Genomic DNA, 72,089 nt, shown 5'->3' on the forward strand with positions numbered 1-72,089 from the left:
AGGTAATTGTAGAGAAGGTTGATGGTGGGCTGGAGCAAGGACACAGAGCTATTTTATCTTGTCTGGCTGCAGAGGAAATGCTTTAACTTTACCCATGAATACAGAAAAAAAAAATAGTAAGGGAAAATTATGATGTAAAGTTGAATTATGATATAAAGTTGAAGTTTCATTAAAGGAAAAGGAATATATAAGTCTGTCCTAGCAAACTTCCATTCAACTAGTCCTCTTCTGAAGAATGGGCCCCCATTATTTTCACCCAGCTTCACTGCATGTTACAAGCATGCTCCAAGTGTCACACTTACACGGGTAGCAGCGTATACATCACACAGGAAGTACTGGAAAGTATTCAGAATATTCAGAACTTTCAAACATTGATAGAAATGTTTTGGATGACAGGAGACCAAATACAACAGGCTGATGGCATGCTTCCTACAAGTAATGAGAGCCAGCTTTGTTGGTTGAGACCTTTCCCAGGCATTGCATTTCTTTGACAAGTCTACTACTCACCCCAAACTTCAGAGCTTTACCAAACCGCACCTATGTTAGTCTCTTTTCTGGAACAGGATGTTTCAGTATTTTGCAATTCTTATTAAATCCACAAACCCATTGTCAGCTCCTAGTTCTCCTCCTCCTACTACTCTGTTGGATTTTCTGCCTGCATTACGCAGACTGGATCACGGACAAACCCAGAATAGATAAAAACTGTTCAAACACATGGAAGCTGCAGCTAGAACAGCAGCACAGCAAATTCTCCTTTAGCAAGTGCATCCAAAGTATTCTTTCATTGCAGAGGGACAGAGCACAGACCCAGCAAAGAAAATAATGAATAAGAATCAAAGGTAGCTAACATCAGTTACAATAGACTGCAGATTCAATTGCACGACATTTGTTTCCAAAGTAAACCACTTTTTCCTATATAGGGGTTCTTGTGTCATTTTTAAATTCTAATGATTTGCTGAGAACTCGAGATCAAGAAAAAAAATAAATCAATTATTTGTTACCAATGGCCACTGGAATCAGATGCAGCTGTGGCATGGACAGGGTGGTTACAATGACATGGCATTTTCCCCATCTTGTTAGTTAGAGATTATATTGCATTAGATGATATTAAGAGAGTGGAGAGAACTAGAGCCCTCCTAAGACAGTGATGTATTGTAGAGCTGGATGAGCTAATTTTAGATCATTTAAGCTGAGAAACTGGCAGCAATTTCTTTCAGAGAGCTCAGTTAAGACTAATTTACCTTGAATCATGTACTGAACTCATCCTGCAGATCACAAAAATGTAAAACTACCATGCACTTAGAGGATAAAAAAAATACTGTACTAGTTTCTGCAGGTTACAAAAAAATGCTTTTAGAAACTGTAATGCCAAGAGGACATGACTTGCATTTTCATACTTATGAATGTTCTTCCAAAGTAATTAAAAATGACATGTCCTATTAAATCACTTATAGCAGACTATAACAAAGCATATGATGCAGAGGTTTCTTGAAAAAGCCAATTATGCAGTACAGCTCTGTACAAGGTCAAAGCTTCAAAGCAATTTTCAGATTTCATAAGTTACATATGCTTCAGAAAGGGAGTTTTTTCCCTAAAAAAAACCAAAAAACTACAAAGGAGATGCACTGCAAATAAGATACAAGCTTCTGTGCTTCATTTTATCGTTCTTGTTCTCAGTTAAAAGCCCATTGTGTATCTTAGCTCTGGAATAAACATTCAGAAATTATCAAGAAGATCTTTTAATGGGATAGATTCCTCTTTATGCTTAACTTTTGCATAAGTAAAGCAGAGGTAATGATTGAATGATGGATAGCATGCAGTTTTGGTATTGCATGTCTATTCCTACCAATGAACTCTTCTGTTAGAATTCAGATGCAAGACAAACCTCAAGTCTCTGCCATGTAGCTGCTTTAGTACTCTTACAAGACTACAGATTCCAACATTATGTAACATACAAAACAAAGTTTGTTATCTCTGTTTAGCACAATATTGTTTTGTTCTGCATACACTTAGTGAAAATGAACCCTAGAATTAGTCCTTATGCAAACACACAAAATTATTTCCCGTATTTGAAACAGTAGCAGTTTGAGAAAATTATTAAACTTTAAACATTTAACAAGCCTCAAAGTTAACCTTCACACAATAAGCATACATGATGGAGCATGGTAAGATTCTTCTCAGAAGGGACCTCCACCCTTTTGCCTTGGTGATAGTCTGATACCAAACACTTAGTGGGGTCAGAGCAAGAACAGCAGAAATAGCACCAAGATGTTCACCACCTTGTGAACAGAGAATTATCAAGCAGGGGTATCTCCCAACTTCAGCACCAAATCTGACTGACAAAGTTGAAAAGAGGACCTTGTGTTAGCACTTTTATATTGCTACTGAGCAAGGAATGCCTGGCACCTCAACCATTTCTCCTTTAAAGCTGAAGTTCACAAATACATTACATAAAACACAGTCCTTAAGGAATTGCCTTCGGTTCCTTCAATTCAACCAAATATTTCATCTCCTCACCAACACCTGTAAAACATCTGCATTGTGTCCACTGACGTAATCTAACTACCCCCCTTCAAAGATGAACAAAAATGAAGTATTTGGGTGGAAAAGGAGCTGTGTGACAGCCTTGATATGTCCATGACACATGCAACAAAGAGCTCTTTTTATTCCAGGGTTTTATCATTTTAAATGAAAATAACATCAAATCATAGATTATGATTAATTTACAAGGAAGATAAAGAATACTTCCATCTCCCATTATTTTGCTGAGAACACCCATAGAGGACAGGCACATCAATAGGAGAAAGAAAGAACTAATTGCTGTAATGACAAAAAATTAGAAGGTGAAGTTGGCTTTTAGCCAGAGGGCTTTTTAAACCTGTAAAGAAGTTTAAAATAAATGCTACAGTCTTGGGCATTTTATTTATTTATTTTTTAAACAATGAAAAATCTTGCTTTCTCTTGGTAACAATTGCAACACAATCAGAGATTCTTGACATTTTTTTCAGCACTTAATGTTGGTTTTGACAGTAACAACCAAATGTTCCTGCTTATTAGAAGAAAGTCTGGGCTGCCGGAAGTGCAAGTTTACCAGGAACACTTCCCCTCAGACATCTGAGAGGCATAAGTTTATGGGAGAGATTGTAGGGAGATGACAGGCAAATAAAACATTGACACCTTATTATAAGTAGGTGAGATAATAATTGAAATATACAAACACATCTGAGTTAGGGCATGCCAAGTTCAACTGTGGAACAGCCAAGTATCTTTATTGCCTAAGCTTAGTAACTTGCTGTTGTCCCAGAAAATGAATCCTCGTGGTCCTTTCATCAAAACACTTTTGCAGGGTCAAATATTAATATATAAGGGTGAAGAATCTGACTTGCTTAGTAGCCAGAGTTGAAGGAGATATTCTAGCATCATCCATATTCATAAGAAGTTAATAACATACATCCTTTTGGTTTGAAGTATTTATAGACACAGGAGCTTTGCTTTTGAAAAAATCAAAGGAAAGACAAAATGACTGAGGAGCACCAACTTCAACACCTGCCCCTCTGCCCAGACCATCTTCAAATGCTGAAAGTTAATACCAAGGCTATAAGGTTAAAAAGAAGTAGTTGACAACTCAGTAAAAACTTATGGATTACAGTGATTAAAAAAAAAATAATCTTACTTATTTATATCATCTAAGATGCTTGAAAAGGTTTTGATAGAGATGTCAGTTGACTGTTGTATTCCTACTGTGTTATAATTAGCATGTATACTACAGTGGAATATGTAAAAGAGCATTTTAAAAGCCTTCTTCATCCCCTTTCATAATGGCAATAGAGCTTGCTTCTATCTCTGTCAGTGATTTATATCATCTTCCCAAATTCCAGCAAATTACTCAGAGTACTCTGCTACATGCTGAAATGACAACATGAAGAATAGCTGTGGTGCATAAAAGTGTCTGAGAATTATTACTTGGCCTTTGAAACCAAATACCCTAATCATCAAGAGTCCAATCCATGAGTCTCAGAAAGCCATAAAACTATTTTAAACACTCATACTACGCTTCAAAGTGTAACATCTCAGGAATTTCCAAGGCAAGTCCATGAATTCCCTGAATATTTGTTAACATTCACTTCCCAAAGACATAAAACTTGGTCATATTTTAATATATTTAAAACCTGGACACTTTTATGTATCAAAAAAGATAGCTTTGGATTGAGTACTGTTTAATACGTTGTTTGAGACTCTCAGCGTAACATTGGATAGATAAGGACTATTCTCCCACATTTAGCTGATTTGAAATCAGAATTAGTTTATGGCTTTTAGGACAGGCAGACAAAATTTCATCATGCTTTTCATTCACTTTTGCTGCCTTCTTTGTCCCCAGACTGTGGATGAGAAAAGCAGACCCTTCCTTCATCTTGTGTTACCCTTATTTTTTTCAACATGAACTAAATACGTTCCACTGAAGTTTGAAGAACTATGTTGTGAGAAACCTTAGATGAGTCACCTGACAAAGCACTTACACCGCTCTTCACCAGAGAAGTAATCCAAGTTTTCCTGCTTTTGTTCATTTGTTGGCCTCTGCTTTTGCAGAGATGCACATAGGTAAAGCCTTTATCGTAAGACCAGAAGCATAACAGACAGCATTTATCCATTTGCAATGGAAAAATATTCTCCATAACGAGTCTAATTCTGCACTCCATCAGGATTTTTAAGGATATTTCATTATTTTCAGAAGTGTTTTCACATGGTCCTCCTTTCTGTATCAGTTTGGGACTGTGACATATGTTAATTCAGACTTATTACTATTCTAATAGCCACTGAAAAATACCCTTGTAAATTTGCTTATGCATTTTGGCTTTGTACATGAAATTCATTTCAGTGCATCCAAACATATGGTTTGACAATGCACAGTTTGGAAACTGGGAAGACAGTAAACACCTACTTTCCTTTGAGTGAGACTAAAAATAGCACCTGGTATTATGATCTTGCAATCAAGTTAGACTAATTTATGAAATCCAGTCCCTCCACCCTTCCATACCCTATGGCTCGAATGAGACCCACTGGATGAGATGAGGACATTCCTTTAGAATGTGTTCTGCAGTACACTCTGCATGGATTGCTGAATCTCTGAGAAGAAACAGCTTGGGAAAAAAGACGATTTTTAAGGGCTATTTGATCTCACCTGAGAAAACAAGAAAAACAAAACAACTGAGGATGAAGTAAGGCTCTGTGCAATGATCTGTGCTTAGCCCACTGGCATGCTGATTTTAGTGTAACACGAATTAGTGATAAAGAGCATTAGACTATCATTTAGTTTTGTTCCCCCGGCAGGTAAAAACTCCTCAAATTAAAGGTTAGAATCTTTCATGTTGTAATATTTAATGAATACATTTAAAGTATCATTATTCTAATAAAGGATGACTTCAGAAACCACAAGAATGAAAAAGCAATTTACTTTAAGAATTATCTTGACATTTTAATATTTCACTTTGAAAATCATTAAGTTTTTAACTATATGTTACTATTTTTAGGGCTAGCCAGAAAAAAAAAAAAAAAAAGTTTTAGGTCTTCAGAGTATTAACCATCTACTTATAGCATAGAAGCAATTAAAAAGCAGCAAGATGAGCACTCCATAGCTTAGCTCACCCAGTCACCTCCATCAGAGGGAGCAGTGATGTGCATATCCATGATGCTGCCTTCAGTAATTCCATGAGAAGGGCAACAATGCTGATCACAGTCAGAGATGAAGATGGCCTCTCTCTACTGCATGTGTATTGCTCATTGTGTATTGCACAAAAGGCTTTAGAGGATAACCAGATTTCAATCAATTCTTTGCCTTTTTTCCCCTCCCTACTTCTATTTCCTTGAGCCATTAAATATCAGAAACAAAACAAACAAAGAACCAAAAACACACCCTAAAAATGATCCCAAGTAAAGCAACGTAACACATTTATAAGGCAATGAACAAGTGTGAGCAACTAATCCAGTTTATTTATGTTGGGTTTAGAGATGACAATGCTTTTTATCTCATTTTGTTACAAAAAAAATAATTAAAAATACATTAGTGGTAAAAAAAAAATATGCAGAAACCCATTGTTTTTGGAGAGCAGAGGAAAAAAACAAATACATAGGGAAGGTATGTAAAGTATGTTTAGGGAAAGTAAGAACTCACTTTCTCTTTAGAACTTTTAAATGTTGAGATGTATTAATTTCTCAATGTCTGACAAATAAAGCTGTCGTTCCTACTTTACTGGAAGAAAGTAATTCAAAGCTCAACAATCTTGCACAATTTTTATGAGCAATCTATGCTTGCTATCACATGCCACTAGAATTAATTGCAAAGATGGTTCAATCGCTGATTACAAGTACCAGCTCTTGAAATACTGAAGCAATGCGCAAAAGCTGTGACACTAAATGCAACTGCTCTGCCCTACTAATACTATTTAGTGGACAGTAGCAGGACAAACAGGCAAAGCGCCAAGACAAAATCTAAAGTCAAAAGCATTAACTGCTTATTCACACTTTATTTTAAAAAGAGCAATTTAAGACAGAAGTGCTAATTTAAGTGTATTCTGAGTATGCTCCCTCCCCTTTGCTGCAACACCAATAAAGTACAGCTATCTGGATTAATCTTTTATATAATTTCATGTCTTATTTCTTTAGTTCCTCCCTCAGATCTCCCTTAGGCCTTCAGATTTGCTCCTCAGGGACATGGTGTTTTCTGTATTGAAAGTCCACAAGAATTCAGGCCTATCTAAACAGCGTTGTAATACAAAGGTCTTCAACAGTCCACCAAAATGTCTTAAAATAGTCCGTAGCACAGGTTCTCTTTCCACTTTGCATATGTGCCTTACTGAATTTTATTTTTACCACTGAGCATAGCCTGTTTATGTTTTCAGGAACTAAAAGCAGCAAAAGACTTGCAAAAGCAGCAAAAGACTTGAACGGGAACTGCACAACTAAATCCCAAATGACAACTGTTTATAAAGAGTATGAGTCCTTCTATATTTACACAACTAATCCTCTCTACCTTCTGTTCTATATATTCTAAAGACTTCACTGTATTCCCTCCCAACTTGGATTTTTTTTTTTATTGATTTATGTATTGCTATTAACCTCCTTGCTATTACCTCCTGTTCTCTGTCAGCTTTGCCTAATAAACTTCCTAACCACAATCCAAAGGCTAATAGGTGAAAAAAACTTGCTGCAGTTCAGCAGTGAAAAGATTAATTGTTTATTTCATGGTTAAGATTTGCATAAAATCATAGAATACAAGAAAACAAGTGCCAGTCAATAGCAGAGCACGTTTTATGACCAGGATTATTATACTAGAAAAAGCGAAGAAGATAATACCATTCTTTATTAGTCTCCAAGCACTTGTTTATGTAGTCAATTGTCTTCTTAAATCTATCCCATTTTCATTTTGGGTGGTATGTGCTAGCTGCATGAAAGAGTATCAGTATCCCCCTCTTGTTAATCTCTCCTCTTTCATACTGGGATTGGCATAAAGAATTAGATGACTTTGGAGCCCAACATTTATGAACTCTAATCAGATCATTATTGAGCCTTTAAAACTCTTTGAACTGGGCTTTCCGCTCTTAAAAGTAGTCAAAAACTATTTAGCATCCAAAACTTTACCACAATGAATACTATCCATACTTTATTGAAAATTCTACTTCCTCTCTTGAACAAAGTCAACACACTGCATAAACATGTACCCTTATTTAAGTATGATCTCCCCAGGAAATTCATTGTTGCTTCTATAAAAGAGAATTAAGCAGTCAAACCCCAACATTTAACATTAATCTGATACACTAGTGAAATTCCAAACACACGTCAACAGAAGATTTTTCATTCTTAAGCTTATCTGCAAATATTTATCTACAACATTATTCTTTCAATTCCTCTGTTGATAATAGATCCCACAAACTGCCCCGGAGTCTTTAGGTCTTTCAAGTCACCTGTCAGAAGTACTAACATAGGGTTGAGTAGAAATGATAATTATTAGGCTTGGGTCCCAGAACAACCAGAGAGATCAGAGAAATAACATTTTTCCTTTTCTGATGGAACTGAATCACAGCACCCGTAACATTGTCACGGAGAACAAGGTCAGAACACATAACCAAACTTCAGCTTGCATGTAGAGAACAAATTATTCCATTACAGGTTTAGCCAGTAACATGATTATTAAATTTAAGTGCTACATTTAAGAGATAATCATAATGAAATAGGTTCACGCACCATTATGTAACATTTCTTGTTTCCTATAGGCCTCAAACACACTGGATGAGTATCATGCTACATGCTAAGTTCATAGCAGCACAGAAAGTGGGAATACATATATTATGGCCTTACGTTACAAACCATTTTTTTTTTTCATAAGTTTGTTCTTTCCTTGCTAGTTCTTTTAGTAACATCACTAGCAACTGATTTGAGTTTTGTCTTCAACTAAATGTGAAACTGATGAGAATGGACCTTTTTCTCTAGCTGATACCTCGCTTTCCCTTTTTGCTTACTTACTAGTTTGCCACCGGTTTATCTCCTTTGTGAAAAACTTTTGGAGATACATCAGTCTAAGACACCTTCAAAAGCTGTGCTTCTATACTTCAGTAATAAGCATGAGACACCTGAAATACAGACTGAAGTTGCCCATATCTGAGACAACTGAAAATTTGTCTTCCTCAAGGCAGGCAACGTCAGACTTGCTTACTGTTGCAGAAAACCTATCAAAAGTTGAATGTAGAAACCTATTCCCTGTCTTGAGTGATACCCTCTCCCAGTCCCATATTTTGGATCTAGTTATACATCTTCCTCTGTATAAATCCCAACATGTGAACATCCACATAAATTCACCAGAAACTCAGCCTAGGTATTAGGGTACACAATACCTTCAAATGACTGTCTTGAACATCAGGTATATGTATGCTTATGCACGTGTTTTAAATTCTCCTAGTTTATAAGAATTTGAATAATACAAAAAGAGAAGTCTTTGAATTCAGTTTCTTGCAGAGTCCCCTAACAAGTTCTAATGCAACTGCTGGTGATCAGCCAGACCTGCAAACAGATCCTGTCAATGACACTGCTCTTAACACATCCCATTTTATAACTTTAAAATGCTGTGCAAACACCAATCAATCCTCTTGGTGCTCTTGCAATATATGCTTATCCTCAGAGAGGTTAAGTAACCAACAGTCACACCAGAGATGCAAGACCAGGAAGTTCTAACCTTTACTGCCACTGCCCCAATAAGCAAACCCAGAAGACGCGAACAATGTAAAGATGTGCGTTTCCTGTTGATTGAGGTCAGGATCAGTAAGGTTAACTTAATTTCTGGAGAAGACTGAACTAAATTACATGTAACACCTCAACAGCAGAATCCTAGGCTTCCTAATTCAGCAACTCAACTCCTTTACTAAATAAGCTTGAAGGGAAGGGCCTGGTTCAGTGATGCTTCATCCAACGTGGGAGGCAGTTGGCTTCCTTCCCAAAACGACTTCTCCACCTCCCTAGCCTAGCAGAGGCCTTGAATGTTATGGAGACACCATTCTGGCAATCAAGGAGCACCTTTAATCCACTTCAAGAGGAAAAATCCTTTTAGAACTCATCCCTCACCTGAGAGGAGGGAAGCATTCTCAAATGTTAAAAAAAAAAAAAATAACATTTAAGAGCAATAGAAATACAATCAGGAGATGACAGCTGTAACCAAAAACATATAAAATGAAAGAGGAATGGGAAGAGAATCAGGGCGGTTTTGGAGGTGTTTGCTCCAAGGAAGATGTGGACACTCGTTCTGGGAATAGAGACAAGAAAGATCTCATATCTCATGGGGTAGATAATCTGTCAGGACAGAGGCAGAAAAAGCAGAGTTACTCAGGTTGTCGAAGTTCTGCCTGCAGAAGAATGGAACAGAGCATAGCAAAATCTTTGTTTCCCAGTCTTGCTGGTTTCACTGCCTACACCAAGAAGAGATGGGATGGACAGAGAAGATGCACTTCTTGGCAACAAAGCTGACTGGCATATCCCCAGCAGAGGGTTTTACCACAGGTGGTAGAGGCTCTACCATGACTTTTCTTCCTGCTTAAGGTGGGGGAGAAGAAGGAAGATAGAGAAACTAGTGAAAAAATCCCCAACAAAACCAATCTTTCTCCCCCTACCAACCTTAATTTCTTTCTCTTCTGCCCAACTTCTTGCCAGCATGGGCTCCCTCCCTGCCAACGCACAATTCTGGATCATGACTTCCACTCAATAACCATCCACAACGGTTCAGACCCCATCAGTGCTCTAAATCACCCTCCACCCACAAACTATGCAAGCCCAAGTCAGAGCATGTCAGAAGGAAGATTACACAAGGAAGTCTGTGCCAGGTTTCCAGGAGTCATTTTTACAAGGCAAGAAGGTGGTGAACCACGCCAGCATCTACCCACAACTCTCAGCCTCAGTTAAAATCAAAACAGCAACAACACTAAGTACTAAAAGGGAGTTTCTTGCCCAGGAACTCTTCTTAGTCAATTTAGGTATAATTTACACTGACCTACAGTTAGCAGGCACACTACTCAGAGAAGCAGAAACAAACAGGTCAAATTAAACACAAATGGGAACTGTTAGGACAACACAGTATGGAAAGGAGACAATTTCTTTGAAGACTGAATTCCTTGCAGTTCAAGGTGCACTGATTGTAAATCCTTATCAGACATTGTGAGCAGAACCCCCCTGCACGTTTTCCTATTCAGAAAAAAAAATTCATTCTTTTTTTCCCTATCTAGATACATCTGCTACAGGCACAAGTACAGCTTGTTTTGGTAATCTGATCTTTTCTCCCCTTGCAGAGCATCACCATGCATGCACAAACATGATTTTGTCATATTTATTGGTCCAAAAGAAAGCACAAGTAGGCAACAGACCAGTCACATCAGCTCTGCAAAGTAAACAGCATTTTCCATCTTGCCTCCCAGTTAATAAGCAATCAGTGGTGCCTCCCAAACATCTTGTCGTTATAACACTTCTGAGCACAGGATTGCTCCTGTTTTTGCTATGCAAAGAAATTATCTTAAAGGATGGTTGCTATTTTTAGAGGCAGCACTGGAAGCTGAGCAAGTCATCTCCAAATAGCAAGCTCATATACCTTAATGGAGGTGAAGATGTCTAATCCCACACTCAATATTCACTGTGTACTGTCAATTAAAAAAAGGTCTTTTAAGGAGTTCCTAAACTGCCTCTCCATTTACTTGAATTACAACCTTGAGAATAGATTACATAGTGCTGCAAACCTACAAAAAGAGAAGATAGCTTGCTTCATTAAACCACTGGTTATTTTTAATTAAAACATTTGACCTTTCCTTCCTCTGCCATTCCCAACTCTTAACGCATATCCAGGAATTCTTCCCTTGCCAGAGGTGACTTAAAAGATTTAAACATATAGGAACTCCAGTTTGTGGCTAAAAATATTTTTCATGTTTTTTTTTTTTTTTTTTTTTTTTAAATATTTGAGATGTATTGAATAAAGGCAAAGCCCTCAAATCTTCATCAAAAGCCACTCCAAGGGGAATACCGAAACTCTGGAGCCTTAAATAGTGGAGTTAGATGGAAAAAGTCTTTAATGTCTTATTCTGGCATTTCAAGGCTTATTACACGCTTTTGTATCTGTCAACTTGCCCCCACAATTCTTGTGCAGGCCAACTAGCTGCTCTTGTGTTACTTAAGACAAATTATAGTGCTTAAAATACAATTAAAATTCATGCTATGTGGAAATCCATCTACTAATTTGATGATTAAGTGTTTTCCATGTTTTCAATAACTGTAATCATAACCACTTCTAGACCTGGAAAAGATAAATGTCACCAGTAAGTTAAAACACAGTTTTGCTGTTTATTCACTGTTTCAAGAGCTACAGTCCAGACACAGAATCCCATAATTATCAGTGACCCAGACAAACCATTACTTCAGCTAAGAGCAGATTCAGTAAGCAACTGAATATTTTTTAACTGTAGCCTATAAAAGGTTATTGGTATTTTAAGTATATGGAACAGCCCTTTAGAATTTGGTGAACATTTATGACAACAGAAATGTAAACAGACCATTTGGCCTTTGGTGTCACCATCTGAATGGCTGCACTACTCAAACATACAAATGAATTTCAGAACAAGGTAGCTGTTAGCTTGAGGGAAGATAGCTTTAAAGCATTCTAAATCCAGTTAGAACTGCACTAATTAAGTTTTGTTAAGTTTCACACTAGTTAAGTTTCCATCAAAGGAAGTTTGACAACAGAATACAAACATGGGTAGACATTCATTTAAATGCTACTTATGCAGCTTAAAAAAAAAAAAATCAGAGGCTCTCCACATAGTTTTCAGTGTCTATTGTTTTCACTAAAGCAAACAAATGCACACACAAAGTGCTAGTGCTAACTACCTGCAGTTAATCAGGACCACTTAATCAGCTAATGTAGTGATGTCTGATTCTCATAATTCTTTTGGGATAACAACCCAATCTCATTGCACTAGAATGTACGTAATTCCCCTGAAGTTTCTTGTCAGAGGGCAGACCAGCAGGAACTATAGAAATTGCAACATAATGAAAGAGGCTAGAGCTGTCTCAAAATCTTTTCAGGCCCACATCAGGAAATTCTCCCTGTATTTGGCCACTATACAGGGCCTACAATTCTTTTATGTTTTTAAATAATGCATTCCCAAGGTACAACAAGCCAGAATGGTGTTGGGCAAAATGAACTTTGAGAGTGAGATACAATATAGCCCTAATTCTTGGGAAAACTGACAACTTGAGCATTTAGGATCACATAACAGCTAGATTCCAGGAGCAGAATACTTGAGAAAAGATAATTTAGAAATGACTGAAGCAGGAAGCCATTCTACTTAACTCAGTCTCAGACAAAAAAAAAAAAAAAAAAAAAAAAGGGAAAACCACCTCTACATACAGGACTATTTTGTTCAGTTAGGTTTTTACTTCTGAGATTCCTTTTCCTCCTCTAATATCTGCTGTCAAGCTTAATGCTTTGGCTTTTAACTATGTCTTGTTGTCATGGCACCTTCTACTTTACATGCCAGCCTAGTGAAACAAACACATTCATTTAAAATACTGCTTTTGCTGTTAACTAATTTTTGTATATTTTAACTGCTGAGTTTTAAACTTAAAGACTAACTGTACAGAGCACTTGATGCATGTGAAGTATCATTTAGAAAGAGCTGAGAGCCTGGACAAGTTTGACAAGGAACATATACCATTAGTACGTTGTTACTGATATGCAAGCAGTAATTATTGATCAATTAACTTGAACCTGTAAAACAAATCTGAGTATGAAATAAAACTCAATTAGTGCTCTTACTTAATAGTAAATTCAGGAAGTTGCTGTTCATTGGCTTAACGCTTCCTTCCACACCTGCTCTATAAGAAGACTACACAAGTTAAACTTGTCCATTTCCTGCCAGTTGCTCATGGTATAAAGCCATTTGACTGCCTTTTGGCTTACTAAATTCCAATTCTGCTATTTATACAGTGCCAAGTCCACAATGTGTTACTTGTTCCTAGCAGTCCATCCTGATCTCTACTCACTTTTTGAAACGGCTCAGATGAACCTCTGGATCACCCACTTCAGCTTATAGACTTCTACACTGTCACTTCTACATTATTTTATCTTCTTTACTTCAAACTACAATATCTGAACTATTAAGAAAGGCAAACTTTCAGGCATGATGGATTTTGGCAATACTGCTCTTAAAGATGCTGCTGTAGAAGATAGCAAGCAGGTGGCTCTAGCTAGTATTTCTGTGAGACTGGAACAATGAATTCCCCAGAGCTTTGAGGCACAGCAACAGCAGAAGTAGAGTAAGTGTCCCTACTGCCAAGTGAAACTACTTTAGATTACTGCTAGGCATCCACAGCAAAACCCCAAAGCAAAATACCAGCAAGACTTGGTGCTAGAAGCCTAGTCAGAGTCTCGTGAGTACCTTCAGCTATGTTGCAGTTAAACACTAACATATATAAATGAGACTTTCTGGATTACCAAGAAATGGTATTAAACTGCTTTCTCAGTCTGAACAGAGAAACCTGCATGCACAAGTGTTAAATTTCTGGAGCATGCCCCAAATTTGGCAAGATAATTTGCTTCCTCATTTGAGAGATTACAGCATGCAAAGGTCTGTGGAGACTTTAGTATTGCATGTGGAACAATTTAATTGAAACACAGTAAGATTTCTTAAGTATGCAATGATGTAAATCATGGTCAGACAACAGTGCTGTATATGTTGTTTATTGAACTTCAAATTCCATGGTACATCATAGATTAAATAGTTAAAAACTGTTTATTTACTATCATACAGTGTTCAAAAAGTCTTTCAAAACATATTTTTGGACAAAACTAAGAGCCAAATTCAAACATAATTCCCCCAGAGCAGCATGCCATTGGTGGAAGAAAGCTTCAGAGGACTGACTGTACACAACACAACACAAAGCATGACAACACACCAAGTCATTGTTCTCTGCTGCAACACAGTCAAAAGAGACATTCTCTGTAATTACCACCATTGGCAGGCACCTACAACATTAGTGGGACAGATTGCTCTGAAATTTTTCCTTCCAAACTTCAATACTCTATATAAGAGTACGAACTTACAGTTTCTGAGTTCTGTGATGTCTTACACTAGAGCTGACATCAAATGAGACTATAAGCTCTAAATATAGCCATAAACAGCAAGACCAAATTGACAAGGTCTTGCATTTATGCTCTTCAACCCTGACACACTGACACACAAAATTCCTACCATTCAATTTTTCATCTTAGAGACACTGTCACCTGAGGTCAAACAACTATGAATGAACAGCAGCAATGTCCTAGATTACTTCAAAGTTTTAGACTTGAAGTGTGATACAAGTACTTGAATCGCACTGCTCATCATTTGCATACAATTTGTGCCATCTTGCCATAACTGGATATACAATTAAGTAAAGTAAAATGCATCAAAAGAAATAAATCAGTCAACTGTAAACTGTTGGCAAGAATCATTCAGTTACATATTTGTCTTCTACCTCAGGCATTTATACAAGATACTGAAGCCTTGAAGTGTCAGCTTAAATTTGTGCAACTTAAGAATTTCCTTCAGGAGGAGTTCAGTCATCTGACTGGACGAAGAGATCTCCAACCTTGCATGGCAGCCATCAGTCATAGCTCACCTCACAATAAGGTTCCGAGCCATAACATCATAAAAGCACGTTAGTGCCAATTCCAAGCAAAGTCAGGATTCACTGTTCAAGATTTCCCTGCTGTATTACTGTTTCCATTTGCAACGCTATTCACTGAGGAAGCCTCTCAAAAGCACCACTCCCTACTGCACTACACGCAGTGGTACTGATGCAAATGTTTAGTTTGCCCCAAAGCAGTTGGATGTATTAGGGCTTCCACAGAACCAAGCGTGTACAACATGAAAACATGTAAGACAGCAGGTTTAACCTCAGCAGCCCCGTTGAGTGATGTCTTGTCCTGACGATTTTGTAATATCCATTGTAGTGAACACCTGTAAGACACCAAAACAGCTTATTTACTGTTGCTCTGTATCATCTATGTAGCTATTTGGTCTGCTCTTGTGAAGTAACAATACTAGATTTCCATGAACTATTATGGTGGAAAACAAGTTGCAGTGCACAGTTAACATACGTTTCCTGTCATGTGCTAACATCTTGTAGCCAGAAGTTAAGCGAGTACTAAATAAATCTCAGTATAGAATGCACTTCAGTATTATTTTCTTGCATGTATTTTTATTTTTAAAGCAGGTTTTAAGAACAAGCTTCCCCCTCACCCTCTTACCTCTGCACAAGTTGGATGGATACCAATTGTTTCATCTAGTAATTCTTTGGTGAGACCACATTTTATTGCAGCAGCAAAACCCTGGGTAACTTCACCAGCATTAGGTCCAAGAACATGAAATCCTACCACACGGTTCTTTAAGGGTGCAGAAAAACAACAATGAGTAAAGTAGGTAAAGTTTAATAAAAGCTCATGTACATAACTCCCACTACCCCTAAAATTATATGCTATACAAGCAGGTCAATCTTGTTAAAACACCCTAGGTTTGAATTTTGAGCAAGCTATCTGTGTAGCAAAATCTACAGTGATGGGAGTAGCCTGTAAGAATGAGATAAAAATGGTGTGGTCTGTTTTAATTTGCCTGATGAATTGATTTATTAAGAGAAATACAAACAATGGTTTAAAACATTTTCCCTAGACATCCCAATACCTTCAGAAAAGCCCTAGCCCTGGTCTGACCATAATTTGCAAGACAGGATACAAATTCCTTACAACACAGAGAACCAAAGACACTATTTACTTGACATTTCCCCTATCACTTAAGCATGCTAGAAAAAGCTTTGCACAGAAATCTAGAGAAAATCTTTCCCTCCACTGTGATCTTTCCACTTGGCGTTCTTGCAGTCAGTCTCCACTAACAGCAGAACTTTGTGCCTTTCTGCAGTCTTTGAAAAAGGCATTGGCAGGGTAATAAGGAAGAGTGAGTTTATTTCCTCTTTAGTTCGACAGCCAAGCTATTTCATCATATCATTCCTTGTCTCCAAAGTGATTTTACACTCTAAATTCTTCCTTTGTACATCTGTTCTCCTAGTTTTTGGGACAGATAACAGACAGCATTGGCACTTGTTTTTGAAACAAAACTCACTGATCTCTAGAAATAACAGTTCCTTATCACTGAGGTTCTAGGATCAACAACGTTTTCCAAGTTCCTGTTAAACATACAAATCTCTGCACATTGCAAAAAGTCCAAAGCAAAAAAACACGATGGTCCACAAGCCTAAGGGAAGACTGTACATATATAATAGTTCAACAGCCCTTGGAAAAACCCTGGAGAACTTCACAACTTTATCCTTCAATAGAGACTCAGGATGAAGTTTCATAAACCTATAAAGCTATCACTTGCTCAAACAACTGTTATACAAAATCAAACAATCAGCTCTTTCCAAATTGATTGAACCTCTTAAACTAATGCTTATGTTAACAGCAGATAGAGCTAGTCTACGGCAGGCCAGATATTCTGTCTTTCGGCTTGTCTAAATAAAAATATTCATTAATACACTTGACACATACATTCTGGCTTGCTACTTACATTGTCGTGTTTAGCACAGATAATCTTTGCATAACAAGTATTGTTATCTCGGCCTGGTACTGTCCATTCAAGTGGCCAGAATAAACTGTGATAAACCTGGGAGGATAACAAGAAAGAAGCATAACAGTTTGATGAATTAATTCAGTCAGACAATTCTAGTTTTTTAATCTGTATTTACAAATAGGTGGTTTGACATTTAACTCACTGGACTGTTGTAGCATATTAAACAACAGTGCTTTCCTCTCAGCATCTGCCACCCCCATCCTAGCAGTCCATATTCCAAAAGTTAGTAGAGAAACACTTAAAACGTGTCCCAATTAAAGCTGTAGCTGTTTTAATTGTTTAAAAGACAGCATCTTATGATTATTTTCAATGAGAGAAACTCTTTAGTAGTGCATGTTTAATTTCTAGTTACTATTTATTTAATCCTATTCTGCAAAGCAATTAAAGCAAAAACTAAATAATGCCAAGTATATTTGAAAGACAAAGGAGTTAAATACAAGGCATGCAAACAACTCTCTTGAAGTTGTCTTCAGAGAAGTGCAGAAGCTGCAAATTACCATAAAACAAACAAGTTGTGGTTGATACTTCCCATAGTCCTAAGTAAAGGTCAGGAAGAATTTAATTCCCAATTCAGGTACAGTGAACAAGTGGAAAATAGACAATCCCAAGTGTTTGGTATACTTCAGCCATAAGAATATTTACTTTGCTACAACAAAAGAGCTACCCACAGTTTTGAAACCTAATTTTGGCTTCCTGAATTCAAATGATTCTCAGAAGTGCAGAAATAGCTATGTAGAATTCTAACCTTATCAAGTCAAGTCCTATATTTTTGGCAATCCATTAACTTGTTACTCAGATTTTTCTATGATCAAAGGGCTGTCTAGGTAATCTAGGTGCACAAAAAATCTCAAGCTACAAGTTAAACAAGTCCTGAGTGCTCTCACCTCCAAATTTTGCTTTCCATATTTTTCTATGGCTTTCTCTTCAGCTAGCCCACAGCTGCCATACTCTAAGGGAGTAAACACTGTTGTTGGTACATTGATATAATCACACTGAAAAAAAACACAACAAAGTTTATATTTAGACTGTGCAAGTTCTACATGGTAGATCGTAGGAAGAATTTTATTAACCCAGTCTTATGTTTGCAGAACACTTGCAGTGCCCCCAGTCATATGAACAACTTGTGTTACTGCAATTCTGAGGAAAAAAACATAGAAGTAAATTAAAATTGTGTTCTTACACCTTTACCTTTGTGGAACTACCACCATAGAGCCTGCGGGCTAGGAGTTTCCCTGCTTGAATTGCAACTGGAGTAAGTTCAAGCTTTCCCTCCAAGATATCCCCAATAGCATAAACATAAGGCACATTGGTTTGTTCTTCTTCATTTACAGGTATTTTCCCATTCCTTTAAAACAAACAGAAAATAAAACAGAGTTCAGTATCATGACCTTCCTCAGAGCTCAGCAAAAACCAAATTGGATATGTTCTGCTACAAAGATGTTAGTTTAACCACTCAGCGTATTTTATGAAGTATGCTTATGCCATTTTAGTTCAGTTGCAAGTTCTTCAAGGCATTGGTTTCTGACACACGGGTGAAGTTAAGATTCAATGGGACAGTTTTGTCTCCAGCAACAACAGAAGTCTGATGACAATGAAGTTAGTCAGGCATCTTTGGACTTTTGATCTTTTATTTTAATATTATACAGCTTGCAATTTACATTTTTCCCTATGGGGGAAAAAAGCTGCATCATCACTCACATGTATAAGTGAGTTGGTTTAATAAGTTGCTAGCTGCTGCAAGTTGATTTTAATTCTATTGCCTGATCTACATAATCCTGCCTTTTTCTTTGCACCAGCTTTGCACTGACACTGGGGAGAAAAAATTAAAAAGAAATCTGTAGTGAGTAGCTTACTCCTTTTTTAGATGCTCAGATTGACTTGCATGATTTCCAGGACCACAGCATCAGACTTACAAGCCTATTAGGCAAAAAAAAAACTTTACAGATGTACTGAGATTCCTGTCAAATCACAGTTCAAGCTCTCTTAGGTGGAACAGCCTTCAAGAAATAATGAAATATACACTAAAACTAGAGGAATGCGTTAAAAGTTAGTATGTATAAAATCTAAGTAAATAAACGTATTCCTTGAGTACAGTGGCCAACAAGTAAGTAGTAGAATAATTCTTCCATTGAATAAATATTTAAGAAATTAAGTCCCTTGAAATTGAAATTGTACTCAAATTCAGGAGATGTTAAACAAGGCAATTAAGTGAACCTTTAAAAGTATGGGTTGAAAAAAAAGCATCAGTAGCATAGATTGTTAAAAAGTTTTAAAAAAAATAAAATAAGTGGCTTAGGGGAGTTGAGGAATACTCACTTCTCATTGATTTTGACACCAATCGTCTCTAAACCAATATTTCTGGTACACGCATCACGACCAATAGCTATCAAAACCTAAAAAATAAAATTACACCCAGTAATTTTACACAAGGAATTGTAATGCTGATTATGTTTTACTTTTTTATTTCTGAAAAAGCTTTAAAGCATACATGACTGAATTGACTTCTCAAAACAAACAAAAAAAATTGGAAAGAGGAGCTACCCGCTGCTCAGTCTCCTCCAAGCACAACTTATTTCAGAGATGCAACAAACAGCAACATGTTAGTAGCAGAACAACACAGAAACAACACTGTTCACCAGAACCAAATTCCAAGCATGAGAAGTTTCACCTGTTCTGCTGACAGGTCACAACTGAAGACGAATATTTAATTTTCGCCTTTTTTTTTTCCTGCTAGCAAGTTACATAAATAATTTTCCAAGCAAGACTTTACTTTTCTCCTGAACAGCTGTTAAGGTATTTTAATACATATCCATAGTATTGCTACATTCAGTTATTTTAAATCCAGAAATGCTTACAGTGTTATATTCTCCCACAAAAGTTTCTGGTCCCTCAGTAAACTGTGCTGTCACTTTTAGTCTTCCAGGCGTGCCATCCTCCAACTTTTCAACCTGTATAAATATTTGTAAGCTTAGAATGACCTCAAACAGCAGAATTCTTGCATTAGCACTTCAAACTTTGACCTATTGTTATTCAACAGTAAAAAAAAAAAAAAAAGCTTAGTCTCATAAAACATTTATTCTTGTACAATACCAAAACCTTCCCAGAAAGCACATGCATCCTAGCTATGCTGTTTACAGTAATTTAATGTAGAGAGAAGAAAGCTTAGGAAGCACTTGCCTGAGTAGGTATACACTTTCTGATGAATGTTACACCATGTGTTTCCATGTGGGCACCTATTTTTTCTGCCATTTCTTGGTCAAAGCCCCGAAGAAGTATGGAACGCACCATTACTGTGACATCTAGACCTAGACCAGCAAGAAACCCTGCACACTCCAGCGCCACATAGGAAGCACCCACAATTAGCGTTTTGCCAGGACAATAAGGCAGGGAGAAGAGGTCATCACTAAAAAGAGAAGTATAGGTTACAAGGTTCTTTGAAGACAGACTTGTCTTTGCAAACACCGGAGCAGACAAAATTCAGTCTATTATGCCTTTTCATCTCACCTTGTAATACAATATTCTTTATCTCCAGGGATACCAAGATATCTAGGCCTTTCTCCTGTTGCCAGGACAAAAGTCTCTGCGGTGTGATAGGTTACTTGTCCTTTTCTATTAGTTGCCTGTTACATAGACAGAGTTAAAAGTCTTTATCACAGGAACAGGTATTACAACAAATTAAAAACTACATAATCCTCACCTATAAGCACTGTTGATATGCTTAATTCTTAAGTGCTAGCTTCAAATAAAGCCTAATACATTTACAGATCCCATGCAGATCACATAAGAATAACTCGTTTAAATTACAGACTGTTAGGCTATTCTCTATCCTTTTAGGTTAGAGTACCTAAAATAATTTAAAACCTTCATTCATGCACTTTAGTTATTTGCCAAAACAGATAAAGTTAAACTCCCCCTAGTACAACCTAGATCTTAAAGTCTCTGTTCTAATTCATTTATAATGCTAAGGACACTGTTAAGCAAATGACCTGTATATGCGGACAGAAATAGTTGGTACATGAGGTATGTAAAGCATATCATCTCCTCACCATTAGTCTCTTGGTTTGAAAGACATTTAATTCAACTTTCATAAGCTCATATCAAGAACAGAAAATTGCAGCCACTGAACCAAGCAGTTGTCTTCAAAATGCAATTCTTCTAAGTTAACCTTGCTACACTGCTATCACTCACAGCAGGATTACCAGCACATGCTTTGTCTTGCAAAACTGGCAGTTTAATTCTTATGCTGATACAGCATAAGGTTCTATCAGCAGTGTTATGCAAGTGCTTAATCCAAATTTGATTTCTAGTTTGTGTGCTTTAGTATGAAGAGTTTCCAAGTGGCATATTGCTACAGTTGAAGGTTTTGTGTTATATGTTATTTTGTTTGTTTGCTTTTGGCTCAGTTTGCTGACCTTTGTCATGACATTAGCAACTAAGACCATCTCATGCAAGACTTAAGTTTACCGGATTCTGCATTACTCTTATGTAACAGTTAGTAGGTTTGCAAATACTGTGACACGTAATAAAGCACAATATTAATTTCACGAACTTATTTCTGAAATGACTTCTTTTAACTTAGGCTGACTTAAGTTGGCAGTGTTAACATGAAGCCTTTTCCTTGATGGATTTTAAAAGGCAGCTTTAGAATACAAGTTCTCTCTCAGGTGAATAAGATGTTTCAACACAGCACATACCTTAATTTTGTGTGGTTCAACGAATTCTCCGTAAGAATTTAGGTATGTCACAGATTTCTCCCTTAAGGACAATCGATAACCCCAGTTTAAAGAACCAATGTAGTTTTGAATTGCTTCTACCATGATCTCCCAGTTGTGTTTAACTGAAACAAGCCATTAATTTCATATTTTAGAAAACAAAGCACAACAAACCCTTGAAGAAAAACTTGTCTTATTTATTGTACATCATGCTAAGTAGCCATCATTGTCATCAGTAATTAGGATACTTATTAAAGTCATGTGTTACTATGGTGCACTTACCTGACTTGTTATTACCTGAAATAAACCCATTCTAAAAGTTAATCCATTTATTTCAGATTCCATGTATGACTCAAAAAGGAGAAATGCTTCTGATTCCCTTATGAAAACTATGGAACTCTGCCTTTATTTACTAAGTCTGAAGTCCAAGAACCATCTCTACTGTCTGTCATCTGTAGGCTGCCTTGTCTGTCCTCTGTTCTTACTAACCTTGTTCTTCATATTGCCAGCCATATTTCCTTGAATCTTTGAGTGCCTGTCCCAGAAGTGCTGCTTGATGCATTAGCTTCTTTGGAATACAACCTACATTTACACAGGTGCCACCAAGACCTAAGATGGAAAGAAATATGTTATTGTATTGCCCACATGAACAGAACATGCTTCTGCTATTATGTGCTTTACATAGCCACCCATAGATCAGTTGTTGATGCTTGCTGTAACATGGAATTTCTGCTGTTAGACATTTTAAAATACAGTGAACTTTGACTCATCAGGCCAAGAACGGTACCATGTGATGTCAAACACAGAGGATAGTTACTTACAGAGTGCTTCGTATTTTAGTTTGATCAGCAAGTAAGAATGGCAGAGTTCCTAAAATTTAGTATCATCTATCTGTAGAATATGAAATATGTATTTGATCAAAGTTTTAGCCATAATGATTGAAGTTTTAGCTCTAAGAGCACATTCAAAGCTTGACTCAAAGTTTGACCAGTGAAATACCTTACTCATTCTCAATTGCCAATAACATTAATTAGGTCAGACAGTAGCTGCCTAATTATGAAAAGGTATGAAGAGGTGAGGCATGGACAGCTATAGTCACATAACCTAGATCAGTTGTCCTTGAAGTAGAACTAGATGAACTAAAGTGCATAATAAAACAAACACAAGAAAATGAACACATGCACACATGGTATTCGGCTACAGTATTAAAGTGAACAGAATTAGAATGAATTCTCAGTTCTTTTTCAAATGTAAAAATACACAAAACAGAAATAACTGTCCAGAAAAGCAACATCTTTGTTACGTGTTCCAGAATTACAGTAATTCTGCCCTAATTTCTAAGGATACAAATCTGTAATATCTAACAAAGTAGTAAGTATGACTGGCACTCAAGCACCATCAAATACAAGTTAACAGAAACTTACCCCAGGAGGTTCCAAGAGGCGTTGGAACAACATAATCTAACACCATTACTTTCTTTCCCAAGGTAGCAGCTTCCTGTAAAAAATGTCAGCATCGATGAACTTCTCAGCAAAGAAAAGCTTTTCTGCTCTTTTACAGTCATGATATACTCAGGAATAATAGCAGGCTCATTTACTAGTCTCATTAATACATGCCTCTTCTACCTCCTCCACTAAGCAAAAATACATAACCTTGTCTGACCTCACAGTTGACCCTGCTTGGAGCAGGAGCTTTGTCTGGACGTCAATCTAATGTCCATTGCAATCTGAATAATCTTATACACAAGGAATGACCAGATACTTGACTGAATCTACTCGCTGTTTCATATTTTAAGGGCTTGGATCAAGTCTTTAGGTGCCTCAAATCTGTTTAAGAACTCCTGCACGGTTGTTGAGATCCTGGATCAAACAAGGTTTAAAATTAGCCAGTTATTTTGTATTCGATGAATACTCAAACTGTCCCACTCTAAACAGGTTGGTGATTATCACTAATGTTACAATTCACGTCTCAGAAGGCACTTCGAGGAAAGACCTGAAGCATTCTGAAAATAACTAATGAAGGAGACTGTCCATACGGAGTTGTGGTGCAGAGTAGAGTGTGTTAGTAGAGGGTATAGGCAGTTCTGGTGAAAGAAAAGAACTCACACCTTCTCCCACAAACTAGAATAAAATATGAAGCTGTATCACCTTCTCTGCTGTTTTTATATTGATCTAGTTATAGCCGCATGCTTAACTGCATTGTAGAGCAATCAGCAATGTTGCCAAGAGTAACCTCACCATGGCCAAACCATAAACTGATGGTTAGGATAGCTAGCTGAGAGGTAGGAATTGTGGGTTCAAATCCCTCATGTAGAAGAGAAAACTGAATCCGCATCTCAGGTCCTGAGGCATTCTGAACAACAGCTGATTGTGTAAGAAGTACATAATCTCTATTACCATTTCTGCAAAAGCAGCTAGAAGAAGCAATAAAGCATGAGGAAGTTTCTTGAGATAACAGCTGAAAGCTTTTCATTTTACACTGTTGGTAGTCCTGGATCCTAAACAGAAATACTTCAAGAATAGCCTGTACATTTCTAGATTACTGTTTGGATGTGTTCAAGTGCCTGTACACTACACATGAAGAGGAGATACTTAAAAAGCTTTTGGTTCCACCCTCAGCCAGGAACCTAAAGCCTATTATTAGATGACCTGACTAGGCATTGGCTTGAAACTACTCTATACAGACTGTGATCTTTTGAGTAAGCACACTACTAGAACCACTACTGATTCATTAGCAAGTTGAACGCTAATAATCATGAAAATATAGATTATTTTAATTCTACTGTGATTAATATGAAGACTAATTTTTCAAGAAGTTTCATATAGAACCTGTTCTTCGTGTCATACCTTGGAACAAGCAAGTCCACCTGAGCCACCACCAATAATAATGAGGTCATAATCATAGGTTTCCACATCTTTGACATCCCCAAGAAGTTTCTGCAGTGTTCCATTCTGATAAGCCTGTAGAAACACGTTTGAATTGATTTTAAGTAAAGACTGAATTACATTGCCTTTTCTGATGTAGATCATCCAGTCTTACATCTCCCTACAATATCTTAACAGAAGATAGAGCTGTTCCTCAATTTCAGGATCTGAATGGCCAGAGACTCCAAGCAACCTGATCTAGTTGAGGCTGCATTGAAAGTGGGGGGTTCCTAAAGTAATTCTGTGGTTGTGAAGATCATGGTCCTGGAAAAGATTCAAATGTGTTTCACATTTTACTTGCATAACAGCCTTTATGTCACAGAAAAGGCACTAAGAATCAAACAGCAAATTAAAAAAAAAACAAACAAACAGATTGTCTATTTCCTCAATCATACAGCTTGGATTGAGTACTACACAAACTTTCTAAGAACAGTCTAGAAGTTCCAGAGCCTATCTTACTGACAGATTCAAGAAAAATGCTTGTATACTTGTAACAAACATAGGAGTTAATTCACTAACAAACTAGGCAGTAAAAACACAAGAAAAATGGCTTGATCTAACACTCCCCCCCATAGTCTTGTTTACCTCCAGTTGATTTTTAAAGACAAGTTACCTTGTAAGTTGCATCACAGCCACCTACGTGCTTTCCATTCACAAATATGTTAGGCACTGTCCTCTGATTAGTTAGCTCTGCTAGTACTTGCTGAATACTGGGTCCATCAGCTAAAAATAAATGCAACAGGTACATTACACAACTATTTTAAAATCTTTTTACTCCAAGACCATATCTATTTAGCATCAGTGATTATAGCAATTGCAAAGAAAAAGTATTCTTAATGAGAAGTAATTCCAGAAAAAAAGAAAAATACTGAGAGCTGTATTATGTGCATCTTAAACTATAACTAGTTCATAGTATCTCCATTTTAAAAGTAAAAAAAATAAGTACAAAGAGATACTTCAGATTACTAATTATGTATATTTTCCCTCCAAACATAGCTTAAGCACAAACACATTAAAAAAGCATTAGAAACTAAGTTTTGTCTCTGTATATAGAGAAAAAAAACAGTGGGTGATGACACGCAATCAACAGTTTACCAGTGGTGTGGTGAAGAGCTTAGTGAGAATTAGAATAGCTAGAAACTATTTGTTCTTAACACTACACTCATTATGTATACGTAATGGAAGGCACACAGTACTATATTTGTAGTGAAACTAAAGCAACTTGGGCTTTAGGAAAAAAAAAAAAAAAAAAAACTGGCAACAGTCAAGATACTGGAATTCACTGTTCTTTCCCATGACTCAGCAATGTCCCCCATAAAGGTCACTCTTATACCACGTCAAACATTAACAATTCATCTAAAGCCACAAAAGAAACTGAGAAGGTAGAAAAGTACTGTGTTTTTTTTTCCTGAAAGACAAAACTTCTGATGGAGAAATCTGATCTCACATCCTCTCAGTTGACAGTTTGCACAGAGAGTCAAAGCCTTCAGTTACATTAAAAACACATCCTCCATTAAAATCCACACTGAAGGCTAACCGGTCTTTTATCTCTGTACGCATTAAAACTGATTTTAATTGCTTTTTATTACTTTCAGTTAGTTCAAGAGAGCTTGTAGTCATGCACAGTCACTGATTTTTTAGCTGCATGAAGCAACACCTGGTAGGTTTCCTTTCTGCTACTTACCTGTTACATCCAGTTCTAAAGCATAGTACTCTACACCCATGGAGCTGAAGAGTTCTTTCACCTGCAACAGGAAGGGACACAGTGTTTTTGTACACAGGCAGACTGCCAAGGCAAAGCTTTCACAAGATCTGATGCACAGTTCAGGGTAAGACCTAATCGTTGGATGTAAGAACTTAAGTCTCAATTATATGAGCATGTAAGGACTTCTAAGTCTCATTTATAATTCTTTGAGTGCCAGTAGATGTTTCTGATAAAGTTTGGCACTACTGCTACATTTTGCACTGTCCTTATTTAAAGCCAGAGTATTAAACAGCATTCAGATTAAGTATCCCACATCTGAGCAATCTTCTATTACAAGTCTTACTGACCTTATGAGACAGTTTCTTTATACAATTGGCTTAGCTGTAGATCTCTCCATCCCCTGACAGACAAAAAAATGCCCATGACAGTAACTGCTACGCATTATATCATCAAGAGAGAGAATGCAGCAGCCAGATTCCTTGATAATACTAAGGAAAGGCAGAAGAGCAGGGAGCAGAGGATAACTTGCAAAACAAAACACTGATGAGCACATGCAAAACAAAATAAAAACATTGCATTATAAAAAAGCCACAACAAGAATGACTCTCCAGGTGTACTCAGCACTGGGACAGCTCATGTCTACCTGCTGCCCTGCCCACATTCAGTTTTGTTCACTGCACCTCAGAAAATATTTAGAACAAGTGGAGAACAATTATTCTGACTAAGAAGACAATGAGCTGATTTCAACTTAAAGAAAAGATGTGGAAAAATGGCTGTTTCAATAAATAATTGACTGCCATAAGGAAGAAGAAAAGTGGTGGTGGATGCAATAACTAATGGGCTTGAACTGCATCAAGAGATTGAGATGAGACCTCAGGAAATAGTTTTCCTAATAGCAAGATGCTGAAACATATAGCCTACATAGAAGACAATCTTCATCAGTGAGTGGCTTCAAAGTACACGTCAAAAGTATTTGACCTACTGCTTCTCCTACACTGAGGCTGGGGACAAGACTTTTTTTTTTCCTCCACCTCTGATTTTTGGTTTGCTGTTTAACAACACCTGCCTTAGCCTTCTGGAATAAAGCAGGAGTAGTTCTAACTTGTTGGCCTTAGTAAAACAAAGTCATTCACATTCTCCTTGTGAAATATTGACAGAGTTAGTATCAGAATGTAAGTTACATTTTTAACCTTTTAAATTGCTATTCTTCCCCACTAGACAGAAGGGTCTAATGATACTTGGTCATTAATAGTCTGCTTGTCCCCTGCACTGCCATGAAATATCTCAGACACAACATCAGTACAACATGTTCCAGAAACATGTTTCATGTACCCAAGAGCCAGTATGGAAACAAACAAGCTAAAACCTCTATGTACAAGCCTAGCCTTAAAAAGAAAAGTCATCCTAAATGACAACTCAGTTGAGATTTTTTTTTCCTCCCCAACAGCTTCTGGGTGTTCTTGTAATACTAGTTCTGAATGGACAGGCTGCTATTATTACCAGATTCAAATCAGGTGGCCTTTTTGAAATAATATTTTTACAGTAACATCCATTTGTAAATTAGCAGCATGGAAATTATGAACTGTTCTTCCAGAGGGACAAGGACATACCTCATGGCACAAGTAATACTACAGCTGGCAGCATTTATTCCTTCAAAATACACTTTGACAGACTTACCTGTGCAAACAGATATCATAAGGCATTAGGTAAAATATCTGCTTTTAATCATAACCATCGTGATGGATGAACAGCTCTAACAAGAAGCACTAAATCTGTGTGCTCCTTGCGAGCATCAAGTCTAAACAATAAAACTCACTAAGCTGCCGATAGATAATTCAGAAAAAAAATCTTCTACAACCAGCTTTCCAACGAACCCCTGATTTATTGATGGCAATTCATTAAATTGAGTCATATCTAACAACCTTATAAACGTTAAACACATGATAAAGGAGTGTTTAAAGTGTTTAAAGAATGCTGCTGTGATCCATAGTGCTACTATGACAAAGGCCAGGTATTTCACTGCTTCCTGTCTTCTACTGGAGTTCCAGCTTTCTTCAAACAAAGGTTTTGTATTATGTATTAACAACGTGGCACATTTCTTACCACATCATATAGCAATTGTAGCAGACTACAATAAGCCCTGCATGTATGACTGATGACATTAGTTTTACAGCTGCAAATTAAATGAAATTGGAACAGCTCCTTGGAAGTCATTTGATCCAACCACCTGCACAAACAGGGACAAATGTGAAGTTCGATCATGTTGGCCAAAGCACTGCCTAACCCAGTTCTGAGTATTTACAAGGACAGAGATACCACAACCTCTCTGGGCTGTTCCAATGTTTGATCATCTCTATAGTGAAGAATTTCCATTTTATCTCATTGGAATATTCCTTGTTTCAAAACATACACATTGTCCCTTACTTGGCTTTTCACTCTACAGCTCTGAGAAGAGTGTGGCTGTCTTCCCTATAATCACCTGCTCCGCAGTAGCTGAAGATGGCAACAAAATCCCTCCTTAGCCTTCTCTTCTTGAAGCAGAACAAGCCAATCTCTTCTTCACACACCCTTTGCTCCAGCCCTCTAACCATCTACATGGCCCAAAAAGCTATTGTCCTAAACTCACCATTACCATAAGGCTTGATTACTGGGATGACTATAGCTGTAGACTGAACAGAAGGGAAACAGCAGTGGAACTGCTCCAGCTCTGCAACTTCTTTATAAAGCCCAAGCCAGATGCCACAGAAGATCTAAAAAGCAAAGCTCAAGAGGATTGCTGCTATGAAGTGGTACGCTAAGAATGTGAAGTCACCAAATTAGCTACTTGGCTGCTGTTTTAGTTTGCAGCAAGACAGCAGGGTGTAACATGCAAGATTTCATTAGCAGCTTTTTTAAAAAAATATGAAAAAATGCTCTACAGCTTGAACATTGCAGTATCAGCCCGCAGGGTGGAGGACAAGACAGGATACTTTTGAAACAAGAAAGGATTATAATCAAGAAAAAGACAGATGTAAGACAATGCCTTTAGGTGACATTTATTCTCCACTGAAGATATGGTGTAAAGGAAAAAAAAAGATAAATACCAGCACCCCAATTAGAAGTAGCTATTACACTTTATACTTGTATGAACAGAATATGCATGTGTTAGCGGTGGTGAAGCAGAAAGAAAAATGACAACTATATGAAGAGTTGAGATCTTCAACGCAGGCAAGAGAGACTAGAAGATTTCAGATTGGAAATGAAAATTATTAGGAAGAATAGAAAGACAACACACTAATCATGAGTAACCTAGAGAAAGTAAACAGGAAATGATTTCTGAGAACTACTAAGAATTCAACAAACAGCAAAAACTGAAGTTACTAAAAGAAATTATGAAACAAGAAATAAACTTCCATGCAATATATAAATTGGAGAGCTTTCTCGCCCCTGACATTTTAACAGCCACTATTAAAAAGGAGACCAAAAAGAGCTACTAGACCAGCCAATGAGACAACTGTCCACTGAAAACGTTTAACTCAATAAGATTAATACAAACTCGGGTCAACAAGTTCTGGAGCCACACTGCTGGAAGCTTCAGTGGCACACTGGTAAGTTTTCTTCTTTATTCCTCAGTCCTAAAAAGGTCATTTCTCCAATAAGTATCAGAGCCAGGATATCAGGTTGCATGGTTCCTCAATCCAATCATTTACTTGCCTTCTGACCATTGCACTGGCCTTCTTTCCCTGTTGAGCCTTTCCTGTTTTCACAAGGAAAAACTAGGAAGACTTCTAGATATTACTAAACATTAGACAGATTTTCCAAAACTTAGCGTTAGGCAAATTTCTTCAGAAAACTCTTCCTGGAGATGCTTTCTGTCATTAGGGAAGCTAAGTAGATGCAAAGCTTCATACAGCAAAGTTAAGTAACACAGTATGTCGTGTCTACTGCTTCACCTATCAGCTAGCACTCTTTAATAGCTACAGATGAATTTACCTGACATTTCCGTGGATACAGACAATCATCAGTAATAGCATAACATGTAACAAGAATAACTGGCAGCTTCTATAGAGCTACAGCTGTTGCTCATAAAATTATTTCAACACATCACAGCATTCAGACTCTGCAATTTTTCATGCTAAAAATGTTTTCTTTATACATTTCTACCGTAAGTTAATCGTTTCAGGGTGGCAAAAAAATAAAGAACAGTCAAATTTAGTTGTGACAAGGAAGTCAGTCTAACACCACCCCTTTCTCACTACTGCTGGCTAAAGCAATTGAACAATAAATTGCAGTTGCAGAAAGAACTGCACAATTGCCTAGTCATGCTGCTAAATGGAACAAACAGAATCAACTACTTAATTTATTTAGAGAAATTACTTGCAGTACTCCTAAGATTGTGTTTTCCTTCAGATTATTTTTTTTTCCAGCACAGCTACAGCCATTTGAAACAAAGAATTCTTCCCACACACCCAATTATGCCCTTTTAGAACACAAATACACGGAGCACCAGTGCTCAAGTACACCGGTTTTTCAATTAATCCTACCAAAAGCACATTGCTAACAACCATCTATGGTGAAAGAAGACACACGCTGCACAGCACTGATACCCTTATGTCTTTAAGAACTCAGAACTATGTGATTAAAGGCTAAGTACCCAAGCTGTAGCTTCTCCTTCAAATTATATCCACTTCATTAATTCTGCAGACTAAATCAGCTAGCAAGAACACTGCATTATCCATTGTTCTCTCATTCCTTTCATTATTTTCTAAGTCTTCATAGGGAGGTGTTAAAACTCATACTGTTGGAGATACTTGTTTTACCACTTGATGCCTTTCCTGAGGCCTCTCTCTCAAGCTTTCTTATAATTGTCTCTCTGCAATATATATTTCTACTGGCTTTCTTCATTGTATTACCTTTCCCTCCTGTCCCCAAAATGAAAAGTAAACCAAGGAAATCTGCCTAGAACAGAATTCAGTTCTTCTCTCCCTCATCTCCCACTCCCTGCCAATTTATCACCTGTTCCTCAAAGATTCATAGTAGGGCTTTTAACTCTCCCTCCTAGAAAGTGCTATGAGAGAGGGTCCTCATACTTCATACATTGTTCCTCTCTGTTCCATGACAATAAAGATTACATTCCTCAGATCTGAATGTTTCCTCAAAGCAAGTAATCTTGCCCAGTGAAGAAACTCTGAACAAAGAAAAGAACATTATTCTGGAATTTACTTATTGGACTACAATCAAGTCTATTTTTACCTAAAGCTCCTTGTGTTAGTCAAGTCCCACCACAATGCCAAAAAGAGACGAATGAACAGGTTGCAAACTTTATAAAGTGACTATGCCATGTTAGGACCTCAAAAACCACTGGATTGAGTGCCATACTTGTCAACAGTTGGCCAGTCACGATCACTACAAGCACACAGAACAATACAGACAGGAATGACTTTAACTGTTCCTCAAAGGACAGCACTGAAGCCATCAACAAACAATTCTCATCAAGAAAAGACAACACTGATTGGTTTGTCCTGTCCTCTTACACGGAGAAGCATCAATTTCTGAAAGCATCAATTAAGTTGCAAATGTGACAGAATACATTCACTCAAGTTTCCTACAGCAAGGCCCAAACACATCCTCCCTCACAAGAGGGACTGTAACTAAGCCCAGCTACACACAGGAGTGCAGTTTCTGGGAACCTTCCCAGGTTGTCAGCTCCATTAAAGCATATCAGAACTCAATCCCATTTGTGTTTCTTCCACTGTGGCCACATCAAACATGCCATTATTAGGTTTAAATAACATTCCACAACATGCTGTTTGTAAACATCCAGGAATCGTACTGCCTATGAACACCCAGATCGGTGAGGGCTATGACTACAGCCTGTTGGTATCACTGAATTCTAATGAAGATCCCACATTTCTTTAATGACTCTTGCTCACCAGTTACAGCTAACCTGTGTGATTCACACATAACAGGGCTAGGGAAGATCTCATCACAACTCAGCAGTAGTGACTTCTTTTGGGAAAAGATGCTTCATGACTAGGATTTTGAACTTATGATTTTCCTAGAGTCAACCTTCTCCTCCAGATTTCAAAAACAACAGAAAGTTTAGCTTTCTGTTAAGTGAGGGCGCAGCTTCGACCAAGCTGAGTATAAACGAGGGGCTCACACTTGTGGCAGGAAAGCAGCCCTGCCAGCGCCCTGACCTTGAAGCAGCAGGTCCCGCAGCGGAGGAAGGCACACGCTGTGTCGCACATCCCACGCACTCCGCTGCCCTTTGCTCACGTGGCAAAGGAAAAAAAAAAATTAAAAAAAATCACCCAGAACCCCAGCTCGGACCTCACCTCACCTCAATCCCTACAAAACCTGCTCTCACCGGGCGTCAAGGCGGGCACAGCACCTCAAAAACATAGCGCAAACCCCACAGGAGCCCTGCCACGAAGCAGCATCCCCGCAGCGACCTCACTCAGTCCTCAGAAGCCCAAGGCCTGGGCCTTCGGGCCTGAAGGAGAGGCCGAGGGGGCTCGGGGGCCGCCGCCTCACCTGGTTGCAGTAGGGGCAGTAGCTCTTGCTGAATATCATCACGCGGTGGGAGGCGATCAGGGTCCGCACGCGGAGTTTTAAGCCGTCCCAGTCCGGGAGCTGGGTTTGGCCCGGCGGGGGCGGCATGGCCGGGTTGTGCTGTGCCGAACCGTGCCGTGCCGGGCTGTGCTGATCCGTACTGAGCTGAGCCGAGCCGAGCCGAGCCGAGCCGAGCCGTGCCGGGCTGTGCTGAGGCGCTGAGGCGAGGCGCGTTCAGGGCAGGGCAGCAGCGCTGAGGTGAAGCCGCCCGCGCGCGCCCCTCCCAGCCAGCGGCCGCCCCACGCGCGTGCCCAACGCCCGCTCCGGCCTCCTCCCCTCACAGCCCTGCCCCTTCCGGAGCAGGGAAGGCGACGGGCTGGGCCGACCCACCCGCCGCCGAGGGGGGGGATAAACAAATAATAAGGACATCCAGCAATGCGAGCCATCATGAAATAATCTAGAATTTTTTCTATCTATACAAAGAAACGTTAGTGTTTATGTAGAGGTGGTGTTGAGGGAGGTAAACCTGTATTTTTAAGCCGTCCCCCCCCCCCCCGCTGAGAGCTGTGGAATGACCCATGAGGAGGGGGACGAGAGGGCGCATGCCCGGAGGGGGCTGTGCCCGCGGAGGGGCGGGGCTGTGCCCGCTGAGCCCTCCCCCGGCGGGCACGGGGGGGCTGCCGGCATTTTGGGCCGCCTCAGGGCTGCCTCAAGGCTCCACAGGGTCTTCCGGGCCTGAGGTGGCAGGGATCGCCTTGTGTCCCCGCGTGGAATAAATACTTTTGTTTATTAATAAATAAAATGGATTCTGGTTTGAGGACAGGTCGGCTGAGGCAGCCGGAAGAAAATCCCTTTTCTTAACTAATGTTGGGTTAAAGGAAAGGGATGCCGGAGCGTTATCATGTGTCCTGCTTATCATTACACACGTCTCTGATTAGGCTGATTATCCTCTTCCCAAGAATCAGTAATTCTCAGGACTGCAGGGTGGAGGGGACATGGTGCTGACCTGAGCCTGACTCAGGGCATGGAGCAGGAGGCACCCTGTCAGGTTATTCCCCTGCTCTGGTGGATTTTTGGCTGGGGAACGCTAGGCAGCGTGTCAAGGTCTCAAGAACCTGCTTATCTTCCTGCAGAGCATGCCCAAGTTCAGCAATTGCGGCAATAGCTTTCCGTAAACAGTCATAAGAGGTTACCCTGGTTTAGCATCTGGTGTTACTAGAACAAACCCAGCCAGCTTCTGAGTGACAGGAATCGTTTTCGGCTGGTGGGGAGACAAAAGTACAGAGACAAAAGTGATTTACTCAGTTCAGTGGGGAGTTTCTAACAAAGCCGGCAATAAAGTCCAGTGCACCCTCCCACGCCTGCCACAGAGCAGCCTTACTGCTATTTAGTAATGCTAAAAATAATAACATATATAAGCTGTACTGCCACCAGTGATGAAAATGGGCCTGGTGGAAGGCAACTGACTCAACTTAATTCCTTTTTGATCACATGTATCAGTGGTGTTCGCTGCCCAGTGAGCTTGAAAAATTGTATATTACACGTATTTTAATGTTGACAATGAAAGAGTTCTAGACTAAGTGTTTCTATGCTTCCCACAGAGAAAAACAAATCCAAGTTTTGCAGCCTCTTATTTCAGTAGCAGCATGTAGGAAAGTGGATACAGTACTGCAGCTGCTGAGTTTCAACATAACATGCAGGGTCCAGAACTATCCACTGTACATGGTTCATAGTCCAGCAAAAACTGCTTGTTTGGTTCCTAGTTTTGGCTAATTGTTCTCCCTCCTTACACTCTTTCTGGTAGATGAGAAAGATTGCTACCCTTTGTATTCTTCCAGTAATTATTATCACAAGCTCAAGATTTTGTGTCACTGTCTGAAGGCTGGAGTGTTTTCATCCTGAACTTGGGATCCATCAGCTCTAGAAAGGTCACAGAACAGAAAAAACATTCAAAATACTTTTTTCTGTTGACTCTCACCAATGATGGATATGTGTCAATTTCTGTGAGGAATGAATGTCCAAAGCAAATAATATCACTTGAGTTTTTCCTTTGTGTGCTCTTTCTGCTGTTGGTTATTGTTATCAGTGTTAACGTAGATTGGGAATGGATAAGAGGGACAATGTCACCTTGGAACACAAGTGGGTGGTTTGCCATGGTAAGACATTGAGGTAAAACACACACAGGAGAGATTCTAGAATAGGATGAACAGAACAGAACAGAACAGAACAGAACAGAACAGAACAGAATAGAATAGAATAGAATAGAACAGAATAGAATAGAATAGAATAAAGGTACATAATTTCCACAGCTCTTCCACAGCACTAGAAGGCTCTTGGCATCCTGGCATCTGATCTCATACTTAAAAGTGTAAACCTACACACCACCCTTGAAAACATGGAGTAAGACAATCTCTGCCATAAAAAAAAGTCTCCAAACAACAAATTGATGAAGACAGCAGGCATTGGAAGCTGCAAATAAAACTGGTTGCAAGAAGAGATTTGGAGGAAGGAACAAATGGCTGGTAGAAAAGAACAAGGGAACTATTTTAAACATAACAACATGAAAGGCTTTAGCCATCCTTTTGTCTGAAACCAAAATCATATGTCACCTGGGCTTGCTCCCATTCCTTGGGGACATTCACAAAGCTGTGAGCCTTTATGCTGCTAAAGGGAGTCAATTTAACAGTGAAGAATAGACAGTGAGCTCCCTTGTAGCCACATCCCTTTGTTCCCTGATTCAGTCCTCATGTCACAGCACAGGAATGGAAAGAGCGTGGCCTATCTCCAGCTTTATATTCCACTGGGGATCTCTCTATGAGGAGTTAATCCCCAAGGTTTCTCCCTTTTTAACGCATCCAGAATGCTGTAACAGAGCTAAGAAAGAATTGCAAATGTGTCTTAAAGATCACGAAGGTGACAAAAGCCCTGAACTGTGGCCCATTTTTTTTTTCTCACATTATGCCAGTGCCTTCCCTGATCTGCTGGAAGCTTACCCTTTGCATCAGGAGAAGAATAAGGGGGGCACATTTTAGGACCACATTTCCTCTTTTGCCGAAGGAGCTCGTATCTGCCTAGAGCTTCAAGCATTACCGTAGAAATCATTCATAATCCAGGAGTCAGATGAAGTCTTTAGCCATGAGCATGGTTCCACCCTTTGTCAACATTAACAATAGAGAGACTGAGCCATGCTGGAGGCTGCTGAAAACCCGATTTGATAGCCAGTCATTTGGGTGACATGCAGATTGCCTGCAGCTCTGAATTCATGAATTAGCGTTCGTGGCAAATGATGTCAGAAGCCTGCCGGCACATTCACAGATTTTGGCACAATTAAATACATTACCGTCGGCATTGTTGGAGTCCTGGTGGCACACAAAATACAGACCGTGTAATAACCCTGTGCTTCAGGCCTGAGACTAAGAGGGCCTTTCAGATCATAAGAGACTTCAGCCAGGGAGGGAGGGGGAATGGCTGTTCTTCCTTCACGGAAGAAAGAGGAAATAAGCTCTTTAGCTGAGAAGAAACACTCTCCAGGAAGGGCTGGGCATAGCAGTAACTTCTGTTAGCAGCGGTAGTGCTAAAATACAGTGAACGTGCACACAACAGAGGGCAATCACATCTTCATTGTTGTAAACATCCAACATCCCACCCCGAAATGCTTGTCTGGGTATTGGTGGAGCATTGAAATGAGGCTTGGAAGTAAACTGCTATTGAGAAGTCAATGGGGGAAGCTCAAGACCCACCAGGAATTATTTTTTCTTCCAGTTCTTGAATAAATAGTGAGAAACCTTTGTGCTCCTTTTTCGGGGGCATCAGAAACAAGGCAGTTAAATGAAATAATTGAAGTGGAACAGTTGGGACCTGCAGCTGCTAATGATGTGCACATGTGTTTTTTCCATGCAAAACTCATGCTTGTGAAGTCATAATAGACAGAGTGGGTTCCTTGAGTTCACTCTCCTGGTTTTGCAAACCATCTGCTAGTTTGTGCTTGCAAATGAGAGGTGGCTGTGGATTTGCCTTTCTGCAGCTGTGATGTTGGTGGTCCTGTGTTTCAAAATTCGGCTCTGCTGAATCTAATCTTACCCATCACGCTTTCAGTCTAAAGTGTCTGATGAGTGTCCCTTGAACAATGATTAATTGTTCATTAATAATAGTAATAATTAACATCATTATTATAAAGTACTAAGGTGAGCATGAGGCTGTCTGAATGCATCATAATAAGGTTGCCAGCACTTTGTCTCAGGGAATATCTCCTCCCAGAAGTGTAGGGCACAACGCTGGTTTATGATGTTATATGTATTTTACAATAAACAGTAGTGTAGAGAGTGCCAGGTCTTCCTCAGGTGGCTGCAGCAAGAGGGAAAGCAATGAGGCTCCAAGGATTCATGCAGACCAGGGTCTCCCTTTGCCCTGGTGAAGCTTTAATGATGTCAGAGAGGCACGGTCCAGATATAAACCTGCAGAATAATGGCCTCCAGTGTTCAATTGTGCTAAATGCTACAAGCCAGAAGCTTTTCTAGAGCTGACAGAAAGCGTTGGTGCTCAGCTACTTCACAGAATGAGCCCGCTATTTGCCTGCTTTAATGAACAGCATGGTGTCCATCTCCTGTGCACCGGAGTCACCTTTCCGTGCTATGTTTCTTACAAGGGCTTCTTAAAAGAGAAAGGAAAAGAAAAGGAGTGTAGAGAGAAAGGATAGAAAAGTCTTTAATCTTTTAGAAATATGGAAAGTTGGCTGTATTTCTAAGCAAAACCAGTTCCCTTAAGTAGTCATATGTTACACATTTCCCAGGAGAGTATTTTAATGAAGTTTTTTTTTTTTTTTTTTTTTTTTTTTCCTTGTCAGCTAATTCTAGTCAGCTTTAGCAAGGCAGGGGATCCTGACCTTGGGTCTACACCCCTCTGCACTCCTCACTTCCAGTGAAATTTCTAGTGTCTTGACTGCCCACTGTGACCGTGCCATTCTGCACTTGAGAGAGATGGTCAGAAGCACCAGAGGTTAATATTTCAGAATAGGGGATATTCAAATGTTTCCTACCATTTTTTTTTTTTTCAGCAAGGCCAATTTATTTTATCCTGCAGCTGCATAGGAATGCTCAGCAGGGAGGTCAGATAATAAATTCAAAAGCACAGATTTCTTCACTGCCTTTTTTTTCATAGATTTATTATCAAGCGTGTCTCTTAAAGTCTATTTACATGGGTTTTCCTTCAGGTAATTAAATACCGTGCTGTAGAGAGCAGGGATTCTCCCAGTTTTTCACCCTCAGGGTAGCTGCATCAGAGAGAGATCTTTCTGTGTGTCCAGATTCCCACCCAGTTTGTAGTCACCCCCTTGGATTTTTTTTGATTCCTTGGTGTGAAGAGCTCTGCCCTGTGCACCCTTTGGTTCACACATCTGGTGCTCTCCGCTGATCAGAATGGTGTTGTTGATTACATATGTCAAAAACAAATTAAAAAAAAAAAAAGCAAAACACCCAAAAACCAACAAACCAAAACAAACCAAACCAACCAACCAAACAAAAACAACCAAAGAATCCTTTCAGGACTTCAGGGCTTCACTGTAATGAGATAATTCTTAACAGTGGCTAATGCTGATGAGGATACTGGAGGCTGAATTTTGATCCATTCAAGGTTTCACATTTGCTAAGGGTGGTTCCATCAGTAAAAACAGACCCGCCCAAGAGGCTCTTAATATTTCCTGCTCCTGGGTGGTGATCTCAAGCAGCAATCTTTCTTGTGGTTATTTGATGCTTCCAGGCCTGGCTGGGGCCCAGGAGGGTGCAGAAAGCACAAGAGAAGGTATTGTGGAAGGAGAAAGGCATAACAGAACCTAGATTTGCTAAAAGTTTAGGGACTAGATAAGCTCAGATTTCAGGAAAGGATCAAATAAACCCGTGTTTGTGCTGGGATAGTTTTCATGGCCCTGCTAGATAACAGCATGATTGAGACACAAACCCAGACTGTTGTCAAATCCCAGCGTTTTAAGATGCCTCTCTCAATTTTTGTTTTGCTTAAAACAGTGGTGAGGAGAGAAACTCAGCCTTCCCTTTTAGCTTTTGTTGCAAACAAAGGCTTGGAAATATGGATTTGGCAATCTCAAAGATCAGGCTGACCATGCAAAGAATTCTTAATGGCATTCTAGCAGCTTAGCGCAGAAACCAGAACAAAACATTCCCAAACACTGATGTTTGGCGAGGTCTAAACACAGCTTTTTGGTGTATCTGAAATGTTTTTGTGCTTCAGCCACAGCACCAGCAGGGTGCTACTTTAAAACCCTAATTCCTGTGCACTCATTGGACTGCCTGTGTTCAGATGTCCCTTACATTGCTGAGACAATATTCAGAGTTTATCTAGCTAATTTTAAATTATTGACTTTATGATTGGTGGATCTGTGGAGGAAAGCCTTAGTGCTGTTCAGTGAAGGTCTAAAATCCAAATCAAAGCAAATGCGTTTATTGATTTTAATTAACTGAATCTGAAGTGATAGTAGCTCAACGTAAGAACTGCTGAAGTGCTGTTGTTGGCCCTGGAGTTTCCCAAGGCTGCTGGTGTTTGTCCTTCTCCTCTACAGTAATCCACAAATCCCTGTCCCATTGAATGTCAACACCTAGTACAGCAGTCAGATTGAAGAGTAGGATGACAGAAATTACTTCTTCCGAGGTCCTTATTGTACCCTGCAGTGGAGCTGCTTGCAGCCAGCTCCAGGTGATGTTAGATGGCATCAGGGCTGTGTGGATACCGTGATCTTTGCTCTTGCCAATCTTGCATATCCTTGGCTCTGTTTATGTAGCTCTCGTAAGCGTTTTGTCATGGGAGGCTGTGGTGGATGGGCTGAGGGCAGTAGGAGGGACAACATGAGGAGGCACAATAGTAGCTAGTTATTTAACTTGAATAATTGCTTTAGAAGCTCTGCTTGGAGTGGAGGGACAGCCAGGCAAGGGCGTGGGACTGCTTGCACTTCCGCACTCACTACTTGATTTTTCAATTGCTTTTGCTCTCCCTCATATGGAATCCATTTTGTTATTTTGACTTCTCTCCGGCTAGAGTGTTTTATGTAGTACCTTGGATGTTACTGAGTCATTGATAAGTGCTAACAAACCATCTGCTTATCTCAATTTGAGCCAGAGGATAGGCTGCAAAGCATGGCAGGTTTTTTTTTTTTTTCCCCCCTTTAATATGTCAGAGAAAAATGCAGCAGAGGGCAGTGTGTTGTTAGGTTTCAGGAGAACATTTACTGAATTACACCGGGTGGCTGGGAGTAGCCTCTGTCCGAATGCCTGTACAACTAAATAACACATATTAAAGGCTCTTCCTCTGAACATGCGGGTTTTAGGCTTTAGCAAGCATCTTTTTTTGTATTGTAAGGACTTGGCTGTTTTAATTTTTAGAGCATGGGGGAAGTGCTAGTGTCGGGATCTTTTTCTATTATGCACAGGATCTGAAAGAGCCTCATTAAAGGAGCAGCGTAGAACACATACGACATCGAGTAGGCAGGCTACCTATAATAATGTCGTGTTTTGTCACTTATAATAGATAGTTCTTCCAAACCTTTGGGATTCCCACAGCACTCAGCAAATTAAATATTTGAGCGTTGTTAAAGGGAAGCTTGTTCAAGGAGACTGGGCATCTGTGAACTGGGACATGGATGCCATTGCAGAAGGAGGTGGAGCGCTGAAATTTCGTTTGAGGAAAGTCCCCAGTCACACAAAGCATGCCTTGGGACATTTCTTAAGCCTCTCTTCAATAAATATGGCTTTGTTTAAGGCGCGATTAGAGGGGGCTGGGTACAGTAAATAACATGCAGCGTTTTCACAGCACTGAGCTCTGCAGCATGGCTTATCACATGGCAAGCTGTGTGCAAACCCTTTTACCTTCAGCTGATGGCAGGAAGGTGGATCTGGTGCATCTGGAAACAGAGTCCATGGCTTTAGGAAGCCCTGTTTGTTCAGACTGGAGGCTGACAGTGCCAAGCCATCTCCCCATGCCCGACTTTGCTTTTAAGATAATGTTGAGATATTAAGATAATTAATTCTAGGTGCTTCAGGCCAGTGGTGAAGGTTTCTCTGGTGGATAGAAACTCTGCAGGGTTAAATGCTGTGCTTCTCTGAGCTTCTGGAGCTAGGTTTGGGTGTCACAGACTACACCCACACACAGGGAAGCATAAACACACAAGGAAGCTCAGGAGGTTGATTAGATTGTTCTTGTCCTTGGAGTTAATCATGTGCTTAGATACGTGATGGAATAAGCTTTATTATATTTTATTTGTAAATCTGGGTTATTGGAGGAGAAAAAGATATCCAAGGAGGAAGAGAGACTACTTTGGGATGTCCTGCCAACATGGCAGGACATGCCACAAGTGAGTAGCAGGTAAAGCCCTGGAGAAGGCAGCTTAATCTCAGGGAAGCATGGGATTCAGTCAATCCTGTTTTGGGTCAAAGGCAGGATGTCCCGGTTCAATGTAAGTTCATGACCTTTCCCATGGGTTATCAAGAGAAATGAGATGTGGAGAAGCAGCCATAAAAATGAACATCATTCAAATCCCCACAAATTAGAGGAGGAATAAAAGGAACAAGTGGAAAGAAAGTCTTTCCCTCTTCCCCTCACATAAATGATGTTCTTATCCACATAATGGTGACAGGAGGTGGTCAGATGGCATTATTTAGCTGAATGGCCTGCGTCTCCGTGTGTGCTCAGATAAAGTTCAAAATGACCTTTAAAAAAATCCATTTTTAAAGATTCTTTTTGCTTCAGAAAGGTCCGACTTTAGTAGCTTAAATTTAATTTTGTTCTTGAGGGAACTGGCTGCGGGGGAGTGAAGGCAGTGCTGGAGATGCTCACAGTAAACTAATAGCAGGTAAAATGTCATTTAAAAAAAGTGAGTGGAAAGCATGTGTCATTGCAAAGAGGAAATTAATGAATTCTCTTCCCCTAATTCCTTTTCTCGGATTTAATTTCTGATGTCTTTTCTTCTGACTGCCACGCCATTGCTTCTGCTTATGTTAACACCAACTTATTAGCTGGCTCATTGGCTAGGCTGAACCCAAGGTCACCAGAACAGGGATGTCGTAGCGGTCAGCTGCACACACTTACAAGCACAGTCATGGGAACACGAGCTTCTTGGCTCTGGCTCTGGAAACACGCAGCTCAAAAGACATTCCCACTGCTCCTTGGTAAGCACAGACACTGCTGTTTTCTTGCAAATATCCAGCAAGAGAAAGATAAATTGACTGCAAGCACTCGCAGTTGTACCCCATAAGGAACAACAGTGACATCTAAACATTGGCAGGCACGTTGTAGGAGGCCAGGGACTTCATCACTTTGTTACAAGCAGTAGTTGCTCTCCTCGGTTCCCACCCTAAGGAAATTGGCCTTTGGGTTAGTGGTGACGCAAGGCCAAGGAGAGATTGCAGGCAACCCGTGTTGGGGCTGCCTGGGTGAGGTGTTCTGGCACTGGCCCATTGCGCAGGGGTGGAGCTGCCTGCCTGACCCCAAAGTAGTCCTTGCTTTCACGGAAATTTGATTTTGAGCTTATTTTAATGTTGCTGTTGTGTAGAACACAGATTGCAGTCACGGCAGTTTGCCCTGGTAAGAAGTACAAAATGCACCATTGCAGCAGCTGGTAAGCAACCAAAGGAGTGGGTCACAACCAGCAAAATAAAAGGGCCACCTAAGCCACTGGTGTGAAAGGTTGCTCTGATTGGCAAATAAACCATCCATAGGGTCCATAGCAAAATATCTTCCCTTCATCTCATGCTTCTTCTTGCTGTCTGGATGCTCTTGACTTTATTCTGGAGACAGCTGAGCACCTTCCTTCTCTTAATTTGGATCCTTCTCTTAAGATGGATCTATAGGATGGAGGCACTCCATCCTTCTTTCCCCATAACACATGGACCTCCTGCTTTGAGCATTTCTAATGTCAATCAAAGGCTGGTTGCTGAACCCCATGGGACACTACCATTTTCTTGCACTCGAAGTACCCAGCTGCCTGGTGAAATGAAGCTGAAATTAGCTGTGCTGGCAGCTTTGGTTTGGCTTCTCCTCTGGTTAAGCTGCTGACAAGCTAATTCACACTGCTTCATTTTCCCGGGGGATCCCAGCCCTCTCCTGGGCTTGTTTAGAAAAATAAAAGAGGTAGGAGTGGGGATAGATAGCCAAGATTAGCCATGTGTGAGGACAAAAACAGACAGTCCAGTATGTCAGGATTATGCAGGACTGACTGGGTCTGCCACTGCCTGGGGATTGGGGCATAAACAGCTTTCTGGGGACTGTTGACCAGGTGGATGAGGTTTTGCACATAGGTGCAAAGGATCCTGCCAGGATCTTGCAGCAGGATGATGCCTGCTGGCAAGGCTGTATTGGCCAGGTAGCAGCCTGGCCCCCTTCTCTCAGCCCTGGTGTGCCTGAGAGATAATGTCTAACAGGAGATCCAATTGGAAGCTGACTAACGAGAAACAGCAACTGAAGGCTGAAGTTGGTGTGACTGCTATGGGTAAAATAGAAAAATCTATCTGTAAATCCATCTAAAGACTGCTATTGGAAATTAGTGTATCTGGCTCCCTTATTGCTAAGGAATAACCCATATTCTGCTAGGACTCTGATGGATGGTGTCAGCACCCTCTGCCCTTTTGGCAATGCAATGACTCATTCACAGGGGTCCTGAAACTCAGCTTTCTTTCTCTGCCTGCCACCAAACACAGTAGATCTTCCTCTAATAGTATTTTTTGTTGGACCTAATTCTCTGCTGAGATGTTATTATGGCAAACAAAGAATCAGATCTAATCCCATCAGCCTCTCTTTGCAGGAGGAACTTGGACCTCCACACTGCTGCCTTCCTGGGAACATCTGCAAGCTCAAGTTTTTTGTGTGCTATGTTGCTGAGAGTCTGGGCTGCCTGAATGACCCCAGGCAGATAGTCAAAGATGGCTTTTAAGGCTGGATAACGTATTTCACAACTGTATAATCCTGCAGTAGCCTAGGGGTTTAGAGTTGGTTTGTACTGTTTTTGATGTAGGGCTTATTTTAGGTTTTATAAAGAGATGTTGCTTTCTTAACTAAGACTGCAGTAGCTTACAAGCTGTTCTGCAGAGGGCCTGTTTGCTTTAGGCTCTCTGCATACAAACCCATGCTGTTCTGGGGGCTGTGTTAAGGCCTGCACATGGGTGGAGATGTGCTGGCCTATGGAAATAGAAGTGCCCCTGCACATACAAGCAGCTACTATACTGTCACTGTCATATGAAGATAGATTCATACCTTCTCATGTCAAATCTATGTATATGTTCAAACACATGCTCATATGTGCAGAGGGAACTCAGATACATACAAAGAGGTATGCACCTATTCGGATATGTGCAGACACGAAGGCACGAATACACTTGAATTAAGAGGTATCTTTTCACAGTATTTCTTCATGTAGTGCCTGTGCACATATCACTGCCTGCATCCTGGCTCAGTTGGGCCCCTCTCAGGTGATAGATTCAAATTAGCCTCAGAATACCTGAGCTAGCAAGGAAATTTAAGAAAAAAACCATAAGGTTCTAACATAAGAGACTGTGGTAGGAGTCCATTTTGAGCCATTTTCCTCTCCTTTCTTTCCCAAGCCCTTCTAGTAGAGTGATAAAAGGTGATTCTTCTATTTTTCTCCTCCAACACCTTTCCTTATAAACTTTAATAAGTAATCAGGTGTGATCAATGCCAGCCACTACTTTCCTGTTCCTCTGTTTCCTGTTCTCGTGCAGAGCGATTCTGTAAAAATGACCTCCTGGGGATCCTTCATTGATTCCTTCTGAGCTGATGTGAAACTTCAGCCATTTTCCTTCCTGCATTGTCCCCAGTACAGCCTGGAGGCAGAACAGGCTGCTCCTGGTGCATGTTTGGGTCTGAAGTGGGGATATGGATGGAGCAGGACAGACCTGGCTCAGGGTCAGGAAGGCAACAGAGAAGGAGAGTCAAAGGGACACTTAAAATGTGCTCTCTCTCTCTCTCTCTCTCTTTCTCTCTCTCTTTATTTATTTATTTTTGCATTTATTTGCAAGCCATGAGTAAAAAGTCACCATATGTTTTCCTGCCATCAGAGCTCACAAGGGAAATGGTATGACATAAGCCCAGGAATGTCACCAGGGGAAGATGAGAGACAGGATACAGGGAAGGCTGTGCAAGGTCATATCAGATACCCCCTCACCTGCGGGAAGGTCAGATGGACAGAATGGCCCTTTTCTGCTACATTTCCCCAGCAGATGATGAGCTGTAGTTCAAGGCATGGCCCTGGTATGTGTGCTAATGGGGAAATTTGCAAACAAGCTGGGTTTGCTGCCCCAGTGTGAAGCTGGAACAAACCAAGGAGATCTCAGGGCAGAGGCATGTGGCAACACTATGGAGACCAAAGCAGGAGCTGGGCCTCTGATCCTCCCTGTGCTGCAAACACAGCACGAGAAGAGTATGCAGCAGAATATGCCAATTGTTCCAACAGGAAGCTCTGGAGGAATCAACCCAGCAGCACCATCCCTGTTTTTTTTTTTTTTTTTTTTCTTTTTTTTTTTTCCCCCCCCATTTAGTGAAATGCTACTTGGGGACTCTAGAGCCACACTCGTTGTGCTGGTTTTGACCCTCTCTTCTTTCCAGCTGAGATAGATGGAAGAAAGGAGGGTTTGGATATAGTGAAAAAAAACACCAAACAGACAACAGTGACAACCCTGCCAGGTCAAAAGGGCTTTGGGTTAAAGCCCTGGTGTCAGAGCCCTGCAGAATACACAGCATCACAAGATATGTAAGGGTAACAGAAGGTTAAAGCTCCAAGTACCAGAATGACGGTGTTTTCAGCTCATCTGTATTTTGGGTTTGGATTGACTTCTATGGCATCCTGTGATACAGGAATCACCCCGCAGCCTGTCTGTAGCTGTAACCACCAGAGGCTGCTCCTGGTTGCTCCCTCTCTCCTTTGGCGCACAGCCTGCCCATCACTGCGGCACAATGGGGACAGGAAAACCCTCCAACCCCAGCGTTCAGCCTCCCTGCACCTGGGAGGATAAAATCTGCTTCCCCCCTCAAGCAATTACAAGCAATAGCTATTTTGCTATTCAAGGATCGTGATTCCAACACTCGAGGGGTTAATGCACCAGGGAGGCAGCTGATGCTTTCGTGCCACTGTGCTGTATCAAACAGCTCAGTTTCCAGGAAGATGAATATCCGTAACCAAGTAGCACAGCAGAGCCCAAAGCCTGTTCAAAAGAATTCTTTTTGATGATCTGGTTTTATTACTTTCAATGAACTGGAGTCTCCAAGGTACCAGTGAATAAGGGATGCTGTAAAGCGGCATCTTGTATACACGTTTCAAGCTGCGTCTGCTGGTGCTAAAAAGGATGAAAGAGAAACTGCTTAGCAATGACCCTAGGGCCTAAACCCAGCTCAAGCGTTCCACGGGGCATTTGCTGAGACAAAAAGAAGATCTTAACCATTTGCACTGGGACATGACAACCAGGACGCAGCCTACATCATTTGCTTCCCACTGGGAAAACTAATCCATTTCCAGGACAGAGCATGTTATATGTTTCATAAAAGCTCTTTGCCAGTTGGGGGGGGGAAAAAAAATGTCAAATCAGGAACAGGTAGGTGTGAATTATAGGGCTCAGTGCTATCTGGAGAATCTAGGTGATTTAATAATATGCTATGTGAGACGCTACACTGGCCAGAAATCCTCCACAGAAATACAGCACGTAAATTTACCTTTCTTGTTTTGTTTCTACATAATACATGAACTTGAGTGTAACACACAGTTTGAGCACATGGACCAACCTTGGACTGGTTCAACATTACCCTGGTGGACACGCGAAGGGAAGAAAAAAGGAATGAAACCTGTCCAAAATCTGAAGAAGGAGCAGCTCTTTAGGCACCAGACCACCTCACCACTTCTGTAACAGCACTGCGGAGAGATTTTACAGCTGCAGACTGGAGCTCAACTTCTAAATGGACAGGAACAGAAACTCGGACAGCTTGGAAGTTCTCTTATCGTTAAAGGACATCAGCTAGTGGCCTTTCCTCCTAAGCTCTGCGTACACTATTACAACAACATTAGCCTGTGCGCTGCCTCTCAGTGCTTTCGCTTTGGAATTCAAATCATGTGTGTGTTTTATAAAAGGCTCTCTAGTGTGAGCCTCAGAAATACATATGCACTCTCCAACTGTGTGGGTTTTCTCTTTCCTGCCTGGTGCACAAATTACTCATTGTAACATGATAAATGAATGGGGCTGTGTAACCCTCTTTATAGTTTACAGTTTTTATAGTGCTTTGCCACCATATGTTATAAATTCATGAAGCAGTTGTAGCGTGTAACAGGTTTTTCTGTTTGTTTATTTAGTTATTTGCTAATTCTTACAGCTGTATATACATATATGGATATGTGTGTAAATACATATAGATATTTGCCTGGTGGACTGAAGCCTGGAGGAAAAGATCAGCTGAATCTGGAGAGCACTTGGGCAGAAAACAAGAAGGGTAAAAATATTCCCTTGATGTCTGGTGAGAAGTGAGGAAATTGAATAGAAAGTAACTTCACAGGGTGAATTCACATTTCATGGTCTGCAACATTTTGGGGCAATTTCTGCTAAAATCAACCATATTGTACACTCAAGGAAATACAGAATATAAAATTGCATTGTGAAAAGCCTGGGGAATCTTCATGTGATCCCATAACTTGCAGACTTGGGCAACAGAAGCTGTGCGCCTGGGAATGAGGAAAAATGTGGCTTTAGTAAGCTTCTGGGATTTCTGATAAGCATGGTCACAGATTGTCGCTGCACCTCTCGAGGAATGGAAGTCCTAGGGAAGCAGCTAAAAGCAGTGCTTGATAGGGAGAAGGCCTAGATTCACAGGTAAAGATGTAAAGACACCTGCTTCAGCCTACGGTGCAGCAAGCTGCCCTTCAGAGCTGATTTAGCTCACCTTACTTCTCTGGGGTAACGGCAGGAGGAGCAAACCTGGCTGGCCCTTTCAGGGGAGTGGGGATGTAGGGAAGGGGTTATTTGTGAAATGGGGTTTCTTCTTGCCTTTATTCTGTTCCTCTTCCTTCTCTCTTGTGACTTCTCCGCAAGTACTGTTTGGTTAAGCCTATCTGCTTGGTTCATCAGTTGTGAATAGGGAATTATATTCGCCGAGTACCCAGACAGGTTGATTTAATTTCCCCATGTTTCCTAGTGGGAAATCAATCCGGTGTTTTAGTGGATGTCCCCAGACATCAAGCCTACTTGCAATCAAGGCCTGACAAAAGGAATACATATAACTCCCTATATATCTATATTTGTGTAAGCATGCTGCTTTTTTCATATATACAAATACAGCGATATGCATAGGTGGTATCTATGTGTGACCACATGTATTTATGCCTGTGCATGGCCACTTTCATTATCTTAGCAATTTCACTGGCATTCCCATGTGTTTCACTGTTTAACAGAATTGGACAGGACGTGTTTACACTTTATTTAAGAAACACTGTAAAAACAAGAGGATCTTAATCATCACTAACCATGGTAGCTGCAAATTAAATATCTGAGCTCTTGGAAGCTCGTTCATCATAAATATGCTACGTGCCTCTCCAAGAGGGAGGCCTAAGGAATCCTTGCTAGTTCTACCTGAGGGGAATCATAGGGAGGGCATATGTAGTATAAGTCAGCTGTAATAACCTCTGTAATGATGGCATTGGTCCTTTTAATAAGCATAGTTCCTCAGTTTTCTATGTCTTATTTTACCTATAGCATATATCTTTCCCTTTTGGAGAACAGCTCTAAGACAGGACACACTTTTTGAAGCCATAAGTGAAACTGAGGAAGAGGGGAGGGAATGAGGGAGCACATACAGGAAAGGGTCAAACAGGATGGACGGCAGAGGCTGTCATGAAATCACAGCAATAATTTGCAATATCCTTTCTCCGGCCTCACTAGATCAACCACAGGACCCTTTTGTCTGGTAGCAATTACAATATAGCTGATGATTCAGAGAAAGAAGACTAGCTTAATTAGTAGTTTCATTAGGCCAATTCTCTAATAGCTCAGACTGAAGGAAAATTCTTTCCTTGCTCTCCTAGAAGGGTAAATTATGATAAGTGTTTTCCCATCAGACTGTTTTTTTATTTACCTACTGATGTTATGTCTGTGTGTAGATTCTGGAGGAGAGCTAAATCTAAACCCTGGATCCAATACTGCTGAATTTTGGCACATGGAAGATTTATATCCTGACTTGGAGTGCAAATTTTGCTTCACCATTGCCCTGACAGGCTGAAGAGATCTCTCCATAGGTCTTACGAGAATCATACTTTATCTGAAGAGTATGATTTCTAGCTCTTGATTCACATCAGACACGACAGGTACTCAGCCCTCCTGGAAGTCAGACCACTTCATTAGGCTCCTAAGCAGGGCTTTAGAGGGCTTTCTTCAGCCTTCTATTTTTGAAATGAAGAAATGCAGATTTTCCGATTTGCATGCACATGGATTTCATTGGAAAAAAAAAAAAAGAAAAAGAAAAAGAAAAAGTTCACAGTACCAAACATGCAAGCTGTGTATATTAGCTTCACCAAGGCAATGCAGGCTATTAGTACCTTGCTCACTGCAGATACTCCTACCAGTGTGCATACTGGTTTGCAGTTATACTCAGCTTACAGCTCAGCTGCATCTCCAGAGAAGCTGAGGTTTAAATGCTTTGCTGCAGCACAAAGGTAAGAAATGGGCAGCAACAGTTGGGAATTTTTAAAAAGAAGCATGCAAAACTGCTTTAACCATCTGGAGAAGCAACCTTTCCTCATATCATGCAAATACTTTTCAAGTTTTGTTTTTTTCTTGTCTTTTTTTGTTGTTGTTGTTAAGTAGTTGGGGAGTGTGTAGAAGAACACTGCAGATCATAAAGTTAACACAGCAGCTCAACAGCTTGTGCTTCACACAGAATAAAAGGAAATGAATCATTTACTCTGTAAAGGGTCACCATCTCCCAGATATGTTTCTTCTGTGGTGCTATCCAACAGCAGCGATACAGTACATGGTCTGTATCAGAGAAGCTGGCATTGAGGTCCTGGGTGAATGTGTGCATGTGTGTATGCATGTGAGTGATGGAAGAGGGGAGAGAGGAAGGGACTTGCTCTTAGAGAAGCTGAGAGAAAAAGGAGAGGAAAAAAATAAATCAACTGTCTCATTCTTTTCTCTATATATTGATTGAGAAAGATTAAACAATTTATTGAATCATTGCCAATCCAACGAAGCATTTACCAGCACAGCCCGAAGTTATTCTTGGAATAACAACAGAGATTCCTCAGCTCTGATAGGAACTAAAAGAGTCAGGGCTATCTGAAAAGTGCTCTTAAAAGCAAGATCTGAGCCATACTGTCATGTGGGGAATGGTGCTGGGCCCACCTTCCCCTTCCTCACTAGGAAATGAGAGCTTGCAGTGCTGCAGGGTTTCACGACTGCCTTCTGCCTGGGACATAATCTGGTGGTGGGAGCCAGGGGGGATGCAGTTGCTCTGTGATTGGTGAGATAAGCGTTTGGTTATAGCGATGTTGGTGTGCACTGTGGTGTTGCAGAGGCTGGTCTGGAACCAGTCCCACCGGTGGTTGTGTTGGGTCTCTGAGCAGTGCTAAGGAATTTCGCTGGGCAGAGTCTTTATGCAGGTATCTCTAGTCTTGTTGACACCCAGGCTTCATGGGACCATCTCATCACCCTGCTTAGTTCTGTTTCCTTGTATTGACTGAATAAAGGCTGGACTTAGTCCTCACCCACCTTCTCCAAAAACATTCATATCTCCTGTCTTTAGACAGCTCTCCTAAAAAAAATAACCTGACGAGGTTCCTCCTCCTTACTTTGTTCCTCGTTTTACTTCAGGTAGATCAGGATTTTAAGGTAAAGTCGTGGGAGCAAGAACAAAATAGAAATGGACACAACTTGTGGTATTTACAGATGTTAGATCTAGATGTGCCAATTGTAATTAATCTAGCCTACGGTCCTGTTTGAGCCAGGGAATTTCACTCAGTAATTCCTGAAGAATTCCTTTGATTGCTTTGATGTTATTTGACTTCCCCTTTGGCGAGTCATGGTCTCCTGCAAGACTCAATCTCACAATTACCTGAACTCCCACTGTTAAGTGCGGAATAGTCCTAGCTCCCATGGAGCCTGCTGAAATCAGCTCAGGGCAAGATCGAGCCACGAGTCCATTCTCCCTGCTCCCCTCCTCCTCTCCTGCACATCCAGTTTTGTTGCTTGCTGCACTGTGAAGTATTACCCTTAACAGTCACTGGGTACCGAAATCATACTGTTGTCTGCCCCCTCTGAAGCCACCCAGGTGAGCCTGTGTTCAAATGGCACATCCTGTGTTGTAAAATGTCCTCGGGCAAGGACTCTGAGAGCCATCATCAGATGAAGCTGACATTGGCAGTACATGCAAATTCAGCCAGAGACCCACATCCCAAACTGCCGTGTAAATCCATGCCCTGACATCTGCAGGCACATGCCCTTGTTTCAGGATCTTAAGTACATCACAGAAGGTGGCTGCCAGGCATTGACTTCGGGATCTGATTTACAAGGAAAATTTGTACTGCAGTGGCATAACCTTTTCATTGCCTTTGCTCTGAGCAAAAAAGTAGATTGTTTTAGACAACTTAAGACATGTTCCCAGGACTGCAAGCGATAAACTAAGACACAACTGGCTATCAGCAGAACCACAGTGCTCCTAAACCCTCTCCAGTGGCAAAAGAAAATGGTGTTGTGTCAGCTCTCAGGTCTGCGCAGTCAGCAGAAAGAACCAGGTTGGGCTGGAAGAGTGATATGGGACTTAGGAAATCTGGGCTTCCCATCAAGGCTGCTTAAGTGATTCAGTGTATGGCTATGGGCACTTGCAGCTCACTGATCAAACTGCTGCAAAACACATGTGCTTTGGGTCTGGCAGGGCATGGCTGAGCCCAGTTATTGTGCTCTTCCCATCTGGTGCACAGGACCTATGTCAGGGTCTGACCACATCAATCCCTATGTCCAGGTATCCATATGAAAGATTCTCAAGGTTCCTGCCTCCCTGTTCATGTCAGAGTAGAGTGGTTCCTATTATAAAAAAAGATTAGGAAGGCAAACACGACCTCATGCCATACCAGGCAGCATCAGTGGCAGGGGGCTCAGACCTTCTTCCTACCCCTGGGGAGATCTGTGCTATTTATCTCATCCCAATTCTCTGTCTGTAATATCTGCAGCTTCTTGTTTCAAATGATTAGTGATCTGATGACTGGCATTAGCAGTGATTAACAGGAACTCTGCAGAGGAAGAAGCTCTGACTGTGTATATACACTATCTGAACTGGGCCCGTCAGTAAGTAGACTCAGGAGAGATTTATTTTGTATCACTCCCAGCCCTAGAAGAATGATGCTAAACTCTATCCCTGCTTTATGAGGCCTCTTATGGCACCCCACTGCTAGATTCAACAAACCATTTTGCATATATTTACTGTCTTCCTAGCCCATAAAAGCTGGCTTTCCTTTATTAACTACAGTTTACTGCCACTCTCAGCAGAAGCAAATAATAAGGGAAATGAAACTGTACTCATTTTGAAGACCCCAGTATACTTCCAGATGTTGGTCACGTCGGCAGTGCCATATCAAACTGTAATTGCAAGTATTGTGATTACAAAATGGTTAACAAATAAGTGTTGTCTGGGTGTTATCACTTCTACCACCCTGTATTACTGTTGCAGTCCATGAATCCTTCAGAGGCTCCTGTTGTTTCTATACGCCTGACTCCCATAAAGCCTCAGTGACAAGAGATGCTGAGCACCCACCCCTGGTCCTTCCCTCCCTGGAGGAACTGGGAATACCTGGAGGAGGAGATGGGAGCAGTTCCTAGGAGTCTGGCTATAATAGAGAAAGGGTGAGCATCAGAGCAGACTTGTCATGCCACAACCATCTCTGTGGCTACCAACCTTATTCTGTTCAGCTTGGACTGAAGCAGGCTGGGCTGTAATGCACCTTCCTCAAGTTAAGGTGCTCACAATAAAAAATTTTTATTCTTTTCCTTTCAACAGATCCCAGAAATAGTTCAGGTCATGAGAATAAGCCCAGCATCACAGGTAACTGACTGTAGAAAGAATGCCAGGAAGACGGTTTCCTAAATGTTCTGGTGGCCACCAAGTCTAAGTTGTACCCCCCAGTCTCCCACCCCACCATGCTCCTGAAAGCAGTCCTGAGGTGGTGTTGTAGGGCTTGTCTTGGTGCCAATTGCTCTAATGCATGTTTGAAAGAAGTTTGACACCTCCGAGGACAAAGTCAAAGCAGATCTTTGCATTGCATCTGCTGTACCATGTGTGTGGTCACTCTGGCGATGAGTTCTGACAGCATAAGCTTGTTAAAGTTCATTTCTGACAAATAATATAGGTATGGTATGGGGAGAAAACCACGTTCCGTTAGCAGTGACAAGGTAACCTTTATCAGGGCACAGTCTTATTAATTGCTGCAAAATTCCTACTATAGAGAGGTTCATTGAGCTCACAGTTGTGACTCTGCCTCCACTTGCTTTTGTTGCAGTATAACTCTGACATTGTAATTAATTTGCTTTCCTTTCCCTCCTTTGAGGCCATTTTCTCTGTCAGTCCACAAAACATCTAGCAGCAATGTTTCAAGAGCAGCCTTTAGGCTACACAAACCCATCTAGCTCTAGATTCCAAAATTTGGGCCTGTTTCCTCTCCTTCTGTGTTCTTGGCCTCAGGAAGCAAAATGGTTTTTATGATTTAGTGTCTGATTTCTGTGCCGAGGATAGAATGAAGCAATCACTACCATTTGTTTTTGTGGTAGCCTCATTTGTACAAATGCATCCTGGGTGATTCATAGGCAATTGCACTTGGTAGGTACCAGGATGTATGCACTGAAGGGTTTTTGAGTAATGTATTCACTAGAAATTAAGCTGAAACTTAGCAGCTCATTTTCCAGATGCCATCAATGCGACTGTCAGGCAGGAACAACTTCCAGTGCCTACTTGCCTGAGCCAGAATTGAACTGAAGCTTTGCAAGTAAAAAAGCTTTGGCTTAGATTTTCACCCTCCGCTACTGATTTTTTAGCCTTCAGCTTTACCAAAAGTACTGAGAATCTCCTCTCTCTAAATTGGGTCACTTTAACTTGTCTGAGGTTGGGCACTCATAAGTAGAGACACTGAAAAACACCAGCAGCAGCACGTCGAGAAAAAAATAGCTTTGCTTCCAGCTACCAAATCCTGAAGCTTCTGCGCTTCCTACTTCCTTCTTATCTGTACGGTGAAACTTCTCAGCCCTAATGGAAAGCCCATCATCCTAAGACCCATACAGGCATGTAGCATGAAGAACAGTCTGTGCCTTGAATAGCACACACCCCAGAGAAACTTGTATGGTCTCAGAGTTAGAGGTGAGAGCACAGAGAGATGAAAAGTAAACCCTTCTCAACCAGCCATTTGCATTTAGGAGCCCAACTCCAGTGTCTGAATTGCAGAGTTAAGTCCCACTGAAAGTCAATGGCATTCAAGAAGTCTTGAAAGTTTGGTGAATTTGCTCTTTGAGGACACGTGGAGCAGAGATGGGAACTGTGTGCAGCACTCAGAAGTCCTTGGTCATTGCCAAGACCTAAACCACAGAGTCATCCTGCTCCGCAGCTCTCCTCATCTGCACAAACTCGTATTGAAGAGGACTTTGTGAATGTGCTCCAGAAACGTAGCTTTTCTTTTTTCTCTCTCTTTTTTTTTTTTTTTTTTCCCTCCTGCTGTGTAGAAGCCAATATTAATTACTTCGTATTCTGGAAAGCAATAAATAAATAAATAGATGGAGATCCGGAGGAAAAAAAAAAAAGATCCGTAAATTAGAAACTGATGATTTATGAGACGCCACCAGAGGAAAATTCTCCCTCTCTTTTATGCTTGGCTATTTCAGCCCTGGCTTCTCAGGCTGACAGAATGAATCCTAATATGCAGATGAGGCTGTGATAATGATTTTGTGCTGCCTGAATTACAGAAGCGTATTTTTGATGCAGGCGTATTTAAAACATCTTAGCAGGGCTCTGAGTTCCCTGCATAATTTGATGAGCAATAAGTAAGACACAGGTATGCCATGCAAGCAGCAAAATGTTAAAAGGTTATGGAACTGTATTACATCCAGTCATGTGAGAGAACAAATTAACAGTGCTGTTCTTCCAAAGAGACACGGGCTCCGGAGGGAAGATCAAGTCGATCTCACTGGGAGAGTTTAAAAAAAAAAAAAAAAGACTTGCTTCTTTTATGGACTTGTCAGCTCTTGCCAGTGGGCTGCAGGGACTCAACTGTTCTTTTAGCTGAATCTGAGTTTACTTTTGAATTCATTATATATTTATTTAAATACATGGTAAAATATATCTATGCATGCCGTGGCATTTCCTGTGCTTGTTTGAGACATCAGTAAAAGAGTCTTAGCACCAAAATCAGTCACTTTGGAATATTTTCCCATTAGTTTGCTCTGTCAGTAAAGTGGGAAGCATGACTCCCCAGCATACAATTCCTTCTGATATTCAATCAAAACATCTGACCTAACATTCATTACTGACACTCAAATTACAGGGCATCTTCTGAATAGCTCACCATTCCTTTTTCTCTTTTTCTCCCCTTCTCTCCTCTCCCTCTTTTCCTTTCTCCTCCCCATCCCCTTTTTTTTCCTTTAATGCAATGTGTGATTGTTCCTTGCCAGGCTGGAGCACGTTCCCGTCCCGCTAAGTGTCAGCATGCCGCTATCAGCTTGCAGCAAATTGTGCTTTCCCTGAGCGGTGGCTGATGGAATGAATGGCAGCCCGGAGATAGTCCTGTCCTTCACAATGCAGAAAGGGCGAGAGTTCCCACAACTGCTTTTCCCTGTGAGCGCATTATGGTAGCAGGTCAAGGGAGCAGGGGAGTTGGAGGGGAGAGAGAAGAGAATTAAAAATAATAGTCTGGAATTCTTGGTAGTGTCCTGATTACAATCAGAGAGAAGCAAACAGTAAGGCCATATAAAAGCCTTCACTCAGGAAAAAAAACACCTCTCTTTTTGGAGTATTTATGTCAGCTGAACCTAGTGTGGTTTTGCAAGGCTGAGGTTCAAGATTTTAAGTTGTGGATGAAGCTACAGCTGCATCTCCTCCTACCGTCATGGGCAGCAAGGTGATGTTCAGTAGCAGCTCTTGCACCCTTAAGAGCTTGTCATTGAATTTCTCCCCACTCATATCCTACAGGCATTCTGTGCAGAGAGCTTCTCCTCAAAGAGTTGTCTTAGCTCCTGACGGTTTAGGAGTTCAGAGACAGTGAGCTCTGCATCAGCTCCTTCTCCACGAGGAACCTGGGGACAAACATGGTTGAACATCTTCGTTTTGTTGCTGTTGTGGTTTGAACGTCACATTTCCCAGGTAAAGTGCCCTAAACTGTCTTTCATCCTCATCTGCCGCTGAAATCCATGCCACAGCTCCCATATTTCTCTCACGTTAGTCAATTGTGCTGCAGGCTGATACACAACCAGGCAGCCCTTGTTCTCTGCAGCAGGATGTTGTGTCTATCCCCCCTCATTACACCATTGGCAACTGAAGGTAAAAAGGAGTCCAAAATTAAGTAAAAGTTGGACTTCAACTTGGATGTCTTGCAACCTACATCCCTCAAATTAACGCATATTAAATGTGGGCAGTAGATTGTATTGCACACCACGTTACGCAGAGCTGCTGATGAAATCTGCACGTGGGCTCTGTTTTTCCTTCCAGATGTTCCTCTTGGCTGCTGAGCTGAGAGAGAGAAGGAGAAGTAGTTCTGGATGGGGCTCCCATCACCTGCCCCACCAAATGGGAAAAGCCCATGAGACTTCTTTTTAGGAACTGCTGGAGCAATGCCTGCATCATCCTTACAGTTCCCAGGTCAGGACGTGGTAGAGCTGCATGTTGTTGTGCCGTTATGTACAATTAATATGTCAGGTTTTTTTTCTGTGTCTAGTGGCCACTGCTGGTGCCGCAGCCTGGCCCTGGGCTCTGCCCTCTGGCTTTGGTGTGGTGTGGAGGTGGCGGGGGCACAGCTACAGCACTGCAGAGCATCACCCGACAGCATCTCTGGGACATCGCTCCGGGGAGCGCCTGGCCGCTATTAAACCCTGCCAAAGAGCCTGTAAGGTTTTCCTGAAGTGCTGTAAGGCAATAAGCACTTTTTTGCCCTCCTGCCACCTTGAGCAGTAACAGCAGCTGTTACCAAGCCAACAGTAAAGCAAACGAAGCCCTCGCACTGGGGCTGCGAGATGCTGCTAATGATATTCGCTCGCTGTGGCTCAGAAGCGCTGGCAGAGCTATCGCGGAGCAGTTAGGCATCCCGGCCGCAGAAACGCTGGATGTTTGTGCGGGGGTGAGTGTCCCCTGCCTATTCGCAAATTCTCTGCCTTTTTGAACCAGAGGCTTTATGAGGAGAACCTGGAGATGATAATAAAATAAGAAACCGGAGACACTTTCCAGGGGCCCCATCTAGCTCCGTCTCTGTTGCCATGCGTGGGAGTTGCACGGGGCTCTGAGCAAACAGACGGTTCCTCCTTACTGCCTGGGTTGGCGGCATATGGCTTTCTAAACGTGTTTAGTTTAGGGGTTTGCGTTTGCATCCAGCTCCTAACTTACAGCAGGTCCCTGTAGCTGCACTTCACCTCCTTGCCAGCACGATGGTCCAAATGCAGTTCTTGTCTCCTTTGACTGCGTGTTCCCGTAGAACAAGCCACAGCACTAAGCCAGGCCCAGAGATGACTTCTGTGCTGGCAGGGAAATACAGTGGGATTTCGGCCCTGCTGGAATCCAGGTTTGCTGCAGGGAATCAGCCCTTGTTCTGCTGCTCCCACCGAGAGCCGAGTGCTGCTGAGGCACAGGGCCTCACTGACCAGCAAAGGAGGTTGTTGTAGACCTCCAAACTCCTATTTGCTCTCAATGCAAACGGCAATAAACCAGAGCCAAGAATATGCATGTTCAGTGTTGGTCATGTCCACGGCCTTACTCTTCCCTCACTTGACTGTTTTTATCTTTCTAGGCTATCAGATCTTTGGAGCACAGAAGAAATCTCTGTACCAGAGCTACTGTGTTGGGATCTCTATAGAATAATATTAATTCTTTCAATTTCATTCTTATCCCAAGCAGTGATCTTCTATCCCCAAGCATGAAAGTAGCCTTTGTAATGCTACCTTAGTGAACACAGCTGCAGAAAATTTCTCTGCCTACTACAGGGCTCTTTCGTCCAGGGTAGAAAGGCATAGCAGGATCCAATGGCTAGGAGCTGAAGCCAGATAAATTCAAATGAGGAATAAAGAGAAAAGATTCACATTTTAAACATTGAAGTTGATTAAGCATTAGTTCAAAGAAAGTGATGGATTCTTCATATCCACCTGGCACTGAAACAAGCCCAGAAGCACTTTCCGGAAGATCTGCTTTAGCAGACACAGGTTGTTACACTCAGCACAGGGTTATTGGGAGAAACGTAAAGGCCTGAAGTCTTTACATTTACAGGAGGTCAGCCGAGCTGTACTGATGGCCTTTTCCGGCCCACAGCTTTACGAATAACAAACATTCGTAATGAATGATATAGATATAATCCCTAGATTATATAGACATAATCCCTAGAGTTTAGGGATATGGTTTAGTTAGGGGACTGTTAGCGTTAGGTCAGAGGTTGGACTCAATGATCTTGAGGTCTCTTCCAACCTAGAAATTCTGTGATTCTGTGAACATGAAAATACGCGCTCTAAAGCATGCTACTTAAAATGCATGCCTAACTCTAAGTATTCTGGCTCTCTTCACTGGGACTTGCCTGCTAAATCAAGACTCCTGTCCTGCAGGCTTGATCTGATCCAGCCCAAAGTCAGTGAGGATCTTCTCCCTGGCCACTTCAAATCGAGCTCTCAGACAGGAATAAGTTGGTTCAGCTCCCCAAAATCCATTTCATGCTAAAACTGCTCTGCTCTTCTATGAGCACTGTCTGCTGAAGGATCTCAAAGCATTTTGCAAACATTAATTCACTACTTAATTAAACTTAAAACACAATGATCCTGAGCAGATGAGCTCTGTGTCTTTCTTCAAGCACCATTTATCAAAGGAATCGGTTGCACTTGTCATGCTGATAACAGTGCCTAACTTTCCCGCTTACATTGTGTTTCTAAACCCAGTTTAAGTTGTTTTCCTTCAATATGAACAGTTTTTGGAACAGTTTTTGAAAGAAAAATGCAATCCAAGCACACTTATTTATTTTGTTGGTGGTGCTGGAAATTAGAGTACAAACGTTTTATCTGCATTACAAACACTATTACAAAGTGCTAGAGTGCTTTAATCTATCTTCTAGATTTTTTTTTTTGTTATTATTCATGCTTGAAGTGCTTCATCTTAATGCTCACAGTAGTTACCATAGGCGCACACAGCAGCACCAGCCCCACTAGAGGCTTTTCTGTGTTTTGTTTTCTTTTTCCTGATGCTCTTATTACTTGGATGACATTAAAGTATAAACAAGCCAACAGATGTGCCCACAACCTGGTAGCTCTCTTGGTGAAAGGAAATAATTGCACGAAGACGGGTTTTGTGTGTTATTATTGGGACAGTGTCCTAAGTGCTACTAGATGGTGATATTATCAGAAAGTAGATTGGAAAGTGTTGCCTAAAATTACATGGGAGACAGCATATAGCTGCAGGGAAAGGCCTGATGGTGCTGGATTTATGTTTGGGTTGGCTTGACAAATCTTCCAGTCCCTATTCTGAAGCACAGATATGCCTGCCTCCCTCTGGCTGTTAGCAGCTAAAGGACAATGGATCTGAAGCTGCAGCACAGAGGAATTACTGGGACTTCATCTCCCTCCAAATGAACCATCTGCTTAGCAGCCAAGACAAGTCTAACACAGGAGACATCTGACTTCCACTCTTCAGTCCTTCCCACAGACAGAGGCAAAGCTGACAGATGTGGGATAACTGAATTTAAGGACAGTGGTTCTCTGTGAAGACAAAGGTCCTGGGAGGGACGTCCCATCTCCTTTGCTTGTTATTCCCTGAAACTCAGCAAGGGACCAGCCTGAGACCTGGAGCACAGTGACAGAGCTTCTGGAGGAGTGACCACCCCGGTCAGATAGCACACACAATGAAGCAGAGTTCTTCCTATATTGCATTTCAGGGCCAAAATGTCACCTGCTGTAAAGCAGCAGTTTCACTCAAGTTGCTGCAAATGAGGCACTTTAGAACAGGTGAAGGTCTGGCCCACAGCAACCACTTTTATCCCTCGATTGCTCAGAAGGGGCTCAATCGTTTGCTGGATCATTTGGAAGCTGGGTGAACAGAGAATCACAAATGCTCATATCAAAACTCCCCAAGCCACAGCTTCTTTTATCTGATTTCCCTCTCCTCCCCCTTTTATAAGAAAAATCTCATCAATTGAACTATTACACTGAAATGTTAGCATTTTAAGTGCATTTGCTATGTATGGACAGAGTCAGCACACACATCCAGCACATAAAAATTTGATAATTCCACATTTTGAAAAGATATATCAAAAGGCATAATTTAATATGTTCTCATTGAAAAAAAATCATGAACTGCTCATTCCCTGGTACTGTATATTCAACGATCTTAATTACTGAAGCTATTTACGTTCAGAAGATAGTTTTCGCAACTTGAAGCATTAGAAAGAGGTGGTGGGTTGTTCTATTTTCTGTTGTGTTTTAATTTTCAGTGAAGGCTAAGTCTTCTGGTTCCCTGGAAAATGAGAACCTGATCCGCCATCCTCCAGGACCACCACTGAGCTTCAGATTGGACCCTGAAAGTGGTGTTTGTCTTGATCATCTCCCAAACTGGAGAATGACTGAATTAAGATATTACACTGGAAAATGTCTGGCAGAACCAAATTTCTTGGGCACTTGGGTTTGTGTGTGGTTGCTGGATCTCACAAGCTGGTGGTTTGCCTGTTCATGTTTTCTCACTTGCGTGCTGAGGAATGTGGCAGTTTGGGGAATTCCCCATACAGCTCAGATGGGGCTGCAGACATCAATCCAGTAGAAGCAGAATGATGAGTGCTTGTTTGGGACAGCAGGCCTTCACTTTTTGTGTATACATTAGGACAGATCAGAGCAGGGGGATATGACATTATTTCATAACCTGTATTTTAAGCTGACCTGCTCCATTATTGAGAAGTTGTGCTGTGGAAATGGACAGGAACGTGGTAACATGTTCATATTAGAGTCTGGTGGACAATCACTTCCTAACAGGAGGGCACATAGGTCTAAGGAAATGTACTGAAATATATGCAAATTAATGTAGATACATGCAAATATGCAATCTACCTTTTCCCCACCTTCTTTTGCAGAGGATATTAGTAGGCATGCAAAGATCTAAAATTATCCAATTGAGAGCAATGCTGAGAGTGATAGGAGGTGCAGGCACCCCAAAGTTTGAATGAATGTACACTAAAGTTTCTCCTCTCACCCAGCCCTTATATATTAATCACTTTCTCCCTCCTACTGCAGGAAAACCTAAAATCATAAACACCTAACTGGGCAAGGGGGCAGTGAAACCAGTGGCTTGCTGCTGAAATGGAAGGAGTTGGCAATCCTAATAGCAAAGCTCCTTTCACTTGCTTTTTTCCCTTGTAATTTGGAAATTCAGTGACAGAAGGATGATTTTCAAGATAACTCATCTCTGGATTGCTGAAACAGACACACAGAATTTGACATTTTGAACAAAACAATACTTCATCCAGACAAGTAATACAGAAACTATGTGATCACAGTGTGGGGTTTCTCTTCCTCCTATATGAGATATTTTTCCTCTCTGCTCTGAACAGCAAACCAAAATGTTCTGCACCCTCAGAATTAAGCAGTGGTGGATTGGGTAATACCTTCTGTGTAAGGGATAAAACATCACCACCTCATTAAAAAACAAAACAAACAAACAAAACAAACATCAACCAAAGTCAAGTATGTAGCTATCCATGGTGAGAAACACTTGTAGAGTTGGTGTTCAGGTCTAAAATGAGGTAGACCTCCATCCTAGCCTATACTGCAGGTGGGTCTGGCTGTTGGTGAGCCTCAAAACATTTCAGATTAACTATCTTGGATCTGTATCACACTTGTTTCACTGCATGTAACAGGCTAAAAGAGAGAATGCCTGAACAGCTCTTAAGTCTAGATTTAGATTAAAAGATAACAGGCTCTCCACTGCCCTTTGCATTGGCTTAGAGAAGTTGAAGGTGCATCTCCAGTCATTGCCTGAACCATCCAACCCTCCACAGCTGTCTGAGCACAGCTGGCAAACCCAAAAGCAAAGATATTCTTGAATATATTTTCTTTCCTGCATTAGTCACTGCAGCTACTGAAAGCTCCTGAAATCACACCTGGTTAGTGACCAGCTGTGCAGCTACAGGTAAAAAAATTTGATGGGGGCAAGAGCAGGGAAAAAAGGAATTAGTGACATGGGTCAGAGAGACCGAGGGTACACCTCCAAAGCCTCAGGGCTGGCTGAAGCCCAGGGAAGGCTCAGAGAGCCCTTTGACCCTAAGTGCGCCTCCTCTTCCTCCCCCAGCCAGAGCAGCACCTCTTTGCAGAGCCTAGAGGAGAGAACCCCTCTGGAGCAGCTGCCAGCAGCCCTCTCCCTAGCTTTGCTCTTTAGGTCCGGGAAGAGCCCAGGGAAAGGTGGCCACAGGGTGTCACTCGCACCCCATCACTGAGCCTCGGCGCTGCTCCCCGAGCCCCTCCAGCACAGCCCGGGGCAGGCTGAGGGCAGGGGTGGGCACCGCGCTCGTATTTACACTGCCGACGATGAAAACACAAGCCTCGGTGCCGCCGGGCAGGAATCGCCACCCCTTTTCTTGCAGCACTCTAATAGGGTGCTGCCAAATATTTCGACCTGTATTCCTTCTTCTATTCACTGCAGTCAAAAAAAGTCTGCTGGGAAATGAATTGCCGTGGTACAGACACCAGCAGGTCTGCAGGTGGGTGCATGTGGGAGCAGAAGGGAGGGGAGGATCAAATAAAGAGAGATTTGCAATAACGTGCACTATTAACATTTGCACCTTTCAAACCACCTTTCAGGCTTTGTTTCCAAATGTCTTTTAATAGGAAGGGGTTAGTACCAGCAAGACTTGTTTTTTGCTTGGTTTAGTTTGTTTTCTTCTCTCAGACACAATTCTTCCTTTGGACTAGTATCTCTGAACATTTGGTTTTAGGAATGATTCTTATTAAGGTCTATCTAGCACTCTAGCTGTCACAGGCATTTTCTGTATATACAAGCACGTTGTCAAGTGTCTGAGATTTTCTAGCTTGAAAACCTTACATTTGGAGCTGGCACTTTCTGGCACATGAGCCAGGTGGCCTCCAGCAAGCTGATTCAGCGCATGGCTTCTTCCCCTCCCTGCAGGACCTGGCCAGCCACAGAATTCGTGCCTTGCTGAGGCAACCACAATTTCAGATGGGTGTTGCTTCTTGACTTGGGAAAGAGGAAATGGGCAAGAAGCGCAGGCACTGAGTTTTCCCCTTCTCACTGCTTTTTCTGCGTGAGTTACATCTTGCCTGCCTCAGGCATAATCCCTCCTGCTGAGTCCATAATTTGCCCATTTGTGTCAATTTACAGGTTAAAAAGAAGGGTCCAAGTCCTGCTGCTGCTGGGTCTCCAGACAGCTGGGGTGGAACTTTCCACTTGGATGTTCACAGTGTTTGGGGATATGGGTAAAGGACATGCTTCCTTCTTGGCTTGCTGTCCTCCAAGGTTCATTGTAAGAGCACTTGGTCTCATTATCTCATTCTCCCTTTGCTCCTGGGAGCTCTTTAAGTGTGAAGAGATGGTAGCTTGCCTTCTTTCCATTTAGAAAGCATCAGCATGGTCCTCTGAAAAGAAAAAATGAGGAGAGGAGCCTTATCCCTCCTTTCTAATACATTAGCTGGTTCATCAGCAAATCTGTAGCGTTTCTTATTTTCCTCCCTTAGTGTTATGCAAACCTCTGTTAAAAAAGAGACCTGCTATTTAATAGTAATAACTCTCCAGTAAAATGTATTGATGCAATCTTTGAACTAATCTTCTAGGTTTCTCTTCATATTTCATGAAAATTTACCAGAAACGTAGTCCCTGCAAAACACTGAGAAAATGGCACAAATGTCCTTACTACAATGCCCTTCCTCCCAGCTGATGTAACACTGATTTATTGGTTACATCATCATCTAGAGAACCAAATGAGGAAAGCCATCAAATGCATATTCCTTTTGCATAAATCTGTTTCCTACCACATTTCCTTAAGCTACTCTATAATCTGTATGCTTTTGCTGGGGGCAGAGGTACCATTTAGTTTTGCACCATGTGTGTATCTGACAAAAGCAGCAGCACAGGAAACTTTTATTTCTTGAGAGCAAAGGGCCCTGTCCTGGTGAGCCCCTTTGTGCCCCTTTCCTGTGCTTCTCTAGGTCCTCCTGACCCATCGGAGTAGGAGATCAGATCTGTTAAGAGCATATGGAGTCATTCCACATCACTAAGTTAGCCTGGAAATGGGAGCTGGCAGTGACTGTTATGTATTGCCACTCGACAGAGGGTTGGCTGCCTGTCAAATTTGTCTGTAGAGTCTCCCTGCACAGGCATGTGTGTCCCCATTGCAAAATTCAGCTTCCCAAATGACATCAACTGTGCCTTCTCTGCAGGAGCTGAATTAGCCCTAGAGACTCCCTCATCCATCAAAAGCTGTAGACAAGTCATGCTAGGAAACCAGCAGCACAAGGGAATTGTGTTTTCTGAGTCCCACTTGTTTCATGGATAGGTCAAGACCTCCAATCACCAGGGTCATCAATCTAATTAGAGAGCATATTTAATGAAACCCTGTGAATGTTCATTATTGGACAGAGCACTGCAAGGTGTGCAACAGGAGTACAACAGCATAGAGAGGCTAGCAGATGAGGCCAACATGATCAAATATCCTTACCATGGGCACAGTTTCTGTGGTTGCCCCTGCAGTTTTCCAGCTATCATCAGCATTTTGGAGGCAACCAGTGTTTGAGAGTCTAATTGTGCCTGCAATTAGCACAGAAGATAGATGTGGGCTGCTAGAAGGCAACTCTCTTCAGTCAGTTTGTGAGATTAACAGAGGGGAAGGGCACTGAAACTTCAGATCCTAAAATACTTGGCGGTCTCAATTCTTAGCTGGCTTTGGCTCCAGTCCTTTCTAAGAAGCCAGCTTCTTCTTTAGCACAGATGTCTTTTAGGACTTCCTGCTCTTTCCCTTCATTGCAAGCTGAGTGACTCCAACTTCCAATTGTAGGGACTATCAATCCTGCAGTTCTGGAAGCGTCCACCAAGCCTTCCAGCCCAACCTGACTTGCCTTGAAATATCCTATACTGCTCCAGCTTCCCAAGAGGGCACCTGCTTTCCAAAGATAACATCTCCCCTTGGTATTTCTAAACATGGTACTGTCCCTTACTGAGCAAACAGCAAGAAAGCAAAACAGAAACAAGGGAAAATATGACACCCTCTGCTAATAAATGCAAAACGATGGAAAACAATTTTGCCAACTAGGCAACTCAAATTAGACTTCTATCTCAGAGGAATATGGTCGATTTGTAGCTCTTATTACAGTGTAATGCTATTTCCCTAAAAGTTTGTGTGTGCATTTTAATGAATTCATAAAACCCGGACTGTAAAAGCCCCATGGGGGAAACCTGGCAGCTCTTTAATTCAGCATTAAAGCTCAACTGATGTCAATTGAATTGATTTCTGTGCATAGAAATTGCATTCGTTGAATGAAAACTTTAGCCCTTGCCATTCCCCCTTTTAAAGCTCACTGTAATACAATTGGCTCCTTGAGTCAGGTTCAATTACATGTTGAAAGTTTATAATCTGGTGTGCTGAATGGAGGCTGTGAAATCAAGAGAGAAAACCTAGCTAACCTGATTAAACCTTATACCACATCCATCCTGGGGCCAGTGAATCCTTATTGTAGCACAGGGGAACAGCTCCTCTCCGAGTATGCAACACATCCTGATTGCAGCCCAAGATTTTACTCTGGTAACAACCACAGTGACCTCAGTGTCTCTAATGGGAGTTCAGAGCTCTGACCTAATTTCAAAGTTTCCCTGTTTCCCTTTTTTAGCTTGGGGAGAGCTTTGAATCAAAATAGGATTTGTGAAGGGAAGGGAAAGATCCAGGGGGGTTGCCAGGTATGGATCATCTTTTTGTATTAGGCACACATGTGTTAGGGTATGATCCCACAAAGGGCAATTTTCAGTCATGTTTCATGTGGGCTTATAATCCTTTACTTTTGCTATTAGCCTAGGGAAACACCAGTAATTTCCCAGTTTTTGACCCAGAGTCAAAGCCAGGAAATTTTTACTTGTTGGGTAGTTATAGTTGTTTCCACAAACTCCACCTCAGCCTGCAGTAGATGCTGCTAACTTCTGCAGATATTTCAGCAGATGTAATCTGCAACAAGTCCCATATTTTGGATTTTATTTTCAGAATTACTCCCAGTTCTCCCATGAACATAGTGGAAATCTGATGAAAGTGGCCTTCGTTCACATTGTTCTGTCAAGGGTCAGATTAACATGAGCCATTCTCTTCTTCTTCAATGTTTCTAGTACTTCTAATGCTCTTTCACTACTCCCAGAACCAAAAGCATATGACAAAACACTGCATGATCTTCTCACTATTAAAAAAAAAAATCAAGCAGGCTTTTTCTGTTTCCATTTTCAGTAGAGGATTTTTTTTATGCAATCCTGAGACAATGTCACTGTCACTCAGCACAGAGCTACCCTCCAAAATCTCTTTCAGTTTGTTTTGGTCATATGCTAAGAATTATTCCTAGTAATATCAGTGAGCATCAGGCTGGTGCATTACAGCCAGCAGCTGCAAGGTTTATTACAGCCACAGATCCTCACACACCCATCTGAGACAAGTGTTATAATCCTGCTTTATAGATGGAGAGAGTGAGCAATAGAGATGTTCAGTGACACGGGAGGAGTTGGCCAATTTTCTGACCACCAGCCCTGTGCTGTGGCCTCAGCTCAGTTCCTCCCTAAGGCAGGTGAGACATGCCTGAGCCCCGGACTTGAAAGATACGGATGTAACAGCTTTCCTTAATTTGATGCCTCAACCTGTAGTTTAAACCTGTGTCCCCACTGGAAGTCCCTTAGCCAGTCTGGGGCTGCCTGTGGTCACTGTAATAACACCAGCCCAGAGAAACCTTAATCCTTAAGTGAAGGATAACTGCAGGTCTCTGCTTTTATTTCATCTGCTGATCTAAGGGAAAAAGCTCATCCCCTTCACAGCTGTTGAAGGTAGGTCAAGGACAAGGCATTTTACTGTGTCTGGGTTAGAAAGAGCTTCTGGAGAGGTATTTGCTCTCTGTGGTGCACAAGCAAGGTGCTTGGTGTCTGAGCCAAATGATCAGGCAGTCACAGTACGGGATCACAACACCCACCACTGGGACCCTCCATCAGTATTGGGCTGGGATCTTTCCCCACCATCCACAAGATCACCTTCTAGTTCCAGTCCAATAAACCTTTTTCAAATCCCACCTTGGAAAAAATACCCCCAAGCCTGTCTTCAACAATGCCATAAGAACTGAGGTAATTGCAGAGTCACATCCACTTTTCTTTGAGCATTTCAGTGTATGCTATGCCTTTCACAGTGGGACAAAGACTGGCAAACACATGGAATGTATTTAAGAAATGGTCAGAGATGATCATTAGTATAAATGATATAGAAGCAAAAGAAAAAAAGCAACCAAAAAAACAGACTCCAGGGGCTTTGAAAAGCAACCAATAGTTTTGGGCACAGCATCAGAGAAGGACTAACATCCCAGAGGCCCAAGCAACCTCTCTGGAAACACAGCAGACCAATACAACAGCAAACTGTTCTTGAAGTTCAGTTTCTATTTTCCTTTGCATATTTTCAGCTTCTTCAGTCTAGTGCCATGTCCCACAGACTCACCAAGCAGCCCTTAGCAGGATTTCACTTTCCCATTACTAGCTTTAGCATGCATGCTCTCTTACTGTCATGACTTACAGAGCCTGGTAGAGCTTTGCAGGCCTGAATAAGTAAGGGGAATAGAAGATGATGACTATCAAGCATGCAAAGGGTTAATTGCTCCACAGCCAAATGCCTGATAATCGGTGTCCCCAAATCCCTCCAGCCATCTTCTCCCAAAAGACACAGCTGTTCTGATAAGCTTTGGGTAGAGAGAAGCAGCAAAAGAAAAAAGAAAGGCTAATGTTCCACTTCAAAGTGAATCCCCATTTCCCTATACAAATAGCAGGGAGAAAATGTCCTCAGTGTAGCTCATGTGCTTATCACTTTACAGCCACAACATGCTCCACTTTGTTGGGCTTGCCAAGCAACATGGCTGAGATGTAAATTGTTATGAAGAAAGGAACAGCAGAAGGACTTCTCCCCCCTCCTCTTCTTTTTTTTTTTTTTTTTTTTTGCTGTATCATCAACTTTAGGCACCCAGCAAAAATAGCCGTGAAATATGGAAATGTCTTGTTCATAGCACAGTGATTTTTAAAGGCTTCTGCTGTGCAAATGCAGCTGAGATAGGCTTCTATAGTCTCGTCATCTCCCACTGTAACAGCGCTTCCTCGCTATTTCACTGAATAAGCAGATACAACGGGAAACTATTCACCAAACTAAAACAACATCAAAAGCCCATTAAAGTTCTGATTTAAACTCTCCAGAATGGATGGAAATTCACAGCAAAATAACAGGCAGCCAGGATCTGTCTGCAGCTAGCCATCACCCTTAACACTATCTAACTCTGCTGGCATACTGGATGCCTGGTGCTCAGCTGCAAGTTTCTAGACGTTAGTGGGTTTAAACCAAACTCTTAATGGCCTTTTCAGTGCTGCTCCTTCTTAAACAACCTGAAGCCTTCCCCCACTCTCTATTGTCTTTTCACAGCTGTTTAGCAGTGCACAAGCAGAGCAGCAGGCTAAGAGCATCCCACCACAAGAACAAAAGAATGATTTGCAGGGTCAGAATGGGCTCTCTGCAGGCAGCATCAGCGATGCCCTCTGCCTTGATTTTCCCTGCATAGGCCAGAGGTGAAACCCTACACTGCAACCCATTTACTGCCTGCTCTGTTACATTACCCCTGGCTCTGGTAGGTGCTATTGCCAAGCACTCATAACCTCCCCCCCTTACCCTGACCTTGCCTTGCTGAGACTGTCCTGTAGAAGTCCAAAGTATCTCCTACAGCCTTCAGAGTAGATGAGAGACTAAAGGCACTACACTGATCTGCAGGCAAATTAATACCAGGGAAGTAAGGTGTGGCTATAAATTAATTAAACCTCATTAAGTCCTGAGTTGATGTGACCATTCATAATGCAAGTGGAAGTCACCTGTGAGAGTAAATAGGATGAAGACCCTCTCAGTGCTTAACGAGGAGATCTGTGTAAATGGGTTGTGCAGGTTCATCAGATTACTTCATGTTCACACCATGATTATCTTCAAGGAACTTCCTTGCTGGTGTAATCCTGCAGCTGTTTTCTCCACATCCTTACAGCTTTGCTGCTGCTCCGCCCATGGAACAAGCACCCCTGATGCACTGAGCCAGTGTGTTGAGCTAAACCAGCACAAAAATGATATTTATTTATTTATTTATTTATTTATTCTTTTCTGGTAATTTGCTTTCCTCAATCAGTTCACTAGGTGTCTGGCAAAGGATAAGCAGGAGCAGGTGGGAAGGGCAGGCCCAGGGCAGGGTCAGCTGCCTTGGAGCAGCACCCTGTTGTGCCCAGGTGGTCTGTTAGACTGGCAGCAGGTTAGGGTTTTAAGCTGGCTTTTTGAAAACTGTTCCTGAGGTCCTAACTGTTTTTGTGGGTGTCTAGGTGCTTTACAGATTCTATCAATGATTCATTTAGCCAACTCAAACTAAAAATCAAGAAACTATATTACCAAAGCTAACTTGTTATTGATCACTGTAAACTACCAAATGCAGCTGTCAAGTCAAAATCAAATCAGTAAGGAAATTTCAGTATGAGACTGGAGCTGCATTGCTATATTAAGCAAATCATCAACTACACAGCAGAAATAACCTGTCCCTAGAAACTCCCCAAAGAATCTGAGAAACTGGTTGTCTGTACAGTATAGAAATGGGGAATTTGACTTCATGCCTCGCTGTATCTGCTACTATTCCCTTGCTCTGCTAGGACTGAAAAAAGTCTTTGAATCTGAAACAAGGGCAGGTAACGAAGACCAAATAAGCTTTATTTCCATCTGGTATCCAAAGGCAGAAAGAAGCTGTAGTTTTGATTGCAGTAGGGGCACGGAAAAACTTGCATGACTTCAAGATCTCCCAGTTGGAATAAGAAACCAAAAGTCTCAGATGTAGTTAGCTGTGTCTCCATTCCTCTTGTGCATCTTCTGTACTACAGTTTGACATCTCTAAATATCCTTGCTGTCTGCAGAGACAGCAGGCTATTTTGTGCTTCATTCACTGTATGCTGTCAAAAAAAGAGAAATCCCTGCCCTGTGGGCTCTGTCCTAGAGGATTTTATTTTGCTGCTCTCAGTCTAAAGCAAAGCCCGTATCCATCTCCACTCTGTAGATTTCCTGCAGGGTCCAGCGCCTTCTCTTTTGCCTGTCACTGCTCGCCCTGCTGGCAGGGGATCCTGGCTGCCTGCATCCCCATCCCTCTGAGCACAGCCACAAAGAGAGAAGAGCCTCATACACACTACATCCATCATCATTCATCCCAGCAGAAAATTTTCGGAAGAGACATTAGTGTCACCACAGTCTCTGTCCTGTTGACCTGCCTCTGTATAGCATAGTAAGGCTGGGATGGGAAGGAGAAGGGGAAAGCTGTGCTCCGAGGACAGCTCACCCCTTTTTCAATGGGTTTCCTGTGTGAAATCCAGTGCTGCATGCAGTGTGCATTAGTATTGTAAATCCTTATAAAAGTCTGATAAAAGAATCAGCCTGTCAAATAAATGAAAGTCTCCATATGCTAGATACGGAAATGCAATCTGAAATCCTTTTAAAGAGAACCTGATAAATAGTGGGAATGCAGGGCATCAGCAGAGATAGAGCTCAGATCCCCCTGCTGCCTTTAATGTGATCTCCAGGAGAATCCTAATAAGAAAGGTCATTGGGCTCAAAGGCTACCACGGTGTCCTTTCTCCAAGTGAGAGGGCAGTGGTAACACAGGCTTGCTGATCTTCTGGCTGGCTCTGTGGCAACATTAGAAGACCCCACCGTACAACTGCAGAATGGATTCTGCTAGGTATAATCAGTTTATCAGTAACTTTTATGCACCACAGACACCTTTGTAATGTGTCTCTGGCCATAACACTTGTGTCCGATCTTTGATATGACCTTAGTAAGATATGTAAACAAATGGAGAGAGCCCTGACAGGAGGTCTGTAGCTGCACCTTTTCTAACTCATGCCAGATCTCCCATGCAATGTTTTGCACACCCTATAGTAGAGGATAAAATGGGCTGCTTGCTATTAAGATGTTTGGCAGCTGGCAGCACAAAAGATGAGGTGTGATTTGCAGCTTGGTCTGTGTCCAACTCCTCTGAACTCTGCTGGATCGGCCACTTACTGTGACAAACATCCCCACGTCCTTCCCAGAAGATATCTGGTCTGAGGGATGCAGTCAAAGGATTTGATCCCACGTGGTGAATGGTTGGAGCAGTTGTGCTGCTGGAACAGGACAGAAATCAGATGAGACCAGAAGGGGGGCCCAAATTAAAACTACACTTGGGCTGTGAGTGATGAAATGAAGCAAGATTTGGGGTGTTGTGGCTTAGATGAGACGCAAAGGATGCGCGAAGAAACTTTCACGATGAGAAACTTTCATTGTCATCTTGTAGCAGTTGATTTCTTAAAACCTCTCTGTAGCACCAGAAGGTAGCCTGCTTCAATGCTCAGATATCTCCAGCTTTATCTAAATCAGTGTCTAGTGGACACAACTGCATCCAACTGGGCATTTTCAAATCATGCCTTTCACCTCCTTCTCAATGCCTTGTGTCTCTGCAATGTGATATTTTCTCTTTAGCAGAAGAGTTCCTCAGAACAGGCAGCTCAATGTGACATTTGGGGCCATGTTGCAGAA

The 72,089-nt window shown here is 41.3% G+C and overlaps 1 protein-coding gene across 1 annotated transcript; it reads right to left on the reverse strand.

The window, feature by feature from the left end:
• Positions 1-14,244: 14,244 nt before the first annotated feature.
• TXNRD3 (thioredoxin reductase 3) lies at positions 14,245-33,371 on the reverse strand. The gene is made up of 16 exons (XM_082767853.1): positions 33,041-33,371; positions 26,504-26,564; positions 25,433-25,542; positions 24,742-24,855; positions 23,320-23,392; positions 22,385-22,504; positions 21,878-22,020; positions 20,688-20,803; positions 20,361-20,586; positions 20,039-20,131; positions 19,500-19,576; positions 18,372-18,528; positions 18,068-18,175; positions 17,121-17,216; positions 15,812-15,946; positions 14,245-15,521 (listed from the first exon to the last, which is right to left on the reverse strand). The coding sequence occupies exons 1-16, from the start codon at positions 33,164-33,166 to the stop codon at positions 15,459-15,461; spliced, it is 1,818 nt and encodes a 605-aa protein (XP_082623979.1). The 5' UTR covers positions 33,167-33,371; the 3' UTR covers positions 14,245-15,458.
• Positions 33,372-72,089: the final 38,718 nt, after the last annotated feature.

The sequence above is a fragment of the Aythya marila genome (assembly GCF_965140915.1).
Source record: "Aythya marila genome assembly, chromosome: 10".
Taxonomy (NCBI): Eukaryota; Metazoa; Chordata; class Aves; order Anseriformes; family Anatidae; genus Aythya; species Aythya marila.

Bases quoted from the DNA above. Each gene is read 5' to 3' on its own strand.
- TXNRD3 (XM_082767853.1), bottom strand. From the start codon at position 33,166: ATGCCGCCCCCGCCGGGCCAAACCCAGCTCCCGGACTGGGACGGCTTA. The intron at 25,543-26,503 runs GTAAGTAGCAGA...ATTTATTTTTAG, and splicing joins TTTAGAACTGGATGTAACAG to CTGATGGACCCAGTATTCAG. The intron at 20,132-20,360 runs GCAAGTGCTTCC...ATATTTATACAG, and splicing joins GAAAGTGTATACCTACTCAG to GTTGAAAAGTTGGAGGATGG.